Genomic DNA, 69,750 nt, shown 5'->3' on the forward strand with positions numbered 1-69,750 from the left:
TGATGATGACAATAGAGTAGACAGCATTATCTGAGGGCAAAAGGAAGAGCTCCTGAAGCTCACAAGTTACAGTGCCCCTGGCACCGCTGTATCCGCAGCATTATTAATTCATCTGTCTAGAGGGCATCCAGCCCTCCAGAAAACAGAGACCTCCTGACATTTAAACATAATGCAGGAAGAGGAAAGGTACTGAATGTTTTTAATATCTCCAGTCTGCAAAGTCTCCCTGGAGATGAGCAGGTAACTGCAAGTCTGGCCAAGAAAAAACAGCAGAAAACTTGAAGTGGTTTTATTGTGCAACACAGCAATTCTGCTCCTAAAATGTTTTCTGCTAGGTACAAAAGCAGACAAGTGTCAGTCAGACACTTGAGACAGGGAAAGCAGAAGACTGGCAGCTCTGTCAAGTGTCCTTGGGACAGGAGGTGGTTGGTGTGAAGCAAAGGTACACAGTATCAGTGTCTGTCGAAGCATCACCATGGGGACCTTCAAACAAAGAATCCTTTCATTGCCAGGACTTCTTTTAAAACAGCCTGATTTCAGCTGACTGCATTGAACATGGCTGACAAGGACTGTAGTCTCTGCTTGGCTTTCAGGTTGTAAATTCTCTAAGATGTTCCACTCAGTAAGCCATTGAGGCACACTCGTGAATGCTGACTGCCCAGCTGCTCAAACCTGCCGCAGCACTGTGACCCATGGAGACTCTCTGCTGAATCTCCTCGACCGGTGGCTTCCAGGGAGGACAGCAGGAGGCTGTGGATAGGCTGGCTGAGCACGGAGGATCAATGCCAATCACCACAGAAGTGTACAGAGAGAGTGGGGTGAAGGTGGGCAGCTCCTTCCTCCTCCCCCTTCACAAAGCAGAGCTGCAGTAACCCAAGGAAGAGGAGAAATCAGGAGAAGCAGTGAGGCATCCAGCTTCTTGCCTGTCCTCAATCCAGAACTCAAGCAAGCAACAAGGCATGTAGGCAACAGGAGCAAGGGAAGAGTCTCTGTCCCCAGTCAGGAGGGTATAATGGGGATTATTGTTGAGGTTGCATGCAGCAACTGTAATGAATCAAGTCCTTCAACCAGTGAGTGCTCCAGGAGGCCTTACCACATACCTGTAGTTCAGTAATTGGCACCTGGAGAAAGCTAGCACACACAGGATTTTGCTGGAAATGTGATTAGACTGAAGTCACAGCTTTTCCTCTTGAACATCTGCAGTTACAAAGCCAGGAACAACATGTGCCAGACAAGAAAAATAAGAGAGCATAATGAAGTGACTCTTCAGATGCATGGGAATCTCACATTTCTGCTGAGAATGACTTCAGGAGGAGGGAAAAATGCAGAAGCCTACCAGATCATCTAGCTGCAATGATAATGAATGTATAGCATATCCTTTGCACAGCCCTCAGGCATGAAACTTCATGCAGCCAGCACAAGACTTCATTCTGCTGCTGCTGAAAGCAACTGAAGTTTTGCCACAGCCTTGAAATGGAGCAGGTCTGCGACTCTGGGAAGCAATAAATAGAAAACTCTAAGTGAAGAACTGGTTTCCTGGAAACACTTATCAAATGTATGTCTTTCCTCCTACAGAAGGAACTGCTGTCTCCATCCAGGTGTTCTGTTTCTTCTCTTTACCAGGAAGATCTTCTCCAGCTTGTCAATAAGCCTCTGGCTGATGTGGTGCCCGCTGAGGTGCTCAGCTGGCTTCATGGCAAACATACCCAAACTGGGGAAAAATAAACCTTTGCATTATCATGGCTGTTTACTTCCCTTGGCAGAGGCAGGAGATGAGGCTGGAGCCCACGTTACGAGCTGGAGCTAAGACAAGTGAGCCTGGCAAGACTCAGCAAGAGCACAGAGAAGTCGACATCTAAATCTCCATTGAGCTCCCTGGGTTTTGTGTTGGGCTGCTCAATAACTCCCTTTCAGAAAGGTGCTGCAGGCACAAACCTTCCACACCAGCTGCACTGGGAATTAACGTGGGGAGGAGATCAAGCTGTCACCCTCAGCATCAGTGTGCCTGTGTACTGGCAATTCACATGGAAGAAAACACCAAGGTATCATTCTAGCTCCTGTTGATGACTTTTGAGAGCTGCCAGGTCTGCGAGAAGAAAAGAATCACGTTCCTTCTCCAAAGAAACTCAGGAACAGCTTGTCTTCAAAGGCAAGGGGGACAAGCTACATGCACTGCTGTGTCAAGCATCCTGACTGCTGATCCTTGCACTTCAAAGAGGAGAATAACCTCGAACTTGTAAGTAGCTCTTTACCCTGCTTCAAATGCCATGGAGGAACATATGAGGCATCATTGTTATAGAGTTCTCTGTGCTGGAAACCTCTGACTCGTGTCTAGACCTCTCTTTAATGCCTATAGAGCATATGGAACCCTATAGCATGGAAATGCATCAAGAAACAGCCCCTCACCCACGGTGTTGCTTTCGAAACACATGTGTTACATGGAGATAAACCCTGCTTCCCAGGGCTCAGATCGGTACAGAAGCCCTGCGCTGCCCGTAGGGAGCAGGGGGGTACCACGCTCACGGTCAAAGCCGCGCTAAGGGCTAAAGCCCCGGGTGAGCCTTGGTGCTGTGGAGCTGCTCGGACGGTGCTTGCCCCAAGGGGCACGGAGTGCTGGGCACGGGTGATGGGAGGCTGGGAGTCCAGCGCGATTTTATGAATGGAGGGGTGAGCCCGCCCCGCGCCCCGATTGGCGGTGCCCGGCTGCATGTGCGGGGCGGGGCTGCGGGCGGGGGTCGGTACCGGGACGTGGAGGAGTCGCTGCTGTCCCGTGGGACCGGAGCGGAGCATGCGGTGAGTGCCGGCGTTGTGGGGCTGTGCGCGCCCCGGTGCGCGCCGCGACGGGAAGGACTGCGCGGGGCAGGGGGCGAAAGGCTGCTTTCTGGTGGGAATTCAAACGTCTGGCGGAGTGCCGCAGGAGAGATGCGGGTGGATGTGCTGGAGTTGGAGGGTCAGCCCCGCTGTATCAGGAGGAAATCCATGCTGGAGCGGCCAGGAGCATCCAGCCAGCCTGCCTGAGCTAGGGAAAGTTAGACTGGGCTAGGCTCTCCCTCTCTGCTCCTCCAAGAGATGCAAACTGAGAGGTAGACTCTTGAAATCGTAGCATTTCAGCTCGTCAGATAAGCTGTTTTCGACCATGCCCTTCCTCAGGAGAGCAGGGAAGTCCTCTCTGCTGCACCCCTCCAAGGCAGCAGCCAGCACCGAGAGCTGCCACGGTTCCACGACTGCAAAGCTGTGGGGTTTGGATATTGAAAGATGCCAGGGAAATTCCGTGTTAGAAAATCAGGTAACAGCTCCATCACCCGAAGCTCTGCCATTCTCCTCGGGCTCCCCAGGAAATGGCACCAAGGATGCGCCTGGGTGATGCTCTTAGTCACATGGTTTGGTGTTAGGCGGTTCTGCAAGGAACAGGCAGTGGCACTCCATGGTCCTTATGGGTCCCTTCCACCTCAGGATGTTCTGTAAATCGTTCCTAGAACCCCCCTTGGTGAAAACAGGGTTCAGCCATGCTGTGGGGTAGAGCAGGAAACCCACCCTGAGGATGGGTTTATCTCATTTTCAGGCGGATCCGGGGGTTGGTGTGATTGTGCAGGAACCTGCTCCAGTACAGCTGCTTTGCTCTAGCAGAATCCATGAGCATTTGTCACTCTCTGTCCTGACTGGGCTTCTGTCACTCACAAATTTACCCAGGAAACAACCACTGCCTCTTTCAAGACCTGTTATTCTCCCATCTCCTGGATGATTCCTCCTTCCTTCCACACCACCAAGTTGTGTAACACCCACTTGCTCTTGGTAGGCAAGCTCTTTAGATCCTCCTGTATTCCCAATGCTCTCCAGAGTAGGCATAGAAGACAAAGTGGATTGTATTATGGGAATTGATGGGTGCAACCACATTCAACCCCCAGTGCTACCATCAGAAAACCATTGCTCTCTGATTCTCAGCAGTGGCTGCAGCCTAGGCCAACATTGTGACAGAGCAGCAGCTGGGGGTGCTGGGTGTCTGCCACATGCCAGCACCCGCTGTGCAATCAGGGGGTGACCCGGGGAGTCTCCTGTCTGCTGCACAGGTAGGGGCTGGGGAGGCTTTTAGCACTCTGACAGCTCTGCCACCGTGTGAGGTCCATTGATGTGTGCTTGGCAGGAGTGACACACAGCACACAAAGCAGCCACCCTCCCGGAGAAGCCAGCAGAGCTTCTGAATGATTTTCTCCCCCTGTGGGTAGTGTATCTGTAACTAGAGGTGTGCAGAGTTAACAGGTTCCACCCAGCACCAATAGATCAATGCAATCTGAGATCCCTAGGGGTGTCTAAAAGTGGCTCAGCAAAGGTGAGGAGGCAGAGAGGTTTGTATGGTGTGTGTCTAGCTCTGTATGTTGGTTTGTTTGCAAGTGATGGCTCCTCTGTGACTTGCATGCCTCTACTGCCAAGTCTCATTTCTTTTTTTGCAGGAAGGACCATTTTCTGTCTGGGACTGAAGTGCTGGAAGCAGAACTCAACTGTTGTTTGGAGCAGAAAATATGAGAGAGGCTGAAGTCAACTTCTGATGTGATTTTTCAGATTCTGAACCACTTGAGGGTAACTGCTGGGGTTAGATGCAGGCAAAAGCCATCCCTGCTCTCAGAAATGTTCCCCCAAATGTCTTTGCCTTCACATTTCAGCAGAAAAGAACTGGGTGGTTTGAAGTAGGGGATGAAAGCACCAAGAGCACAGCCTTCTGCCAAACCTGGAGGAAAGATGGACTCAGGTGAGAACAAAGAAGAGAAAGCTGATGTGGGATTGAAACGACTTCAAAGCCCACCTGAGGTTTTCCTGCTTTTGGTGCATGTAATAACTGGTTCTTCCTTCCAGCCCCAGCCCACCTGTGGAACTATTGCTCTTCTTGATATAGGAAGGGGTTGAGAGTTTGCAATCCCAAGCCAGCTCCCTCCCAATGTGCCTGTTGGAACCTCTACCCAGTGACTCCTCTGTCCCTGAGGGACTCTTCACACCTTGGAGCATCCCCTCTAGCTTTCCATTTTAAGGTGGTGTTTGTAACAGCAGCTACACCTTCCTAGACAGCCAGGCAGCCGAAGCCGATGGATCACTTGCTGTGCTATGAGCCCAGTGGCCTGCAGCTGAGAGAAGACTCAGGTTAGCCCACCATGCCTCGCCTGCTGCTCCAGTCATACAGGTCACAGATGATGGAGCTTCTTGAGAAGTTTGAGCATTATTCTTCCCTGGCCAAGCTCCTCTCAATCTACCAAGCAACCAACAGGACAGCCTTCAACTGGACGGACAGCCGCATTGTCGAGTGGCAGAAGTTTGCTGAGCTGGCTAAATACGAGCCAGAGTCCCAGAAGCCAATGGTGAAAGCCCTCCTCATCGTGGCATACTCGGTCATTATCATCATGTCTCTCTTTGGGAACATGCTGGTGTGCCACGTGGTGCTGAAAAACAAGAGGATGCACTCGGCTACCAACCTCTTCATTGTCAACCTGGCTGTGTCTGACATCATGATCACGCTGCTCAACACGCCTTTTACCCTGGTAAGTGTCACAGTCTCACAGTATCACTAAGGTTGGAAAAGACCTGAAAGATCATCGAGTCCAACCTGTCACCACAGACCTCATGACTAGACCATGGCACCAAGTGCCACGTCCAATCCCCTCTTGAACACCTCCAGGAATGGTGACTCCACCTCCTCCCTGGGCAGCACATTCCAATAGCTAACAACTCTCTCTGTGAAGAACTTTCTCCTCACCTCCAGCCTAAACTTCCCCTGGTGCAGCTTGAGACTGTGTCCTCTTGTTCTGGTGCTGGTTGCCTGGGAGAAGAGACCAACCCCCACCTGGCTACAACCACCTTTCAGGTAGTTGTAGAGAGCAATGAGGTCACCCCTGAGCCTCCTCCTCTCCAGGCTAAGCAACCCCAGCTCCCTCAGCCTCTCCTCACAGGGCTGTGCTCAAGGCCTCTCCCCAGCCTCGTTGCCCTTCTCTGGACATGTTCAAGTGTCTTGATGTCCTTCTTAAGCTGAGGGGCCCAGAACTGGACACAGTACTCAAGGGTGCAGCCAAGGTGTCCCACTCTGCTAGCCCTGCAGCCAGCAGGGAGTCTCTTAGAAGAACGCTCTGCCTGGTGGTCACAGCTTCTCTGTGCATGCTCTTCTAGGGCTGAGGTGTGAGCTCAACACCATCAAGTCTTACAGACAACTCTGCCAGGCAAGTAAAATGCTGTTTGGAAATCTGTGGGATCCCATTGCTCTGTAAAACTCCTATCTCCCAAAAGGTCTCTACCAAACCACAACAAGAGCTCCTTGGGGAATGCAGGAGAAGTGTGTGGATGAACATGTACTTCTAGTGTACATGCAGGAGAGCACTACAGGACCACACTTGAAACTTAGTGGGTCAGAACAACTCGAATGCCAGTCATACCTGGGCAACTTTAAGAAGTAGAGAAGCTTTTGAGAGCTGCCACTTGGGTAAAGTCTTCAGTGAAAGCTCTCCAGACCTGAAGGGGGGTTGGAGGGTGGTTGTGTGAACAAAACCTGTTCCACTCTTTCCAAATATAGGTGTTAGCATAATCCAAAGTTATTCCTGCTATTCACAAAGTGTGCCCCTAGGAACAGGCCAGGAAGGCTGAGCCACCACCACCACCACCACCACCACTCCTTTCATGTGGGGGGTTTTGATCTCATAAACCCTTGTGTGAAAATGTTGTGTGCTAATCTTTCTTTGGGCCTTGGGTGGAGCTGCCCAGCCAGCCCAAATGCAATCCAAAGGCTTTACAGAATACAGAATTAGCCAGGTTGCAAAAGACCTTCTAGATCATCAAGTCCAACCTATCACCCAACACCATCTAAGCAACTAAACCATGGCACTGAGTGCTCCATCCAGTCTCTTCCTAAACACCTGCAGTGATGGTGACTCCACCACCTCCCTGGGCAGCACATCCCAATGGCCAATCTCTCTTTATGTGGAGAATTTCTTCCTAACATCCAGCCTAAACCTCCCCTGGCACAGCTTTCCTCATGGGTTTGCTTTCAGTGCCTTTGCTGGCTGCTGATGTGTTGTTTCCCCACCCCCCAGGTCCGGTTTGTGAACAGCACGTGGGTCTTTGGCAAGGCCATGTGCCACATCAGCCGCTTCGTGCAGTACTGCTCCCTCCACGTCTCCACGCTGACCCTGACAGCCATTGCCCTGGACAGGCACCAGGTAAAACATCACCCAGTCACTCTTTTGTGTGCAAGGCTCTTCCCAAGCCCCTGTGGTCAAGCCAGGTGGGTGAACTTTGGGGATCAAACCCATGTCCGGTAAGAAGGTTCTAAGCAAAATTCACTAAGAGCTAAATTCAGTGGTTCCAGTGAGAGCTAAACTGAAAGACATTCCTCATGTGTCATGGGTAGGAAAGCTTGATGAACTTCTGCAGGAGGGGAAAACCCCCCAAAATACAGCACCACAGGTTCCACAGGACACTGCCAGCACACTCATCTTTTTCAGTGGAAAAGGGTGAGGACAGCTTTTTCACAGGGTTTGAAAAGAGCCAGGTCCAACATAGCCCTGAGTTGATACCAGAGGCTTTGCTTTACATGAAGGGCCTTGAAAATCAGCAGAGCCAACACTGAGTGCAAAATGTTACTTCATGTGCATTGGGAACTTTTCCAGACCTCCTAGTTCCACCACACAAAGCCCAGAAAGCAGCAGTCTGCACTGCCCTGAGCCTCAGTTCTGGCTGAACTGCCTGCTGGTTCCTTTGCTTTCCTTCTCCCCTTGGGCACTTGCTGCACCATCAAGTTGCAGGACAGCTGGAACAAAAAGCAATTCTAAGACTAAAAGCCTGGTAACCGTGGGAGAAATGATGGACCAGCACACAGGGGAGTGGCAGAGCAGGAAATGTCTGTTGGGAACAGCGTTGGGAGACCTCAGAGCTGAGAGAGGACTGTGCCCACCCCTCACATGCCTACAGCAAGGCTCTGTCAGATGCCCGCTCAGTGCACTGCCAGTGCAGGAGAGAGAGGGCAGCCCAGGCCACCAGCTTCTCTCTGGTGAGCCCTGTTGTCTGCTGTCAGTTGAACAGCATCTTCCAGCCTCTCAGACTCTGCAGGCTCTTTACCTTTCCATCTGACAAAGAAAATGTCATCAAAGGTGAGATAATGCCTCTGAAGAGGGGAGGAAGGCTCAGCTTCACAGGTTGAGCTAGAAGAGGAGGCATTTCTGCAGGTAATTCACATGGACTGCATGGCCATTCCCATCAGCAAAGAGACTTGTCTGGATGTCTTCTTTTCTTCCTGCCTAATGTAAGCCACAATTGAGGGGAAAATGGTCCTCACAGAACACGGTAGAACAAAAGTTTATTTGAAAGCACTTCTGAGCAGACCGAGAAGCTCAATGTTTCCCATTTTCCAGGTCACTCTAATAAGCAGGGCATTTCATTTTTCTCATCATGGCTGTCATTTTCCTTAACAGCATTAGATTGTGTCCCCCCCAGAAAAAGCCTCTGCTGTGTGCATGGAAGGGACTTGGCTTTCCTGTGCACCGAGAGTCAGGTTGCGATGTCTCTGTTGCAGGTCATCCTGAACCCTCTGAAGCAGAGGATGTCACTGACAAAGGGAGTGCTGAGCATCTCTGTCATCTGGCTGATGGCAACCTGCTTCTCCCTACCCCATGCCATCTATCAAAAGCTTTTCCAGTATAACTACAGGTGAAGTATCTCCCCTCCCAAGCAAGAATGAAGAGATGGCAGGGGGGCCCAGTGGGGAGAGCTGCTGGGAGGGAGAGCTGCTGGGAGGGGGCCCAGCCTGGGTGTAGGGCATGGCATCAGTGAGAGTTTGTGAATGAACTCTCACTGCTCACAGGAGAGGCTTGAGCCTGCTGGAAGAGCCACCCAGCTCATGATGACATTTGTGGCTGGGAAGTGACTTCTCTACTGGGGGGAAAGAGAACCAGAAGTTTAGGGTTGGTTTGCCCTTGCAGGCTCCCCGTGGTACTCAGCTTGTCCCCATCCTCTCATCACCACTAGCCTGTAGCATTGCTCTGTCTCCTCCTGGCTAGAGGACAGCCCATAATGCTACACAAAGTGGTGTATCTCATGGCGTGTGTCACGCTGACGGTGCCTGCACCTCACAGGAATGCCACACTCGAGCTCAAGGGGATACTCTGACACTGAACAGCATTTTCAGCCCAAGGCACAGGGTGAGGAAGTGGTAAGGGGCACCAGGAGGAAGAATTCTATTGTAGCTACTGAGCTATCTTCCCTCCTGTGGTGCAGCCACATCCCTCCCATCAGCATGGCAGGGAGCGTGTGACTGCCTGCAGAGGCTTTTACTGCTGTTGGTGTAGGAGAGGTTACACAACACTGGAGCATTTTCTGGGGCTTCACAGCCCTTCCTTACTTGTGCTTGAGCTTGACTTGCCTGTGAGATACCTCTGTGGGGGATGTCATGCCTCCAACTGCTGAGACTCACTGTAAACAAAGTGCTGGGTTACTCCTGCCCTGCATCGCTCCGCAGCTGTGGCCCGGGTGTCACTGAGCACATTGCTCATGAATGAACAAACTCTGCTATCAGTTTCGTGGCACCTGTCTCTGCTCATCCCTTCACATGGCCAGAGGAAACCCAGCCCCACGCTGGCATGAGGAGCTCAGTGATATAAGGACTTCCAGGACGTTCTATTCTCATCCCTGCTTTCCATTGAATAAAAACTGCAGTGGTTATACTGCTTGTAATAGCTGCTGCTGGGCCAGGGGCTCCTGAGAAGTCTCATCAGGGAGCTGGTGGAGGTTCTGGGGACAGGAGAACATGGGCTCCATCAGCATCAAACCCCTCTGGCTGTGGTGCACAGGGCCAGTGTCATACCAGAACTTACCAGAACACAACATCCTCTTTGGTATAGCTCTCAATCAGCCTCCTCCCTGAAATACTTGTGAGCCCCTTCTGCAGCAGCAGGCTGGATCCTGGGGAGAAAGGGCTTGGGAGCAGAGTTCAGAAGGGTTGATTTTTGCTTCTTGCATCAGTTTCTCTCTCCAGCAGCATCCCCAGGGTCATCCATGGCCATACTTGGCAGAGCTCTGCTCCTGCACCCACTCTCACCCCTCCAACAGCCACGCTCACAGCCCTCTGTTTTCAAGCAGTCTTCTCTTTGTGACATAAAAAGCAGCTCCAGAGGTTGAAACCAGGATATTAAAGATGTTAATCAATACTGCAATGAATAATGGGGCGTGATGGGGACTCAAGGCTCTGCTGAACACAGATGAGCAGAGGATAAAGACTGAGAAGGGCAAAATGGGGCAGAAAAAGGATAGAAAAGGAGAAAACATCTACCAGAAGTAAAGGTGCAAGTGCTCCTGTGTCCTAATACTCCATTGTTTCCAGGCAGCTGCTGCAGGATGCAGAGGGGACACTTACTGCTCTGCAGGGGGTGCATCAGCTGCCAGCTGATGCTAGCTAGAAAAGAGCCACAGAGCCTGGACCCCTCAGGTCTGAGAGGACAGATCACTCCAGCACTGTTAAAATGAGCTATTGCAGAGAGTTAAGCTCCATTCTTTTGGTAGCTAACCATCAGAAGCCAAAGTGCCAGGATGCAGTGACATTTAAGGGCCCATATTTTGTAACAGCCTGGCCTGTTTTCAGATGTAGCAGGAAGGCTTTAACAGCTGGGCTCCCGGGAAGCTGGAGGAGTAGTGACTGAGGGAGCTGGGGTTGTTTAGCCTGGACAAGAGGAGGCTCAGGCTCCCCTGGAGACCTCATTGCTGTCTACAACTGCCTGAAGGGAGGTTGTAACCAGGTGGGGGTTGGTCTCTTCTCCCAGGCAACCAGCACCAGAACAAGAGGACACAGTCTCAAACTGTGCAGGAGGAAGTTTAGGCTTGATCTTAGCAAGAAGTTCTTCACAGGCAGAGAGATTGCTCATTGGAATGGGCTGCCCAGGGAGGTGGTAGAGTTGCCATCCCTGGAGGTGTTTAAGAAAAGCCTTGATTAGTGCCATGGTCTAGCTGATTAGTTAGGGCTGGGTGATCAGTTGGACTTGATGATCTTGGAGGTCTCTTCCAGCCTGATTGATTCTGTGATCCTGGGCTGGATTTCTGGATGGGCACATTCAGGGAAACCTGGGCATGGTGCAGGTAGGCATCACCTACAGGGCTGGAGAAGAGCAGGAGTTAGGTGGGTCTCACTCACTGCCCTCTTTCCTCCTGTGCTGGGTTTCTGGGAGCAGGAGGCTGGCATGGCTGTGCCTCTGTGCCTGTGCACACAGGGAAGGGGCAGCTGCAGCCAGGTCAGCAGCGCCTTTTGTGAGAAGGGGCTGTCAGGGGCAACTTCTGCCCTGTTAAGGGGGCATGAGGGACTCCTTCAATGAAAATTATCTGCAGCTTCTAAGGGGAAACTCCAGTTTGTCTTTCTAAGAATGGTTTGGTTTATTTTTATGGAGCAACACAACAGCTCGAGGGGAAAGTACCACACAGCAGCCAGACTTATCCTGGGGGAGGCAGAGAACATTGTGAGAAGAATGTTGGGGGGAAACAGAGGTTTGGCTGAGCTTTGTTTTGTGGAGCTGAGCAACATCTGGCCCCTCTCTGTCCATACCACCAGCCAGAGGAGGTGGTTGTGGGTGGTGTGGGAGCTCCCTTGTGGTTGTGCTAAGCTGGCAGCATCCATCTGCAGCGCCGTGGCCACAGGCTGTGTGTGTCTCTGTTTTCAAGGGAAGCCACTGTCCGCAGCTTGTGCCTCCCAGACTTTCCCGAGCCTGCAGAGCTGGTCTGGAAGTATCTGGACCTGTCTACCTTTCTCCTCCTTTACCTCCTGCCTCTGCTAATCATCACTGCCACCTACACGCGGCTGGCCAAGAGGCTGTGGCACCGCAATGCCATCGGGGACGTCACCACCCAGCAGTACCTCGCCCACCACAAGAACAAGAAGAAGAGCATCAAGATGCTGGTGCTGGTGGTGGTGGTCTTTGCCGTCTGCTGGTTCCCTCTCAACTGCTACGTGGTGCTCATCTCCAGCCTCGGCATCCAGACCAAGAACTCTCTCTACTTCGCCCTGCACTGGTTTGCCATGAGCAGCACCTGCTACAACCCCTTCATCTACTGCTGGCTGAACGACAGCTTCCGCTCCGAGCTCAAGTCCCTGCTCTGCATGTGTCAGAAGGTGCCTGGGCCCCAGGACAACCTGCTGCCACCCATGGTGGCATCCTGCCGCGAGGCCTGGATGGAGCAGGCCAGGCAGAGGAAGGGACCTGCCTCGCAGACCGCTTGCTCCACCATAAACCTCCAGACAGCCAACACTGACCTGTGAGCCCACGGCTGAGGTGAGTGAGCTGCCTTTGGTGGACATCACAGGGCATCCCCCAGTTTCTCCTCAGGAACTGAGGGTGCTGCTCTGACATTTGACTTGTACCAGAGTCACACTTGCTTCCCTCCACGCAGAGCCTCTCAGGCACCCTGCCTGTGTGCCCACAGCTGGCCCAAGAGCAGGTGTGTGCAGGGGGCATGGAGATCTGCGGACAGGGAGTCTTGCTTTCAGGGGGTTCCCACCTTTAACTTGCAGAGGGAGTGGGACCCAGGTTTCTCTCCTTTCTTCTGTTGTCCCAAGCCACTGGCCTTGTCTTGTAACAAGTGTCACGACATGAGGGCTGTGCTGAGCAGCAGCACTGGACCCATTCTGACATGTTTGAAGGAAGGAGTCGGACACCCAGGTTGATTACCTCTATATGGAGTTTCAACAGGTAACTTATTCCAAAGCCTCCCAGCAGAGGTAAGAGTCAATCAATAGCAATTTCCCCTTCTTGCTCCTTCTGCCCCAGCTCTATCCCATCCCTCAGCCACATCTGGAAGCCAGCCATGGTAAGAGGCAGCAGGAAGCACTGTCTGTGGCAGAGCACGTGTGTGGGGACACACATTGAGTCCATCCAGAATGCCTTTTTTGTTGTTTGTTTGTATTGTAAATACATTAATTCAGGAAATAAACCTGCACTGGCACTAAAGGAAAGGCAACAGAACATTTCATCAGGGCTGTAGCATTCACTGATGAAATCACTCTTCATAACTGCTGGCTGCTGTAAGGGAGTTTCAGATGAACAAGGGAATTCACTCTGACTTAGGAGGGAAGGGTTTGTTTAAAGTCCTGGGGAAAACAAATTACAGGTTAATTTAGCCACACTTGGGAGCCAGGTGGTAAAAAGGATGGAGAACAAAGGAAAGATTTGATAGATGAAAAAGAGTTTAAAAAAAAGAACAAGGCAGGGGAAAGAGACATCAAAAGCAGGCAGAAACCAGAACTGTTACCTGATATTGCAGTGTGGAACAGTGGCTGGGCACTGGGGTGCAGGATACAGAAGGACCTCCTGGCTTGGCCAGTGGTGTCCCTTCCTCCATCATACCACCCTTTCAAAATAAGGCCAGAAAGGCCAGACTTCTTCCAGCTTCTCTGGTTGAGCTGGAGCAAGGCACTCCTCTTACTTGGAGAAGATGGACAAAAGACAGCAAAGTATTTATCACTCAGTTATCTGCCCATACTTTGGATTGAGTATCATAATATCATAGTATCAGAGTATCATAGTGTCAGTCAGGGTTGGAAGGGACCACAGGGATCATCTAGTTCCAACCCCCCTGCCATGGGCAGGGACACCCCACACTAGATCAGGCTGGCCAGAGCCTTCCCCAGACTGTTCTTAAACACCTCCAGCCCTTGGCAAGAATAAAGCTATGTGTGTTTTGAGCCCTGACATTTCCTGGGTAGTCCTTCAAAACCTGGTGCTGGTGACCAGTGCATTCTGCAGTGGTGATAGAGGGGCTCTGGTATGGACCAGCTGGGTGGTTACTTCTGGTCCTCAGAGCTGAAATCCAAAGGGAAACACTGTACTCACCACAAACCCCCCAGACACACTGCTTTGCATACAAAATATCCAGTGCTGGTGCATCCTCACCTTGACAGCCTGGGCAGGCTTCTGCCTTGGAAGAAGATGGGGTGGACCCAGGATGCTGATGAGGACATGCTCCCACCACTGTCCCAAAGGAAGGTAAGACAGAGCAAGAAGGGAAACTAAGGATTGAATTTTTCTCCCCACTTGTGCAGTGAGAAGGAACAGGAGAGAAAGGAGGGCAGGTCCTCACTTCCAGGCTACTTGACCCTACTTGGCCACCTTCCTGCAGCTTGGGTGTGGATTGCAATAGCTGCACAAGGAGAAGACAGCAGAGCACCAGGAGCAGAAGCAGCAGAAATAGAATAATACATGATGCCTGAGGCACTTCACTTGGACACTAACAGTTATCTGAATATGAGACTGGGTGCAGGCTCTGCCTGCTCTGTGAGGAGCAGAAAAATATCATTGTGGCTTACCCAAGATGCTAAAACCACCTCTAACTAATGAGCATCACCTTGTTTAACCACTGAAAGAAGCTGTCATCTACCTTTTGACTTTCCTCCCTCCTCATCCACCTTGAGTCAACAGCCCTCAAACTACCACTTCATTAAAGCATCATTTCTTGGGGGGTGGTGAGTGTCAGTATGGAGGTTTTGGTCTCCACCACAGAAATGCAGCAGCCTGTTCCACTCATTTATCTTCTCAGGCTTAAGAAAAGTTTTTTCCCCCAAAGACATGCAAACCCAGCATCCTTCAGCCTTTGCTTACTGCAGCACAAGTTCTTAGCATGAGCTGAGGATGTTAGAGAGACAGTCATAAGGTACAGTGGTTTCTCTCAGTGACTGGAAAGTTTCCTTCAGGAGCAGAAATGGGAGTGATGGCAGCATTGAGGCAAATCAGGAGATGACCATGAAAAGCCTGAGAGGTGCCATGTCCTGTGGGTACAGGAAGGAAAAGTCCTGGGAGGTCCTACTTTAAAAGGATTAACTGGAAAAAGCTCCCCATGCTCCCAAGCCTAAGAAAGGGAGGGAAAATCAGAGGGGAAAACAGTTCAATAAAGGTTGGGTGAAGCCTGGAGTCACCTAGGACCTGGCCTTGGGCAGGAGGGGATAAGCCTGTGGCACTGAGATCCTCACTTGGTGCTTGCTCTGGATCTGAAGGGCTTGATCTGGGCTGTTGAACTTCCCCAACATGCTCTCACAGGGCTCCTTCAGAAAATGAGGTTCAAAATCACTCTCATATTTACCAGCAGGTTTCATGACAAGTCATAAGCTCAACAGAAGAGAATCCATCTCTAGTGCCATGGCAGTGGTGCTGAACTGTCCTGTGCCAGGAGCAGCTGCTGGCAGATGCAGAGCTGGGTCATTTGCTGCCCACAGTTACTCAGCTGATTCAGATACTCCCAGAAAACTCCTCTGGTGTCACAAAACCCCTCACCTCAAATGTCATCCTGGACAAGCATATTCTTTCTTTGCTCTCTTAGTTTCTTTGCTCTCTTAGTTGGTTAGGTAGTGTTGGGTGATAGGTTGGACTTGATGATCTCAAAGGTCTTTTCCAACCTGGTTAGTTCTATTCTATTCTATTCTATTCTATTCTATTCTATTCTATTCTATTCTATTCTATTCTATTCTATTCTATTCTATTCTACTCTATTCTATTCTATTCTATTCCTATTCTATTCTATCCTACTCTATCCTATCCTATCCTATCCTATCCTATCCTATCCTATCCTATCCTACTCTATTCTATTCCTATTCCTATTCTATTCTATTCTATTCTATTCTATTCTATTCTATTCTATTCTATTCTATTCTATTCTATTCTATTCTATTCTATTCTATTCTATTCTATCCTATCCTACTCTATTCTATTCTACTCTATTCTATTCCTATTCTATCCTATCCTACTCTATCCTATCCTATCCTACTCTATTCTATTCCTATCCTATTCTATCCTATTCTATCCTATTCTATTCTATTCTATTCTATTCTATTCTATTCTATTCTATTCTATTCTATTCTATTCTATTCTATTCTACTCCATTCCATTCCATTCCATCCCATCCCATTCCATCCCATCCCATCCCATCCCATCCCATCCCATCCCATCCCATCCCTGCACAGCAAACAAAGGAAGAATGATGGGAAAAATAAAATCACCTCCCAGCCCCCAGAAGGTCCCTGTGACAGCTCAGGTGAGCCAGCAGCCAAGTGGCAGCGCTGGCGTAGGCCTCCAGCCCTTTGCTCAGCCCCATACGCTGCACACAGTTTCCCCTGCGCCTTTCCAAGCGCCCCACACAAACCACTGTGCACAGCTGCGAAGGCTGCACTCTCGTCCCATGCTTTCTCCCAAGGTTCATCTTACATCTTGGGCTTCTCTGAAATAACCATAGCAACAGCACTAGCACTGAGCTCTTCCATCAGAAATACTAAGCTGTGGCTCTGGCTGTGACTCTGAAACAGAATCTACCTCGCTGCTGGCTAATTCCAGGGCTTGAGCCAAGGCAGGGATTGAATCCCACCCCCGGGGGCTATTTTACAGCACAAGATGGATAAGCAGAAAATTTCAGGAGTTTTTTAAGCTGTTTGGCCCAAGAATGCTGGCACAGGTTGGCTGCTGGTTTGCTCACAAACAGCTACATTTCTGGGAATCATAGAATCACAGAATCAATAAGGTTGGAAAAGACCTCAAAGATCATCAAGTCCAACCTGTCACCCAACACCTCATGACTACTAGACCATGGCACCAAGTGCCATGTCCAGTCCCCTCTTGAACACCTCCAGGGATGGTGACTCCACCACCTCCCTGGGCAGCACATTCCAGTGGCTAACAACTCTCTCTGGGAAGAACTTTCTCCTCACCTCCAGCCTAAACTTCCCCTGGCACAGCTTGAGACTGCGTCCTCTTGTTCCAGTGATGGTTGCCTGGGAGAAGAGACCAACCCCCACCTGGCTACAACCTCCCTTCAGGGAGTTGTAGAGAGCAATAAGGTCTCCCCTGAGCCTCCTCTTCTCCAGGCTAAGCAACCCCAGCTCCCTCAGCCTCTCCTCACAGGGCTGTGCTCAAGGCTTCTCCCCAGCCTCGTTGCCCTTCTCTGGACATGTTCAAGAGTCTCAATGTCCTTCTTTAATTGAGTGGCCCAGAACTGGACACAGGACTCAAGGTGTGGCCTAACCAGTGCTGAGCACAGGGGCAGAATGACCTCCCTGCTCCTGCTGGCCACACTATTCTTGATGCAGGCCAGCACACCTTGGAGTGGTACCTGCCCATCACCCCTGACAGGAGAGCAGTTCTGGGAGCCTCTCCCTAGCCTAGTGGCCCTGAGTGAAGCCTTTTAGCTTTGGCTTTGTCAATATTTCCTTTTTTAAGATTTCTTGGCTTGTCTTTTTGTTTTCCTGTTGGCTTTTTTGTTGCTGTTGTTCTGTTTTGTTTTGCTTTGATTTGTTTGGCTTTTGGTTTTGTTTGATGTTTGTCTGTTTGGTTTTTCTGCCTTCCTTTCTCTAAAAGACTGCATAAATGTTTCTCTTTCTTGGAGGAATCCAAAGTCCAAAGACATGCACCTCTCTTCATACTCCCTTGATCTTCTGCTAATCCATGTAGTCAGCTACCTCTTGCTGTGGAAAATAACCTAGCTGGCTTTCCTTGGATCTGTCAATCGTAGCATCTCTTCACTGCTGGATTTTTCTCCCCTAAATGGGCATGATGCAAGAGCTGGCTGTATTGCATCTCTGTAATGGCTTAGCTATCTAGACTGGCAATTATCAATGCCTGAACGAGATTCAAAGCCTCACACACTTTGCCTGTTGCCTTGAGGCTCTTGTATCACTGGAGGATGCCCTGGCTAACACGGCAGCACGCCCTGGCTAACACAGCAGCACTCTGGCAGCAGTGTTCTGGCAAACACAGGATGCACCACATGAAAAAAAAGAAAAAGAAAAGAAGATAAACTGAGCTAAGTTGTTTGATTTGGGCAAGGCAGAGTGACTGAGGGACAGGACAGGAGATTGCATCGCTGCTGAACTGCAGGCTCAGGGCTCGCTGCAGCAGTCAGGGGCTTACCTAGCCAGGGGCTGCAAAAGGGAATCTGAGCAGTTCTGCTTGTGCTGGAGCAGGTCAAGATCTGAGCCAACTCAGGAGGTGCTTAAACATTCATGAGTTTCTCTTCAGACACACTGCTTGTCTGTGGGAATGGCTTTCTGAGACGTGCTGGAGGCAGCCTGCTGCTCAAGATCAGTAGGACCAAGGAAGAGCATCCAAAACAGGGACCTCCCTCCCCGTGGGGTGTTCTCCTCCCCATTCCCAGCAGGGCTGTGCCAGTGGCTGCACTGGTTCTGTGCACAGAGAGCAGGGCAGTGGGGTATGGGCAGCAGGCACAGCACGACTGGCTCCCTGCAGCCCGATGGTTGGCAGCCCCAAGGCTGGAGGGCTGGATGGGAGTGTAGGGCGGGAGAACAGTCCTTCAGGAAGCCCATGCTGCCCAGGGAGTCCTTGTCCTGCTTCTGCACTGAGGACAAAGATGTTGCCTTGTGCCTTGGGTGACTGCAGTGCTGCTCTCCTTGGCAGGCAGGTGACTTGGATCTGTCCCAGGCAGGCTAAGCCCCAGGAGGCAAGATCCTGAGGGTGAGTTTGGAGGGCAGATTATTAAACGCTGAGTTGCCCGAAGCCTGCTCCAGAGAAACTATTTGAGCACACACAAATCAGCATGCAGAGATTCAAGAGACATGTCTGAGTGATTAACAACTCAGATTTATTAAGGTTAGCTCATGCCAAATGCATCCAACTGCCTTCAGCACAGTTGCTGATGAAGACGATAAGAGAGAACACAGCGCAGGGGATACCTGAATTCCAGAGGCAAATCCCCTTATATAGCCCCATCACATAATGAACAAAGAAACCACAAAATGCCAACTAGATTAACAAAAAGCAGGCAGAAGGGAAAAAAAAAAAATCAACCAACCACAATGAGTCAGAAAATTAGCTCAGGAAGGAGAAACAGAGTACAATTATCATCAGTTAGCTCTTCAAGTGGAAAAATAGTACTGAGGGGCTGCCCAAAGCATGCTAAAGGAACAAATGGGAAGGTCTTCAGTTAAATCCAGACCAAGCCCTGGGAAGTGGGGATGTCAGTGGGTCAGTGTCAGACCATCCCCTTGCACTGAGATATAACTCAGCAGACTGGCTCGCTCCTGGACTCGGGGAAGGAGAGGCAGCAAAAAGCCCAAACCTGTCTCAGGAGGCTGGGATGGAAAGGGCACACCTAGAATTAGCACTTGGAAGGTGATGAGCAGACACCTTCTGCCATGGGCAGCAGAGGAGAGTCTCTCCCTCAAGTCAGGGCAGATGGTTCTACCCTCTCACCGACTGTAGAGCAAACAGGCTGCTCCCCCCCGAGCAATCACCTCCTGCGCTGCGGTGGGGAGAAAAATGCTTCTGATCTCCCCAGACACTGGGCGAGGCCCCAGCAGGAGCCCTGACAGGGTAAGGGCAGGTTTATCACACCAAGCCCAGGGCTGCAGTCAGCTCTCAGTTCTAAGATTCGAGGCTTCTCACAGTGCTGCCCCATCCCACCAGAGCTCAGCAGGAATTCCCACCCAACTCCCAGTGCTCCCCACAGCCTGATGCCCATGCACTCCCTCCCCAACAATGGATGATCATCCTGGTGAGCTGCCTGTGCCCAGTAGGTCTGGCAATCCCCCTGCCAAGATAATGTCTATGCTGGTGGATTACAGATGCCAGTGTTGGAACAGAGCAGAAGTTCTTTGAGGTCCCTGGCTGATGGTGGAGGCAGGAGTGCAGGAGCGAGTCACCAAGCTCAGGCAAGCCTGTGGGTGATGCTCTGCATCGTGCTGGAGCAGGCAGGTACCAGTGGAAAGGGAACACAGGGGCCAGGACATCTCCAAGTGTCCATACCTGGTGTGCTGCACTGAAGCAAACCTTCCTTAAGAGGTTACTGGAGGTGTCCTCAGGCACCAAAGCAAAAGCATTTCTTTCCCAGCCTCCCCCACCCAGGAGTTTTGCCTCTGCCCCAGTAACAAGGGTTGAGTTGATGCCTTTGGCCTTTGCAATGAGGTCTTGTTCTGCCATGAACTCATGCTGGCTAATAACTCCTTGTTCTGCAGTGCCAGCTTGCATGAGGGCACTGCCCTCTGCAATGAGCTGTCAGTGAGGAGCAGCTGTCACTTATCAGAGGGGGGGGGGTGGTGGAAATAATCATTAAAAGAGGCCAAAACCCATCAGGCCAAATCCTGCAGAAATGGTGTGTCTGATTTTACACACAATAATCTGTCACTTCAAGAGGCTTTTCATGGCAGGCCTCATAAAACTCTCCTTGGCAGATGAGAGCAGACTTTATAAGGGCTTTATAAAATCAGGCTGATGGGGGCCATCTCATTTGACTGCTGGAGGCAAAAGCAATTGCTTTATGGGACACCATAAGGGAGAGTTATTAAAGGCAGTGTCTCCATTAATGGAATTTCTGCTTATTGCCTTGCAAGAAACACTGCTTCAGAGCACAAAGGTTTATATCCTCTCCAGGTGTCATCTCTGTTTGACATACCTGTGTGCTTTCACAGGCTCACAGGATGTCAGGGATTGGAAGGGACCCAAAGAGATCATCCAGTCCAACCCCCCTGCCAGAGCAGGACCATACAGGTCACAGGGGAACACATCCAGACAGGCCTTGAAAGTCTCCAGAGAAGGAAAGTCCACAATCTCTCTGGGCAGCCTGTTCCAGTGCTCTGTGACCCTCACAATAAAGACATTCCCCCTTGTGTTGAGGTGGAGCCTCCTGTGCTGCAGCTTACATCCATTGCTCCTTGTCCTATCACAGGGAGCAAGTGAGCAGAGCCTGTCCCCTCCCTCCTGACCCCCAGCCCTCAGATGTTTATAAACATTGATTAAATCCCCTCTAAGTCTTCTCTTCTCCAGACTAAAAGCCCCAGGTCCCTCAGCCTCTCCTCATAAGGCAGTGCTCCAGTCCCCTAATCATCCTTGTAGCCCTTTCATTGTACACAGAAGTATCCAACACAAGCTGTGTCCTGGCAGGCTGTTGAACCTTGGTGGTCTCTTGTCCCTAGGATGCCCAGCCAGCACCAGAACAAGAGGACACAGCCTCAAGCTGCACCAGGGGAGGTTTAGGCTGGATGTCAGGAAGAAGTAGTTCACAGAAAAGAGAGATTGGCCACTGGAATGTGCTGCCCAGGGAGGTGGTGGAGTCACCATCACTGGAGGGGTTTAGGAAGAGACTGGATGGGGTGCTTGGTGCCATGGTTCAGTTGATTAGATGGAGTTGGGTGATAGGTTGGACTTGATGATCTCAAAGGTCTCTTCCAACCTGGTCTATTCTATTCTATTCTATTCTATTCTATTCTATTCTACTTCTCTTCTCTTCTCTTCTCTTCTCTTCTCTTCTCTTCTCTTCTCTTCTCTTCTCTTCTCTTCTCTTCTCTTCTCTTCTCTTCTCTTCTCTTCTCTTCTCTTCTCTTCTCTTCTCTTCTCTTCTCTTCTCTTCTCTCTCTTCTCTTCTCTCTATTCTATTCTATTCTATTCTATTCTATTCTATTCTATTCTATTCTATTCTATTCTATTCTATTCTATTCTATTCTATTCTATTCTATTCTATCCTCTGCAAGGATCTTCAGGTGGTGTTGATAGCTGAAGGCAGCAGCTCACAAAGCCGCATCGGGATGGTGCAAGGCAAAGATCCCAGCTCAGGGTTAATCCTGACCCTTTGGGGGGTGGCTGGGGCAAGCCCCCTAAACTGTTGCGTGTTTGTTGCTCCTGCTTGTTTTAAGTTGACTGTAGGAGGGTCAGGAATGATGAAAATTGTCCCCATTGTTCTCGCATGTGGTTGGGGTATTTATTTGTAATCCAATAATTCCTTAAAACCAGCTCGGGGGAGGGTGTGAGGGGGAGTGCGGAGAGGTATTGAGCGGCTTGCAAAACCCCTTTATTCTTTCGCTAAAACTCCGTTCCCCGGTGCAGCTGCTTTGGAATTCAAAGCCAGCCCATTAGCCAGGCTGTTGGCTCCTGTTAGCGCTGTAATTGTCACACAGAAATGGGCTGCCCGGGCGCAAAGAGCCTCATTTGCCACCGGGGCTCAGGGAAGGGACAACAAGAATTGCGCTGGGGTAATCATGGATTTTTGACAGACAATAATAGTTGTTGGCATTGGGCTGTCCCTGAAGACAGAGGGTTTGCTTTTTGTCAGCAAGGCTTTATGATTGGAGCTGGAATGTTTTCCCTTAAAAACAAACCTCTGCTACCGAGAAAAGGAACCAGGGACCCCTTTTAAACCTTTTTTTCCCCCCTTCTTTTGTTTTTTTTCCGGGTGGTGGTTGCTGCTGCTTCCATTTGCTCCCAGTTGGGAGCACTTTGCTCTGTCCCCTGATTCTCTAAACACTCAGTCTCATTACCCAGCCCTCTGGTCACACAGCTGAACAGTTGGCTCAAGGGAGGGGGGGGGTAGCGTGGGTTTGCCCCCAATCTCCAGTTTGGAGGGGATCTAATGGCACAGACAGTCCCTGGGCTGGGGTGCAGTTTGGTCTGCCCAGCAAAGGCGAGGGCTGATAGTTGCACTTACTGGGTGAATGAAGCAAAGCAGCTGGAGAGGCTGGTGCCCCAGGCACAGGCACCACGAAGCTTTCCAGCTGCTCCTTGAAAACTGGAGAGTCCCTGTGGGACGGCTCACGGGTTTGAAAGGTGAGTTTGGAAGGTAGAAGTAACATAAATTTCTGCCTCCTGGCAAACACCTTCAATAATTCAATAATGTGCTGTGAAATGTGTGTTTTCGTTCACTGGTAACTGCCCTTGTGTCCTGCAGAGGAGCAGTAACACGAGAGCCATGTGTGCAGGGGCAAGCCTGGGGAAAATGTGAAATGGGAAAAGCAGAGAGCAAGCAATAAAAAAATAAATCGTCTGCGGGGAGGAGAGGAAAGTGAAGGAGGAAAGAAAGTCAGGACTGGAAATTCAGTCCTGCCTAATGGACTGAAGCCCTCACTTTCAGCAACTGAGACACAACTGGCTGTGCTCTAGCCCTCTGCAGAGGAGCCAGGAGCACATGGAAACGGGATTGCAAAGGTTTGGTGGCACAGCTACAAGCAGGACACAGGGCTGAGCAGGAGGAGCCCAGCAGAAGTGGCTCATTATGGCACTAAGTGCCACCGATGCCAATAAGGATGAGCAATTCCTATGTAAAGAGTGGCAGAAGAGCTCCTACCCCTCAACAAAGCCAGCAGCTCGCCCCTGCCACTGGCTATGGGACAGAGGATGCTTGGGGCATGGTCCTGGCTCTGCTATCCCTGTCACTGGTGTCTGCATGGCTGACAACAGCCTTGCAGGATGGGGCATGGGGCTGAGAGCAGGGAGGTGCCAGCGTGAGGAGAGCCAGCAGCACCTTGCACCCCTCCTTCCACTTCTCCATAGCTGGGGTCCAAGGACAGCCTGTCAGAGGTTTTTGAAGGAAACCTTTTGGGGGGAACTGGAAGCCAGTCAAGCAGTCAGCCTGTGTGCTTTGAATGCCTTTGTGCAGCTTTGCATCCCAGCTGGAGATGTTCCTGCCACAGGCAGTTGAGGTGAGGACAGTGGACACTCCAGCATCTTGCCACCAAGACCTCTGCAGATTGTGGCTAAGGAGGCTCCAGGAACTGGAGTAGGTGTCAGCCCTCTTCTGACCACCTAGGAGCTGGCTTTCAACTCCACACTTCCCTGCTTTCATGGAGTGCCTTTGTTCCTTCTGCCAGCTCTGCTCCACAGGCACTTACCTCTTATCTCAGTGCCGAGAACGAGAAGCCCTAGTACTTTGAGGGGTTTATTTATCATTGCTCCTTGTGCATCACCCAAAGGTGAGGTGAAACCAGACAACACAAACACTCTGAAGCAAGGAGCAGGGCAGGGTGTAAACCCCTCGTTCACAGGGAGCTCCTGGTTTGGGTGTAAGCGTCTGCTCTGCATGGGAGCAGTCACCCCAGGGACTTCTCCAGAAAAGAAGACCCTTGAGGTGGGGCCAAAGCCACCCACACTGTACCTACCAAAGACATCCAGTCCTCAGACACCAGAGAATACAACGACCTGGATGGTTCCAGCCCCAAACTCAGGAGGCACTGAAAGGTAAAGGCATGCATGCTCCAAATTCCCATCCCCACAGCATGCTAGAGGCTGTTCTCTCCACACACTAACATACCTTGGGTCTCTCCTCCAAACAGCCTTCCTGCAGTGCCAGCAGCCTCAGGCAAGCTTCTGGCACGGGCTGGGCTCTCAGTTCAGGTCTCCAGACCTACCTCACTCCTCCCAAGCTTGCAGCAGCCCCACCTACACCCTCCACCTCTGGTTTCACTTAGGTCACAATGCAGGCAGAAACATCTGGATCACTTTCCCCTCGCAGCCCCTCAGTGAGGCTGCCTGCTCTCCGTGCAGCAGCAAATTCCTTTCACTGCTAACTTGGGGCCATTATTTTGACCATCGGTGGAAACAGGCTCCAGGCACTCCACGAGAAAAAAAGCCCTTCTTTGAAAGCCAGGCATGCTAAATGCCTCACCAACACTATGGTTTTGCAGTCAGTGATGAAGGGCTGGTTCTTCTGGGCCTGGATTTCAGCCCCTGCTTTATCTGTACCTACTTGCGGTGCGCTGATGGCAGGGGAGCAGGCAGCAATGCAGGACTGCACACAACAGCACTGAGCCTTGGCTGCTCTGCACACCAGGAGAGAGCTGCAGCAGTGCAAGCACCCAGAGAGAGTTTGGATGAGTAGAATAGCTCTAATTAGAAAAGATAATCATCGTATTCTTCATCCTACTAGTTATTGTAAAGAACAGGCCAAGAGCGAGGGCAGCGACAGGCTGAAGGAGCGCTGTAATTACTGAGCTCAAGGAAGTGCTCATCAGTGAAGCCCTGGGAATGAGAGCTCCTTGGGCATTATTTATGGGCTCTCTGCTGCGTCCTCCCCATCCCCATCCAGAAAGCAACCCTTCTGAGAATGAGACCTGCACAACAAACAGCAGCTGATGCCCCCTGGTCAGGGCAGACACCTCACCAGGAAGGGGCCAGGGGCTGCTCCCATTTAAGCTCTTCTCGCCCCTTTCCCACACCAGCGTCACAAGGCTGCAGGCCTCAGCTGCAAAGCATCTTTGAGAAGTTCTGCCTGCCCCTGCCAGACAAACCCCTCCATGGGACTGTGGCCAGCACACAGGTGCCTGCCCCTGGCTGCAGGGATGCCCCAAGGGCTGGGTCTGCCCCATACGCACCCCTGGGCAGGGTGTTGGCTGCTACGCTCTGCCCAACAGAGGAACCCTGAGGGAGGAAGAGGAATCAGAACTCATCAAGCAGCAGCACCTCTGGCTCTGAGATTTATTAAACTACAAACACACAGTATCTGATAGCACCATGCCTGGGGGGTAATGTGGGGCATGCACACCCACACCCCCACCCCCCCCCTTGCTGAACAAAACAGGCAGGAGCTTCAGCTACTGCTTTATGTGAGTACAGACAACATCCCAAACCCCAAGAGGAACAACTCTGCTCCAGAAGTACAACAGAAACGACATAGGCTTTACAAAAAAAAACCCCAATATAAATAACCTAGTCATAACCTTAAAGAAAAAATAACATCTACTAAAAAACCAGACAAACCTACACCATGTGCTCCCCCCTGGGTAAACCATGGCTAGAGAAATGTATTTATTATTGCCATTGCAAAGCACCAGAGTCTGCTTTATTTGGTAACCCAAAACGTGTCAGGCCTCGGTGCCAAACACTCACAGACTGCTCTGAGAAATGTGCCCAGATCACTGCAGGAGTTTTCCTTCAGGTATTGCTGCTCCTGCAAGAGCACATCAAAGGCACAACCCTTGTAAGCACCCCGGTCAAGAGAAGCACCCCAGGGATGTGCTGAATCGCTCACTTTAACGGACACTTCAATAGCGTTTTGGTCTGTGCCTATTTTTAAGTCTGTGCTTAAGAGCTTTCCAGAACTGGGCTGGATTTAAACTTATCACCCAAATTCCTCTGCAAATCAGAACTTCCAGGCAAGGGTGGTGTCGAGAACAATTGCTTGTAAAAAGATAATCCCACTGCACAAGAGTGTTTCCATCGCTCTGCCCCAGCTGAGGTTTTGCACAGATGCTAAAGGATTTGACTCTTTTCAGCTCTTTCTGAGCCATGCCAGCTCGGCACGAAGAGCTTCCTGACACTTGCAACGTCAGGTCCAGCACTATGGGAACTTCTTTTCCCTTTACATTCCATGTGTGCTGCTGAAAATACTATTAATAAACAAAAACTCAAGTATCAAGTCCATTGGTTCCCAGTCAGAGGAATTCACCACCCAGGGACTGTTGCTGTTTCCAGTGTCCAAACTGCAGCATTCTGCCCTGTTTTGCAGGCTCTCGTGGTGCTTCACTTCCTGAGGGCTGCAGCTGGGCTTGAGGCAGTTGATCAAAGGGGTCCCAAGGAAGGGGAGGGGGGTGGAGGGGTGTAAAGGAGGATTAAAAGCCACCTCTAGAAATTTTGGCTCATGTAAACATGGCTGGAGGAAAGGTGCTGCCACAGACACCAGTGGGGGCCTCCAGCACTGAAAGACCCCGTCCTGCCATGCTCTCACATGAGGTCAAGCCTCACTGAAGCACCAGCCAGAGTGACTGACTCTCAGACCTGGCATGAGGCTCTGTGTGGGACTGAGAACAGTTAAAACACACTTTAAAACCACTCCTGTGCCAGCTCTTGCCAGCCCAGTGCTCAGGGCATGGATGGGGCTTGAGGGGCAACACCTGGCGCAGGCAGGAGCCATGGCATGGCACAAATCCACCCCAGGTGCCACCTCCTCAGCCTTGAGGCAGAGGTTAAGATTGACTGTGAATCATATTGCTCAGACATCAAACAGCTGAAAAGTAACAGTTCAGTTTAAAAACTATGACAGGAATGGGGTTGATTCCTTTGAAGAAGGGGAGAAAAAACCCAATATTAAAAAAAATCAATCCACCCAGTGGGGCCAGAGCCTACCCATGGGCACTGCAGCAGAACTGCCCAGCTGTGCAGAGAGGGAGGGACAGAGAGGAGGACCTGCAGTACAGACCTGTGACTAAGTCCTCATTATTCACTGTTTTTAATTGGGACAGCTGGTCCTGCCCACCCCTTGCTCCTGAGGGACAGGAGGTGGCCAGCAAGGCTTGGAGCACCTTGAGGACCACCCACTGGTGACACACAGGACAAGCCACCCAGACAGGATCCAGCTTCAAAGGCAGGGCTGGTGAGCCGAGCTCTTACTCAGACACTGCAGTGAATTTATCCCAGTTCCTGCTGGAAGTGACTAAGTGTGTCCACAGAGGGATTAAATATTTGTTGTGGTACGTGACTAATCCAAGAGCTCTCTCCTGCCACAGACAAACCTCAAACAAAAACCCTCACCCCCGGGCTGTGTTTGCTGCAGCAATGCTCCTGCCTGCTCTGTAACAGACCGGGCGTGTAACGGGAGCCTGCCGAACCCCAGCCTAAAACAGGCACAAGGTCTACTGCCGCTGGGTCTGATGGAGCGGAGAGCAATAAAATGACCTTGGTTTGGGAAGAAACAAACAGCAGGGGAGAGAAGGTGCCAGATCCAGCTGAGACTGCCCATGCCTCCCCTTATCTGACCACATCCTGAGCACGTTCAAGCCTTAACAGCGTTGGATGGGGAAAAGAGAAAGGCAGCAGCTATTAATACCCTCGTGCCGGGGCAGGGCAGAGCAGAGGGAGCCTTCCCAGAAGGTTGTCACTTTTTTCTGAGTATTCTGGTCAGATAAAAGGCAAAACTTGTCATCTCGGCTGGCAATGTCCATGCCGGTCCCCGGGCAGGTGGCAGGGTAACAGTGCCACTTGCTGGCAGCCAGCAGAGCTGAGGACCCTGGCGGCGGCGACAGGAACTCGGCCACAGCGTTTAGGAACAAAGCAGCAAACAGCCGGAGTGAGCGCCGCCAGCTCAGCCACAGCCATGCCACACGGGGTCCGGGGAGGACCCGGGGGTGACACTTCCAGGATGCCACCCAAAGGTGCCTGGCGCTGAACCACCCGCTTCAGCCCCACTGCTCTGCCCATGACCTCAGCGGGATCGGCATCCGTGGCCGCCTGCCGCACGCCGCCTTGGCGCCGCTCCAGCTGGCTGCTGTGCCGGGGCAGCTCCCCGCATGCCAGGCCGCCCCCGCGCCGCCACGCCCTGCCGGCCGTGCCAGACTGCGGCCCGGGAAGCGGCACAGCTCTCGGGGCTGGGCTGGGCTCCCACCGATCCCCCCTGCTCCGGCTGTTCGGCCCCTGGCAAAGCCCCGCGTGGTGCCCGGGGGCTGGGGCAGGTCGAGGGGAACAGCCCCGGGGCGCTACACCCCAAGTCAGGGCGCCCGGCGCAGGCAGGACAGATGCAAGCTCTGACAAATCCTCCAGGAAGGAATGAAAGCAGGAGGGTGCTGCCCTCCCCGGCAGCTACTCCCAGAAATGAGGCAACTTTTAGGCAGGGGGATAAAAAAAAAAGCCAACAAAAAAAAAAACCCCACCAGAAAAAGACTCTTTGAAACCGAGCTGGCTCTGCTGTGCCCAGCACAGGGACGTCACCACTGACTGTGACACAACCATAGCTCCAGCCCCAGCTGCCACCCAGGGCTAGCATGGTGCTGGCAGCTCCCCAGGCCATGGTGGTTAATCTGCCCTGCTTCTGCCAACCCCCTGTCACCCACCACTGGGTGCTTTGCAAAGCCTTAGTGCTTGGAGGTGGTGGTGAGAAATGTCCGTGTGTCCAGGGCCACAGCAGGAGCCCGGGGAGTGAGCCAGCACCTCCCCAGGCCAGCAGCCACTGTGCTGTGACAAGGACACGTGCCAGCCCATCCCAGGGATCAGGCTGAGACTCCTGCACTGTGTTACAAAAAGGGACACGAAGGGGACAGCACCAGGGTGGCACAGGGAGACCAAAGGTTGGAGCCCAGTGCAGCAGCCACAGCCAGTCCTCTGTTGAGGGCCATCTCTGGCACAGAGGAAGAGAAGTGAGCGAAGAGTAAACCAGGAAAATGGCAACTGGCACCCAGGAAAGCAGAGCACAGGCCAGAGGAAGGAGGGGACAGCTGGAATGGAAGGGAGGTGATGGCTGGGCCCATCAGAGGGTGGCTGCCCACAGGGACTGAGCCCTATGGCTGAGGAACCCCACGCCAGCAGCAAGGTCCAGCAGAGCCAGAGCACCATAGCACAGGCAGTGCAGTGACCGATGATGTTCTGCTGTCAGAGAAGGGCAACAACACAGCCATGGAAAACTGGCTCCCAGAGGGGATCGAGCAAATGCCCGGGCATGAAGGCTTGGAGGTGGCACAGCTGTGGCCTCTTGGCACTGCTCCGAAGAAGAATGCTCCCTCCTAAGGAGGGGGGATGCTCCCCGTTGTATCCTGCTGTTCCATGATGCAAAGACCAGCTCCACAGACTCCTCAAGTGCATACCAGAGATATGTGACCACAGGACTACCGGATGCTCTCCTGCACCAGCACACACCGTGCCTGGAGCTTCCTCTGTCCCTTCCCTACCCTCTCTAGCACTGGCGGCCCTGGGCCTGGCTGAGGGCAAAGTGGTCACAGAGCAGGAGCAAGGCATCGAAGCGCTGGAGCCGCTGCAGAGCCTGGGCTAGGAGTGGGATGGTGATTGTGTCTCCTGAGTAGGTGAGGTGAGCAACGAGCTGCTCGAAGCCAGATATCCGTCCCAGCAACTGGGGTGCGACCCCCAGCTCCAGTGCCACGTGGCTGAAGTTCTTCGCACCGTTCAAGGAAGGGTCCAACAGGAAGGCAAGTGACTGTACCAAGGAATGGGGCAGCTCTGCTACTGGCAGACCTGGGGCAGCAACACAGCAAAGTGGGGTTAGAAACCAACCTATCTGGCTAGGAGATGGATAAGCAGAGAAGCCAACCCCTGTCCCTGCTCTGCCACCCTGCCAGGGAAGGGATCTCCTCCCGTATCACTTTCAGAGCTCAGCAACATGATGCTGGTTCAGCCCCGGGGAGGCTGACACTGGTGGCAACTGGGTGTCCATCTAGCACCCACCTACAGATCATCAAAGGCATTATCCCAGAAAAATCTACCCTGTGAGCTAGCACCAAAGGCTGTGAAAATCAGGCAAGCTCTCACAATGACTGGCAACCTCCATGTAGCTGTGGTGGACTTCTGGAGGAGCTCCCTTCCAAGAATCTGCCCCTCTCTGCCACCCCAGTACCTGAGAACAAAGATGAAGCTGGGAAGATACCTACCCTTTGCTGTGCTGCTGATCTGAGTCAGGAGGCTCTGGGCATTATCCACCTGGCAAGAGAAAGACCAAAGGCTGGTGAGAGTCTGGTGAGAACAGCAATGCCTGTCACTGCTCCCAGGGCCATCACAGAGGCTGAGAGGAATGGCACTTCTTCCAGCACTGCCATCCTGCAGAGCCAACCACCTCCTTGGGATGCTCCAGGGCCTCCCAGCAAACTGCTTCCATAAATGGGCACCTGGAACTAAGCTGCCAAGCACTTTCTGACCCTCAGTGACGTTAGTCACCAGATACATGCAAGCTCACCAAAGAGTGAGGAGGAACCAGCCACTCCCCCAACTACCAAATCAGCTTTATGGGGATCAAGAGGACAAAACCCTACTTGAGAGCACCTCAACTAAAGATGCTTATCCATTCAATACATTGACTCTGGTCTCTTGGGTGTTCAGGAGTGCCCCAGCAGGTCACAGGCTGATGGCCTGTTGAGCAACACACCACCAAACATCTGGCAAATCACTTCTGGTAACTGCCATCAGCCCCAGATGTCAGTGAACCTCAGTCTACGTCCCTAACCCAACGGCAAACCCAGGCCCCTGTGCCCCAGCTCCGGGTGCCTGCTGATGGCTTGGAGGAGCCATGAGGCTGGAGGAACTCACCGGGTGCCCCCCGCTTTCGGCGGTGGGATTGGGGAAGGCGGAGGGTGGGTGCTGGGCCCCCTCCCGCCCTGTGCCACCGCTCTCTGCTGGCATCCTCTGTGCTGCCCGGCTCGCCATGTCCTCTGGCCGCTCGCCACCCACGAACTCTGCCTGGCTGGAGAACTTCTGGAGGTCCAGCTCGGTGCACTCCACTGGGGCATGCGGCCACTTGTGCTGCATCTCAGAGGCGCAGGAGGACAGGGGGGCCAGGGGCTCCGCCGTGCCCTGCCGGGGGTTGGAGGGTGGCAAGACCCCAGCCCGGATAAGGGGCTGGCTTTCCAGGAGGCTCCTGCCCAGCTGGGCTTTGGAGCCAGTGCCAACCACAGTGGCTGGTGGTAAGTCCATCTCTGGCTGGAGAGGGGGGAGCTGGAGACCCACGGCTTCCCCATCTGAGATGAACTGCACTGCTTCCACAGGACCTGCAACCAGAAACCAACAGGACTCAGCAAAGCCAAGGGTCTGCCTTGCACCATTCTGGGGATCTGCCAGCCTCACCCTTAAACTTGCCAGCCCAGAACTTGTGGGCACAGGTGGTACCACACTGACAGAGACCAGACTCCTGCAAAGCCACTTCTGTGCCCTTCTGCCATGTTCTGAGTGAGGTCAGTCCCTCTGCCAGTCACAGGGAAAGCAGAAGCAGACCGGAGGGAATCAGGAGATGCAGGAGCTGCATGCAAGCATTGCTGGTATAAGGTCTGCAAGTGTTTAAGAGAGGTCTCAGATTTCATGTTGGTGGGACTCAGACACTGTCCAGCTCCATCCTTCCTGGCTAAGGACATCAGTGGGTCTGAGGCCCATGTAAGCTGGAGCACAGCACCACCCTCCTTTTCCCCTGAGAAAGAAGAAGGTGGTAGGAGCAGGTACCTTCTGCTTGCCTGTAGCAGGGGCTCAGGTTCTTCACACCCAGGCAGCAGGGACCAGTCATCTGCTCCTCACACAGGAATCTGCCGGGCGTCACTGCGGTTGGGAACATTGCTCGCTGGCCCGAGAAGTTCTGAGTCCTCAGGAAGACTTGGAGGATAGAGGAGAACCAGTGTGAGCAAAGGCTTGGCTTGCTTCCCCAGCATGTCCTCAGCCATGTGGCATGTCTACTGGCAAGCAGCCGAGAGCCAGCAGCTCTCTGGCATGCTGCTGGATGCCAACATGCTCTGACCCCAGCCACCAAGCCTACTGCCCTCTTCCTTCCCCAGTCCTGCCCTGCAGAGCTGCTTAATCTCAGCCCACCCCCAAGGAACCCCAGGAGAAGGGAATGGCCAGTTCCAACTGGGAAACTGCATTCTCTTCCTTCTGACTATGGTACCAAGGAGGAGGGAGGCTCCTCTGTGTCTTTAAGCAGGCAAAGCACAGGAGAAGCCCTGCAGGTGTCAGAAGCAGGATGAGGCACTTGCTGTGTGTGAGCAGAGAAAGGTTTGGGTGACTACATGAGTAAGAGCAGCAATGCTGGGGATGATGCTCTACACAGTGAGGAGGGGACCATGGGCATGTGTGAACAGCTCTGGGAGGAGGAGCACCTCAGGCACTGGCTCACCTCGCTGGCACTGGCTCTTCCAAAACCGCTTGCAGTAGATGATGGAGAGTGCCAGAAGCACCAGCACGATGATGACCAGGGCACTGCTGGTCAGGGCAAGAAGGGCAGTGTCCTGTGGTGGTACAGTGGGGACAGCTACCTTCACCAGGGTTGTTCTGGACCGACCTGCAAGCACACCAGCCACAGAATGTTGGAGATGAACCTCAAGGCGTGGGTCACCCTCTGCCTGCCTGTCCCCTTTCACAGGCCACGAGCACGCCTCCTCCAGCAGGTCGTGTGGTGGCCAGTGGAGAAGGCTGCCCAGCAAGTGTGGTCAGTGAAGGGACGGTGTCCATCTGAGCGTGCGCTTTAGAGGTGGTCACGACAGCCTCACACGCTCCCTGAGCCACCCACGCCCCCCCTGCCAGTCCCACCCCAAGCACTCGCCCTGGGAGGGCGGCACGCTGACACTCACACTGTGGCTCGGAGGAGGGCGTCTGCTTGGTGCAGGGGATGCACTCCCAGTCCAGCTGCCCGCTGATCCGCGCCTTGCGGTAAAACCTGCCAACACAGCAGAGGCCTTCAGCACTGCCCAGCCCCACCGCAAGCCCCTGGCCGCTCCAGCTCCTGCCCCAGCAGGCTGGGACGCTCCAAGGCAGCAGGTCTCTCCAGCGTTGGCTGAAGTTCCACCTGCAGCTATTTTTTCATGCCCTATCACTTCTGCCAAGAAGTAACATCCTGGAACAGCCTTCCCCTACCCCACCCCACACCTGACGGTGGATAATAGTTCCACGAAGGCACAGAGACACTCCAGCCTACAAGTGTGTCTGGAAAGAGGCTCATAAACCAGTGCCCTGACTTGTTCCTCTGTCCCAAGTCCCACTGCTTGCCAGCACACAGTCTGCAGCCTTTGGGCATTTCGTTGGCTGGGTGCATGCAGCAACTCCTTAAACCCATCACCCGAGGCACATTCTGTCCTCCACTTTGGGGACCTCCTACTGTAATGGTCTACAGCCACTCCTCTTCTGGGCCTTAGCCACCCTGGTGTCCACTGGGCTTGGAAGAAATTTTCTTCCACTGCTTGTTCATGGGAGACTTCAGGTGCCCCTCTTTGGGGCTACAAGGGGGGGGTAGCTGATTAACGTGTAATTAGCAGCATTCTCAAAGAGGCAACCCTGGGTCACCAGAGCCCTCTTAGATCCCATGCTTTGGGTGGCCTCAGATGAAGCCCCTTCTGTCCACCCCCCTGCACAGTCCCAGCTGTGACCACCATGGCCTCACTCACCCTGGCAGGCACTCCCCACAGATTGCGTTGGTCGTCGCCGTGCAGTTGGACTTCTGGATGCGGTTGATGAGGGTGCAGGAGAGGCAGGGCTTGCAGCCATGGTGCCCCCAGCTGTCCTTAAACTTCCTGGGAGGGCAGGCAACACACTGTGCATCCCCCCCGCTGCCATCACCACAGTCCTGCAAGACACCAGGTGGGTGAGGGCACTGCTGCAGCAAGATGCTTCAGGTCACAAAGTGGTACCAAGGTGAATGGTGTCCCTTCCTTGGGAGCAAAGTGTCCTCCTTTGGGTGGGCAAAGGGTCCTCAGAACCCAGTCAAGAGCAGATGCCATCAGAGCAGCTCTAGCCAGACCACAGCTGGGCAGCAATCTGCTTCCCTGTGTGTCCCCACCAGCCATAGTCAGGGAGGAGGAGAGATCCAGCAGCAATGCACTGATATGGAGACAGAGCCTGATGGACACCTGGGTGGGCAGCACAACTCCCACCACCGAGGCTGGTCCAGATCCCCCCCTGCAACAGCAATGCCTTGCTCATGCCCACCCTGTGTGCAGCTGGGCCAGGCAGCACAGCTCCACTTGGAAGGAAATTGAGATTTTCATCAGCAAAAAAGAAAGAGCAACTTGAACAGCAAGCCAAAATCCCTTCCCATCCCCTGCTTCCATCACCTTGGCCTCCTATCCAGGGTGAATTAAATTGTTCACCATCCCTTCCCACCCAGGCCCAGCTCTTCCCAACATGCTGGGACCCAAGATTGTCCTTCCAAAAGACATCTGCCAGAGGATTCACCCAGCACTGTAAAAGCCTCAGCGCTGGATGATTCCCGGTCCTTCCAGAGCAGCAGAATTACCTTGGAAAGCTCCTGCCCGGGCATGCAGTTTCTGCAGGGGGTGCATTTCCCATGCTCATCCAGGTACTCGCTCTCCTGGCAGTCCATCAGGGCTGGAAAGAGGCAGTGAGCCTGCAGAGCAGAAGGAGAGAAGGCAGAGAGGTCACAGCCAGCCCCAACAATTCTAAGATGAGCAGCATGCCCTTCTCTGGGCAGAAGTTTCCGCTCTGGATGAGTCTCAGAACTCCACCTCCTGCAGAAACACCATCCAGAGCCTTCCTGGGGCAAACCCATGGCTCAGCCAAAGTTAACAACAGAACCACCCCAGCCTCGGTGGAGCCAGTTGGCACCTCCAGTGAGGGCAGCTCACAGGGGAACATGGGACTGGGCTCTCACCAAGAAGCAGCAACTCAGACTGCAGCTACAAAACTGAACAATTTATTTAGAGTTCTGGGGCTGTCCTCATTTCTGCATGTTCTAGGTGGCTTCTCTGTGTGATGAGAGAAAGGAAATAAAATCCACCCTCACTGGATCAGTTTCATTTTGCTTTCCCCACAAAGTCATGCAGCAAATTAGAAAAGAAACAGTGTTGAGCTAGCCTTGGGAACCAAACTCCTAACACCCACCAGAAACGCAGGGAACACCTGGAAATGCTCCTTTGAGGACCACCACCCTGACCAGCCTGAAGCACCTGAGAAAGCCTGGCACTTCACCTGGAGCCATGCTGCTCCACAGCCTCTTGAGGAGGAGAGGTTCAGCCTCCTGTGAGGCTCTAGCAGCAGACCACATGGCCCCCAGAAACCCCTCAGCCCCTCATGCCACAGCCCCCTTCTCTCCCATCTACATCGCTCCTGGGCACCAAGCACAAGGTCCCACAGCAGCATTCCTCCAGAGGCTTTTTCTGCACTCTTCTGCTTAATCCCCCACCACTCCCTTGCTGATTGCCTTTTGGAAGAGGACACTTGGACAGGCTCCCCAGGCTCAAAGCAACCGAGATGCATTGGAGATGAAGTCTGCTGAGATTCATTGGAGATGAAGTCTGCCCTGGACGAGCATAGAATGTGAGTCACCCCTCACTGCAGCTCCCACACATGGCTGGGGCTGGCTGGCTGATAGAAGGGGAGGCAGCGAGGACAGGCGATGGGGAGCTATGGGAGCTAAATTTATCTTGCAAGCATCTCGGGAGGGGCTTGATCACTGCCTATAAATAGTGCAAAGGTTACTGACACTATCGAATAAATAAAGGAGATTTGTCACCATCTCAGAAGGTGCCGAAGAGGGGGCTCGGTGCCAGCGCCCCAGGAGGAGCGCAGGCTTTAGTGTCAGGGTCTGTCTACCAGCTGAAGGCAGCAAGAGAAAGAGGGGAAGTGGCCCCCAAAACGGGTGACATGACCACTCTGAAGGGCTGGCACGCTAACAGCCCAAACCCACCCTCACAGTGAGCTCTGAGCCCACACCTGGCTCACCTCCACCTCTGCACAGTGCAAAGGTTTCAGTGCTGCCAATGCTCTGATCCAGAGCTTGATTTAGACTTTCATGACTCATATGAAATAGAGTTGCAGGTAATAGGAAAAAAACCAAACAGCCAGGAAACTGGAGTGTGAAGGGAATTGATTTTCACCCACTCTCCAAAGTGCCACTGTAACAGGAAAAAAGCATTATCTACTAGCACACAACCAATTAGGTTGAGAAAGACCTTTAAGATCATCAAGACTTGGTGATGTGCTGCTGAGGGACATGCTCTAGTGGTGACCTGGCTGTACATGCCTCTGAAACCCCTCCAGGTATGGGGACTCCACCACTGCCCTGGCCACCCTGCTCCAGGCCTTGACAACCCTTCTGGGGAAGAAATTGCTCCTCGCATCCAACCTAAACCGCTCCTAGTGCAACCTGAGGCCAGTTCCTCTTGTGCTATCACTTGACCCTTGGGAGAAGGGACCAACCCTCACCTCATTTCATCCTCCTTTCAAGGAGTTGTAGAGGGTGACAAGGTCTCCTCATTTAAAATTAAGCTATACTCCCCCCCTTCCCCCCCCAACCAAGCAGTCTTTTTGATGAAACTGTCCTGTGAACACACCACAACCGCTTTCTCTCCTGTCTTTACACCTTTCTGCACTCCAGGAGGTCCTGCAGCTCAGACACAGCCCATCTCCCCAAGAGAGGCACAGCTCAAACCCATTACCCAAACACAAATGGTAGCACAACCAATCCCATGCCAGTGCAAGTCCTCCTGTAGGGACATCCACCAGCGTGACACTATTACCCCAGGATGGCGTGGAATCAGCATCCACAGCCATGCCAGCAGAACCATCCAGCACAGAGAAGCCCTGATCCTTCTCAAGCCACAGTATGCTGGTACAAGGAACAGATGCCTTGTTGGGTATCTGGTGTGAAACTCCAGGCTGTAGGATCTCTGTGCTTCTTATTTTAACAATCCCAGAGCCAAGACATTTCGTCTGCGAGCGGAGCAAACACCCAAACCACATCGCGTTGCCCTGGGAGGGTGGCAATTCCTGACAGTCTCCTAAGTGACTAAAACAACTGGTCCTCATTAGCTCAAAGTACAAAACAAAACCAAATCCTCCCTCCCACCTCTCTGAAGCCTGCACAGGATCCCAAAGCAGTTGCCAGAGCCAGCCAGAGGCTTTATTAGCCAAGGAGGAGCTTAAACGTGGAATCATAAAATCATAGAATGGTTTAGATTGGAAGGGACCATAAAGATCACCTAGTTCCAGCCCCACTGCCATGGGCAGGGACACCTCCTATTAAAGCAGGTTGTTCAACACCTCATACAACTTGGGGCCTCATCCAACTTACAGGTGGGAGGGAAGCAACACATGCTGCCATTGCTTCAAGATGCATGGAGTCTAACATAAACCCACCACAATTTGTTGAAGGACTTTTATTGTCCAAGTGAGAGCACGTACCCAAGCAGGGGGAGCAGAGTGTGCTCCCCCCTGCGCTGTTAGAGTAGAATAAACCAGGTTGGAAAAGACCTTTGAGATCATCAAGTCCAACCTATCACCCAACACCATCTCATCAAGTAAATCATGGCACCAAGAGCCCCATCCAGTCTCTTCTTAAACACCGCCAGTGATGGTGACTCCACCACCTCCCTGGGCAGCACATCCCAATGGCCAATCTCTTTTTCTGGGGAGAACTTCTTCCTAACATCCCATCTAAATCTCCCCTGGTGCAGCTTGAGACTGTGTGCTCTTGTTCTGGTGCTGGTTGCCTGGGAGAAGAGACCAACCCCCACCTGGCTACAACCTCCCTTCAGGGAGTTGTAGAGAGCAAGAAGGTCTCCCCTGAGCCTCCTCTTCTCCAGGCTAAGCAACCCCAGCTCCCTCAGCCTCTCCTCACAGGGCTGTGCTCCAAACCCCTCCCCAGCAGCAAAAGCATGAGTTACTGAATGAGTTTTGCTCTGCAAGGAGAAAAGTGTTTCAGCAAAGCTGCAAGTTCATCCACCTCCCTCACCGTTCTGGAGCTCTCCTGCTTTCTTTTTCCACTGAAAAAGTGACTTGAAAAAAATACATAATCAGACTGTCTGGGAATCTGAACTCTTGTGACCAGCTAATATAATGGATTTTAGTAGGTAAACCAGAGGGTGAGGAAATCAGTAAGTGAAAAGGCACACAAAAAGGCAGCAGGGAAAGTGTTAAAGAGATCTGGTTCTGCCTGTCTGACCATGGCCCAGGAAGTACCAGGGACAGGCAGCAGGTACTGGGAACAGACACCCCCACACCAGTAGCAGCTCTTCCCAGTCACCACGTGAGCCAAGAGGACATCACAGGGGAGGTTTCTACCCTCCTGCAAGGCAGACTAGCACAGCCAGGCAGAAACTGTGTCTCAGATGAGACACTTGTATACATTGGAACATAAATCTAGGGAGCTGAAATCCTAAATAAGAACTGCAAGTGGAAAGGAGGAGGGGGGAAAAGAAATGTTATCTGGAAAATATTAGTGCATGTGTTGGGTTTGGCAGTGTTCAGCTCCTGCCTCCAGCTCAGTCATTCCTCTGCTCCTGCTCATCAGCCTGTACTCATTTTGTCCAGACAGCATCTCCCTGTGCCTCCCTACGGTAAAAAACATGCTGGGAGTGACTCTGCCACCCTGAAGGACACTTTGTAGATGAAGGACTGGCTAAAAGAAGCAAAACCGGGGGGGGGGGGGGGGGGGGGGGGGGGCGCTGGGGAGGGAGGAGGGGAAAGCTGAATCTGAGTCTTTCCACGTGGCTATGAAATCAGCAAATTTTTCAGTGTGTTTGGAAATCCTACTGACAAGACTGTCCAGTAATTGTTTAATCTATCTGGGAGCTTCTGTTTGCTTTAGGTGAGAGCATCCCAGGCAACACTTTGGGCTGGGCTTATCTCCTTTATCACACTCCAGGAGCTCCCTGGTTGCAACACTCACTTCCTACTCTATTACCTGCAGAGGGAGGCACATCAAACCCCTCAAACACCCAAAATGGAACGGCACACATCCCTCCCTGTGCTGCTGTCCCCGTCCAGCTCTGCGGCGTTCTCCCAGGCACCCACTCGGTCACAGTCCGAATCCCTGCCCAAAGGAAGGGCTGCCCCGATGCTGAGCGCGCACCGGGACAACCGAGGCTGGAGAAAGGAGAATCCTGGGTCCTGGAAGAACACGACATCCCTCAGGTATGTGGATGACTTCAGTCCCAGGACTACATACAGGGCTCTGTTACTGTCTTCACTATATGGAGGTTTGATAAACAAAGACTGGGACCGCAACTACTGGCTTTTGTCAAGTTCTGGCGGTCCACCTCGGGCATCCACACTCTGCGTTATTACATAGCTCAAGTAAGGCTTCCAAAACTCCGGAAAACTTTCGATTTCTATCTGGGTTTTGCCCCACATCTACTTTTTAGTAAACGCCACGGTCTTACTCCCATTAATCGAGTCTCTTGGAGTTTCTGGTGGTTTTTTTTCTTCCTTCAGTTCTTAACTCCACTCTAAACAACACACCCCCCTCCCCCCCCACATTACAGTGAAGAGAAAATCCTCACGTACCTGGAGTAAGGAGTGCTGTGGGTGAAGGAATGCGCGGCCAGCGCTTAGCCCGCGCTGCTCAAGTGTGCCCTTAAAACCGCTTGGCACCCTTTCATAGGTGAAAACACTCTCCCGAGGGGGCACACCCGGAGGCTGACCCACCAAGAGCTGGATCACAAGGACATCACCAACCCACGCGTGGGAGCCGCCCACGCATCCCCGCCGCGCCGCTCGGCCTGGCAAGCCCTGGCTCGCCCATCGCCCCCTCCCAGGCCCGCCACCCGCGGAGCCCAGCCGCGGCCCGGCCCACGCGGGGACAGCTCCCGCGGCCGCCGGGGCGCCGGGACCGCCGAGACAGCCCAGCCCCGCCGCGCCCCCCGCCGCTCGCCTGCGGGAATACGGGCAGCGCGCCGGGATATGCCCGGGCACGTCTCGGCGAGGGGCTTCTCCGCTCTGCAGCGGCGCCATCACCCGCATCACCTCGCCGAGCGCCCCCCGCCCGGGACACCCGTCGGTCACCGCATCCCCGGCCCCCGCACCCCTCGACCCGGTCCCCCACCGGTGCTCGAATGTGCCCGAAAGCCGGCTGCAGCCCACGTGTATCGCCTCTGCTGCCCTGCCAGGTGCGGGACACGCCGCAAACTTCATCAGTCCCCCCGATCTCCGCAACTGCCACCGGCCAGTGGTGGCACTGGCACCGGGGACGGTCTGGACCGCGGCGGGCGGACCGGCGGACCGGCAGGTGCTTGGATCCCAGGACTCACCTGTGTGCCGGCAGACGGTGAAGTGCGAGACAGCGCGGGCAGGACCTGGGCGGGCAACACAGGCTTGGCCAGGGAAGGACCGGAACCGGCAGGACCGGGACCGGGATAGCTCCCTGGGACCCGCGTGGAGCGGAGCGCGTCGCGTCCCGGGCACGGAGAAGCTCGCGTCGTCACACCCCGCTTAGCCCCGCCCCGCCGCCTCCTATTGGCGGCCGGCGCCGCCTGGGCGGGGCTATGCACGGCAGCGGCCCGTGCGGGGGCGGCTGGCAGCGGCGCCGAGCTGCCGCGGCCGGCAATGGGATCGGGCGGAGCCGGGAGCTGTGGTCCAGGAGCCGCACAGCGCCACACGGTGTCCAAATAGAGCGGAGACGGGGCGTCCCGGTGGTACCGGCCGCGATGTGTAACCAGCCCCTGGGACGCTCTAGGCGTGGGGCAGCGCGGCTGGAAACTGCCCAGCTGAAAAGGACCTGGGAGTGCTGATCGACAGGCTACAGATGAGCCAGAGCGTGTCCGGGTGACCAAGAAGGGCAACAGTGTCCTGGCATGGATCTACAAGAGTGTGGCCAGCAAGACCAGGGCAGTGATCAACCCTCTGCGCTATGCACTGCTGAGGCTGCACCTCGAATTCAGCGTTTAGCTTTGGGCTCCTCACTACTAGAGACATTGAGGTGTTGGAACGTGTCCAGACGAGGGCACATAAAGCTGATGAAGGGTGTGGAAAAGAAGTCTTGTGAGGAAACGGTGTTGTTTAGCCTGGAGAAAAAGAGGGTTAGGGGAGACCTTGCTCTCTACAACTCCTTGAAAGGAGGATGGAGTGAGGTGTGGGTCTGCCTGTTCTCCCAGGTAATGAAAGGACATGAAGAGGGGATGCCTCAGGGCAGGGAAAGCAACCAGGACCCCAGGCAAGGTCCTGAATCCATTTGGCATCTGAGAGCTACATTCTTAAGGACTTTGGAGGAGCCCCTGTCCAAGCACCCCTCTCCATCAGTGCAAACGAATACATATGATGAATAAAAGAATCATTTTCAGCTGTGGCACTGCCACAATATAGAATCATAGACTGAACAAACCTTTAAAGTCCAACTCCCTTGCCCCCCAGAGGCATTTTCAACTAATTCAGTTTGTTCAGAGTTCCATCCAGACTGACCTTGAACGCTTCCACGAGTGAGGCACACAAAACCTCTCTGGGCAATCCCACAATGAAGAACTGCTTTCTAATAGCTACTCTAAACCTCCCCTATCTCATTTTCCCAGTCAGGAAAAGAAAACTCAGGTTTTTGTGGCTGTGTGCTCCAGCCAGGTTGATGATGCAATCTCCACAGGAGAAAAGTTCAACAGGAGCTATTGTGCAGAGGGATGAGGATGACCTCATCTTTCACGTGGGGCAGTTTACCTCATGTGGTCTGTGCCTGATGCAACCACCCCGTCCTGGAGCACTGCTGCCCCTCTCGCTTCAAACAGATGGCAGCATGCAAGAGGCAGTGTGGACTGAGGGCTTGCCTGGCACTGGGGCTCTGAGGCTGGCAGGATGTGGGCATAGGCACAGACACGGGCATGTGGCACTTTGGAAGGCTGATCACAAGAGTTGTTCAACTGAGAAAAATCACACCAGTAGAAGTCCTCCTTAGGATCATTTTCTGCTAAAAAGCTGAGTGAATCAAGGTGAAAGACATTGCCACAGAGCATTGCCACACCACGCTGCCTGGCTGATGGGGTAGTGATGGGCAAAGCTGCCCTCAGCCCCTGTGGTCTGTGGTGGTGCAGTGGTTTGTGATGGCTTGCAGTGGTTTGTGGTGACTTGGAGTGGTTTGTGGTGGCTTGCAGCGGTTTGTGGTGGTTTGCAGTGGTTTGTGGTGACTTGGAGTGGTTTGTGGTGGCTTGCAGTGGTTTGTGCTGATTTGTGCTGATTCATGGTGGTTTGTGGTGGTCCTACTGATGGCCATTGCTCCTAAGGTGCTAGGAACCTGCAGTGCAATGTCCAGCCTGAGCCCACCAGCACTGGGGCCAGGACTGAAGTAGGCAGGCCCACACTCACCCTGGTTTCCCTCTTTGTGGCCTCAGGGGAGCCAGAGAATCCTGCCAATAGAGATGGAAATGCTCTTTCTGTGGTGAGTCACACCAGCCTGACCAGCACCACACAGCCACACACAGTGCTGTCCCAGGGACATCTGTGAAAGCCTGCAGTAACCTGGGGAGGAGGCAGGGTGGCCCTTTTGGCTTAGGCTTAGATGGGCTTTAGTAGCTTCCTAAATTGCACCAAGTTGTGACTGGCTGTGTGATGTTTGCCAGATCTCTGATGTTCCAGCAGCAGGGATCCTTACTCAGGCAAAGTGCTCTTCACCCAACAAATCTGGTGGTATTCTGCAGTCTGAGACCCTTGAGATGCTAGCTGCAGCCTACAGAAAGGTGTCCTGAGGTATGTGGTGGTGTAACATGCTCAGGGCCATGTCACCTCCATGAAGTTGTAACTAGGTAGCATAATTAACAAAGTCATTGTCTTATGAGGTTGTAAACCCAAGAGTTCTGAAGCAGAAAAATCTGCTTTACAGGTTTGTCTTACATCCTGGAGTATTCACAACAGTAGAGGGCACCAAGTCCAAGCAGGATTCTGTCTTGGTGAAGGGGAGGTTGTAAACAGCCCAGCAACACATGGATACAGATGCAGACACAAAAACATCCTCCACAGACACAAGGGGATCCTCTACTTCAGGCATGATGTGCTGAAGGAGTCACCCCTGTATAGTCATGTGGACACCTCCCACCTTCCCCTCTGCTTGGGACCAGTGCTCTGCAAATCCCTGCCATGCTTGAAGCTGGTGGGGAGGTTATGGAAGGCAATGGGAGTGGTGCAGAGGCCCCTGGCATCCAGGTAAGGCCTGTTGAAGGTGCTCCATGGAAGTGCTCCATGCTCAGCTGGACACAACATTCATCTGAAGTCTCATCTCTGCCAGGCTGATGTTTCTCCAGTTTCAGTTCTTACTTCATGGTCAAGACCACCTCTTCTGAGCCATCTTCCTTGCTTACCTTGTGAGAGAAGCTGCTTTGGGCTGAATTTTCCCTAGGAGAAATCTCCCATGATTGCCCAAGGCAGATCTGAGTAGCGAGTTTCTGCAGCCTTTTCTGTCCTTGGATTCAGTGCTCCTTCCACTTACAGTGCTCAAAATAACACAAACTAACACCTATCACAAGCCCTTGAGCACTGATGCTTAAAAATGGTCCAAATCAGCTCATCTTCACATCTAGAAAAGCAGCCTCCAGAACAGGTTGTATTTTTTGAGCCTGAAAGCCTATTGCTTCAGTTCTCCTGCTGTCCCAGCCTGTCTCCACTGCAACCTTTGGACCACTCACTCGGGGCTGGTTTTCCACACTCAGCAGCATCTTGAGGCCAAATCCCAGGTGGGCCTTGGAAGATGTGAAGATGCAGAGGGGCAGGTGGGCATGGGCAGGACAAAGAGAGGACCTGTGAGAGCTCTACGGAGGGGCCAGGCCAGGGTGGCTTTGTGCAGCTCCCCAGGAAGGAGTTGTTTGGCTTTCTCACTGACAAGAATGAAGAGCTCAGAACTCTCCGTGGCCTTGTGAAGCTGCCTGCAGCAGCTGCTGCTCGGCCAGTGTCAGCAGAGGGCACTGAGGACTCACCAGAGCAGCTAGGCTCCCTCTCAGCACAACGCACAGCAGCAAATCACCCTCTCGTTACCAAGCTCTAGGTTATGATGATCATGCAAACACCAGCAATGATTTAATTTTACTTTGCCCTGAATTCTGCTTATTTTCCTTTCCTTCCTGTCTCTCACCCGGTTTCCCTCATTTTCTCCAGGCTTTCCTCACTCTCCTTTGCCATTCCTTCCCAGGTTTTCTGAGGAACTGAAACCTCTTGCCCCCCAACACCAAGTCCCCAAAGAGTTATTTTCTTCACTCCTCTAGTGAAAATGTTAAGGAGTAGCTACAAATTCTTCTCCCACCAGGGTCGCAAGGCAGCAGGCTCACTGCCAGACCTGCTGACCTTCTGACATCTCTTACTGTACTGCCCATCAAGCCTTACTGTAACCATCTGGCATGGGTTACTCTTCCCTGCCATCAGTTCTCTCCTCTGAACAACATCTTGGCAGAGTCTCTCAGCTAGGGCCAAGAACCCAAACTGCCCCAATTCCAAGTGGCATCAGAGAAGGCAGGATCAGACCTCTCAGGAATGATGGGAGACACTTGATTGTCTTGAAGAGCTGAGTATGTCTGCCCAAAAGCAACGTGCAGGGAGCCCATTTTGTGCCTGGGAGTGATGCTCCAACCCTGGAAGTATTCAGAGACAGGCTGGATAGAGCCTTGAGCAACCTGGTCTAGTAAGAGGTGTCCCTGCCCATGGCAGGGGTTTGGAACCAAAGGTCCCTTCCAACCCAACCCATTCTATGACTCTAATTGTATGATATATGTTTAGTCTGGAAAAGAGGAGGCTGAAGGGAGACCTCATTGCTCTCTACAACTACCTGAAAGGATGTTGTGGAGAGGCTGGTGCTGGTCTCTTCTCACAGGTAATTAGTGATCAAACAAGAGGGAATGGCCTCAAGCTACAACTGGGTTTAGACTGGACATTAGGGGGACTTAGTGGCCAGGCATTGGCACAGGCTGCCCAGGGAGGTGGTTGAGTCACCAACATTGGATGTGTTTAAAGGTGGTTTGGATGTGGTGCTTGGGGCTATGATTTAGGGGTGAACCTTGTAGAGCAGGGTTGTTGGTTGGACTTGGTGATCCTGAGGGTCTTTTCCAACCTGAATGTTTCTTTGATTCTGTGAAGATGCAACTGAAAACTGAGAGAGCAAAGCACTGCTCCTGTACCTGACCCTGTTGCCTGTGTAAGTCTCGCTGGACTTGTTGTGCTTGGCTTTGGCTCTTCCCAATGCTCTCCCTGTTGTTTTTCTTAAAGCAAAAAAGGGTAGGTGTACCCTGAGAGGTATCCCATGTTGTTTCACATAATTAAAGCCACCAGCAACACTTCTGTACAGCTGCCTAAAGGATGCAATCATGTGTAGGTGGACAGCAAAGCAGAGCTGGTTTTGATAGAGTGACTCCAGCAGCTTAGAGCCTCAGTTACCACCTTGCTGTCGGCACTCTGCTCTCCTCTGGCACAGCAGTGGGTTCTGTGCTGCCCTGCACTGGCTGGGCTGGAAAAGCAAGGAGGTGGGCATTTGTCCACCAGATTTCTTGCTCTCTGTCCCTGCCTCTGCTGCAGAATGAGATCCCAGCGGCATTCCCAGCCTTCATCTGGGCAACGCTGTTTTGAAGAGCACTGACAGAGCTGCAGAGGAGCCTGGAGGCCTGTGGCAGCAGGGAGGAGAACAGAAAGAAACTCTCATTTGAGAGAAAAAGGACAAGGAATTATTTTAACTTTTTTTTCCCCCTTCACATTCCAAGCTGGGAGGATGAAAAGCTCTTAAGAGGTAGAGGCTGCCCGGCAGCGAGTCACAGCTCCAGGCAGCTGAGTCAGGAACCCTGGCAAGGGGATCAGGAGTGTTAAGCATTCAGCTTTCGTACCCACACTACAGTTCAGACTGCAGCTCAGAGTTTCAGTCCTCTTTTAACAGCTGACATTTACTTAGGTACCATGACAAACAAGGGCTCATTCTCCCAGGCAACCAGCACCAGAACAAGAGGACACAGTCTCAAGCTGCACCAGGGGAAGTTTAGGCTGGAGGTGAGGAGAAAGTTCCTCACAGAGAGAGTTGTTAGCTGTTGGAATGGGCTGTCCAAAGAGGTGGTGGAGTCACCATCCCTGGAGGTGTTCAAGAGGGGACTGGATGTGGCACTTGGTGCCATGATTTAGTAGTCATGAGGTGTTGGGTGAAAGGTTGGACTTGGTGATCTCTGAGGTATTTTCCAACCTTATTGATTCTATGATTCCCCTTGAAAGGTGCTGTACAAAGAAACCACCTCTGCCTCTGTGTCCCCTGAGGGTTTCTGGTGAGGCATCACCAAGATACTCCAAGCTGCCCAGAGCAATTTCTGCCTGCCAGTGGAACAGGCCTAAAATCAAGCAGAAACAAACCACAGTCATGGCCATGGCTTTCTCAATTCAGTGCCTGGCAAAGGGAGTCAAGGAGTTTGCTGGTAGTCCATAAGCACACTGAGGGCTGATATCTCTTCTTGTCTAAACAGGCTTGAGAATCATCCATTAGATGATTTTTTCCATGGAAATGAGTTACAAGGAGACAGATCCCCCTAGTGCTGTTTCAGCAGAACTTTTCCAAGGCATCCCTACTCCCTTTACTGATTTTGTTCCCTATTTCTAGCTGTGTGCTGCTGAGACTCTGGGATTTTCCTCAAAGCATTTCATCAATCCTTCAGGACCTTCTGGCAATGCAACTCTCAAGGACCCCTTTGGTCACCTGCCAGGGCATTTATGTTGGATTGAGTTTTGTCTAGGAGGACACACTCAGCTCTGCTTATCGTGTGCCAAGGAATCTAGCTGTTGGTACAGGCTGTTAGGGAGAGGCACAAAAGACTCTCTAGAAATCCTTGAAAGAAATTACATGTGGCAAAATATTTTTCCCCTCTTGAAACACATCCTGTGTTTTCTCTCAGCCTTTGCAAAAGGAGGTCCACACATGTTTTGCTTTGTAGTGAACTGCAATTTAATCTGCCTGGTGGTTTTATGCCATCTTCATGGCGAAGGAGAAAAAGCAAGCAGCTCCTGCGCCCGTCCCCTCCACAAGTGACAGCTCACAGGTGGCAAAAAAAAAGGGAATCCTTTCATTTGGGGCAGCTGATTTCTACAAGCAATGTAGGAATGGGTTGAGTGTGAAACACCTCCCAGGATATCAGCTTCTTACTGTGGAGGAGGATGGGTTCTTCTGCAAGAGGCAGATGTCACCGGGTATGTGAAAGCCTGCAAGGACTGGGAGCAGGCAGAGGTGAAACACACCAGGCGACAGAAGGGAGATGGTTTGGATGTTTTGACTTAGAGCAGGAGAAGCTGCTTTTTCTTCTTTTTCTTTTTCTTTTTCTTTTTGAACATGGATGGTGCTCTCATCACTCCAGGTCAGAATCCAGGAGAAAGACCCCCAGATAAACGGAGGCTGTGAGAACAACAGAGTGCCTCCTAATTTCAGTGGGGAAAATCAGAGAATCATAGGGTTAGGGTTAAGTTAGGCTCATTGTTAGGGTTGGAAGGGACCTCAAGGATCATCCACTTCCAAGCCCCTGCCATGGGCAGGGACACCTCTCACTGCAGCAGGTTGCTCACAGCCACATCCAGCCTGGCTGCAAAAACCTCCAGGGATGAGGCTTCCACCACCTCCCTGGGCAACCTGTGCCAGGCTCTCACCACCCTCATGGGGAAGAACTTCCTAACATCCAATCTGAATCTACCCATTTCTAGTTTTTTTCAATTCTCCCCAGTCCTATCACTCCCTGACACCTCAAAAAGTACCTCCCCAGCTTTCTTGTAGCCCTCTTCAGACACTGGAAGGCCACAATAAGGTCTACAGACTGAACAACCCCAACTCCCTCAGCCTGTCCTCACAGCAGAGCAGCTCCAGCCCTCTGCTCATCCTCGTGGCCCTTCTCTGGATCCCTTCCAGCACCTCCAGATCCTTCCTGTAATAGGGCCTCCAGAGCTGGGCACAGTACTCCAGGTGGGGTCTCACCAGAGTGGAGTAGAGGGGGATGGCCAACAGATGGGTGGAAGAACTGGCTGGGTGCTTTGCTGTCTTGTGTAGAAGGAAATAGTTCTGGAAAGTTGACTGTCAGCTGATTAACTTGTTCCAGATGTCTCCTTACCTGAGCTGAGTTGTGCAGGGAGGAAAACACTCCAGGAAAGAAGATCCTGGCTACGAAGGAGGTTCACCAGCCAGAAGAAGGCTGGTCCTTCACTGGACACATGAGGACTACACCCACTGTTTTTCATTCCTTCCAACACTTTAAAGAAGATCTAATGGGAACCAGAGTCTTGGACATTCAGCAGGAAAGAGGCAGAGTTTTCCTTGCAGAGTGAAGCCCATTCTGCACAATCCCTCCTGCCTTTCGTGGCATTCATTTCTGGCAGCCTGTTCCATCAGCACGATTAAAACTAGAAGAGAGAGAAATTGCTGGCACACATCTCTGCCCTGCAGCATTCAGAGGCCACGACAGTGTATTTCAGGAGGTATCCTTTGGCTGCACTGGTAGAAAGTTACTGACAAGACACTGTCGGAGCACAAACAAAGTCATTGTTGTTACTCACTCCTAAGAGCTGCAAATGTGAGAAAAGCAGGAATTAAGTGCTTAGAACAAATTGATTGCTGCTCCCCAGTTGAAACAAAACAAACCAAACCAAAACAAAAAGAAGTATTTGAATATCGTTTGTTGTTTCCTGACTCACCATCTCACCTCAGGGCAAGCTGGCACCGCTCCCAGAAAGATTAAAGGTGGCACAACCCATGAATAGCCCTGAGCTCTCCAGCCTGGGTGGCTGTAAGATGCAGAGCACACTGGGGCATGTTCCAGTGCTCATGCAACAGGGCCAAGAGCTGCTGTGTTTCTCCATTCTAGAAGAATCATCCTCACAAAGTTGGTGAGGGGCTTGGAACACAAGTCCTATGAGAGGCTGAGGGAACTGGGGCTGCTTAGCCTGGAGAGGAGGAGACTCAGGGGTGACCTTGTTGCTCTCTACAACTACCTGAAGGAGGGTTGTAGACAGGCAGAGGTTGGTCTCTTCTCCCAGGCAGCCAGCACCAGAACAAGAGGACACAGTCTCAGGCTGCGCCAGGGGAGGTTCAGGCTGGAGGTCAGGAGGAAGTTTTACACAGAGAGAGTGATTGCCCACTGGAATGTGCTGCCCGGGGAGGTGGTGGAATCGCCATCACTGGAGGTGTTCAGGAGGAGACTTGACAGGGTGCTTGGTGCCATGGGTTAGTTGATTAGGTGGTGTTGGATGATAGATTGGACACGATGATCTTGAAGGTCTCTTCCAACCTGGTTTATTCTGTTATTCTATTCTATTATTAAGAAAAGAAGACACCATGAGGATATTCCCCAGAAGGGAATCCTCTTTGCCCCAGGTCAGTTTGTCACTTTGAACAAACCTGGTGCACTTCTATCACTCTTCCAACTTCCTCATGTAGCCTTCCAGACAGGGCTTTCTTGGTTCAGTTTTTGCTGTCACAAGCATAGGGTCATCCACCTCTGGTCATCTCCTCACTCCTCAGTCTCTCCTTTGTGGCACTGTCTCTTTCACTGGTGACACAAACACTCCTCATGCTCTCTTAGCCCTTATTAATGATTATTCTGTAGTGTTGGTCCTCTGCAAGGCGCCCAGAGAGAGAGAGATGTTCTTCCAAACCCTAAGAGCAGACCTTCCTTGCCTTGAAGATCTCTCAGTCTGGATTCCAACAGCAGAATAAAAATGGTGAAGAGCACAGGAGCCTGAGCTGGGTGCTGGAGCTGGATTGAGTAAAGCTGTGGATGTGAAAGGCTGGAGGGAATGGGGTGGGGCTGAGCATTGCCACAGACAACTGGCACAAGGACAAGGTGGCATGAACCTGACAAAAAGGACCATTTGTAGATGGCCAAAGCTATGTAAAGCTTTACAGGTACAGACAAGGACTCAATTTAATGGAGGGAAAGACTCCAGAAAGGGAATTATCAAAGAACTGCAAAAGAAATTTCCAGGAGCATGTCAAAGCCCCCCCCCCCCCAGCCCTGTATTCTGATGCTGACAACAACCAGATGAGAGGACATGGATCATAGAATCATGGAATCAATAAGGTTGGAAAAGACCTCAGAGATCATCAAGTCCAACCTTTCACCCAAGACCTCATGGAGAAGAGACTGAAAAGAGAGCACAAGCATTTCTTTAGTAAACCTCGGGGGACTTCTCTTCCTAGTTAGCTCCTGAACCCATGGACAAATGCAGAATCCACAGAGTCTTTTGGTGAGGAGTTTCATGGCCCAGTTACCTGTCACATACCTGTCACATACCTGTCACATACCTGTCCTTCTACTGGCTGTGAACTTGAAACCCAGTGCTTGTTCGACAGCCTCCAGTTTTGACTTACAGGAGGAAGTGAGCAATCATCCAACCCCGGGGGTCTCGACCACAGGCTGAGGAGCAGAAAAGAAGAGATTACCTCTCCAGGTACTCTGCAGCGTAGCCCTACTTGTGTGCCCTGTATTCTTCTGGCTTTTACGCCTGGTGCTGCTGGACAGCAGCTGCAGAAACGCCGCTGGCTTTGACATACCTCCCGCAGGCTGCCCACGGGAAAGGCAAGAGCCTCAGCCCCCAGCAGAGAAGGATTTTACTTGTCGCCACCGAGTCCCCCCCCTCATTTTTCAGACATGTGCAACTCCTCCAATTTCAACAGCATGCAGCCCATTTGCAGCTGAACAGGAGCCACCTTAACTGTGCCTATACATCGAGTGCCAAGGCTGGCAGTCCAGCATAATTAATTAAGCAGAAACTCAGCGACAGCATTAGCAACCTGCTGCCTGAGGTAGGTTTGCAGGCATTAATGCAAATCTACTGTTCTTAACCTCCTGGCACTACCTGTGGCTCTTACACAGCCACACTATTATTGCCCAGCTAAATAACATTGCAGCCTTTGACGGATGAATATTGCAAAGACCTGCTTCGGAAGGGCAGTCACAGCGTGAGTCAGCTCAGATGAGTGTGATATTTTAATGTAGCAGGGTCCCTGGGCAACCTTTTGCTCTCACCCCCTACCCACAGCCTCCTTCTACATCAATTGAGTCCATTCTTTGAGCTGATTTTTCAAACTCCCTTTCAAAGCCCTGAGAGAGCTTCCTCTCTGCAAGAGATGTGGCAGTGTTCAGGAGCTGCAGGCATTACTTACTCCTCTTTTCCACTCAGATCTGTGCCCTGACCTCTCATCTTGATGCTGACCTGTGGAAGCTAAGAAAAGCAGATTCTTCCCCCCCCTCAGTCATTAAAATATTCTGGGCAAGGCAAGCTCTTTTGCTGAGTGCCATTAGCACTAGCTGATGGACCTTATTTCTAAGGGTAAGTTCAGACTTGTTTACAGAATGCCAGCAAAGGGGTGCTGGCCACATCTTGGGGAGCGTGAGTGACAGTGCAGATGAGTCCCCAGGATGCTCTCAGCTGTGAAACTGCTGTTGCCACTGCCGTGCCTGGAGCACACCCAGGGGGAATCGATGCACTCACACAAGGCAGCAGCTGCCCAGATGTCAGGGCTACAGGTCTGGTACACACCTTAAAAAGCAGATCCTGTTTCTCTCCTCCTTAAATACTCAGCTCTTTGCACATGCACTGGAAGAAAAAGAGTTTTCAGCCTTCTCTCACAGACAGAACCCCCCCCCCCCCCCCCCTTCCAGGGCAGCTGCATGCAGGAGCAGACTGATTTTTAGGCAGGGCTGAGCACGGCCAGCTCCTTTGAATCCTCTGGCAGCTGAGGGCATGCAGCAAGTAAGATTTTTGTTGAGAATAGGTTAGAATAGGTTAGAATAGGTTAGAATAGGTTAGAATAGAACAGAATAGAAATGGACTAGAAATGCAATGGAATGCAATGGAAGAGAAGAGAAGAGAAGAGAAGAGAAGAGAAGAGAAGAGAAGAGAAGAGAAGAGAAGAGAAGAGAAGAGAAGAGAAGAGAAGAGAAGAGAAGAGAAGAGAAGAGAAGAGAAGAGAAGAGAAGAGAAGAGAAGAGAAGAGAAGAGAAGAGAAATGGAAATAGAAATGGAATAGAATAGAATAGAATAGAATAGAATAGAATAGAATAGAATAGAATAGAATAGAATAGAAATAGAAATAGAAATAGAAATAGAAATGGAATGGAATGGAATGGAATGGAATGGAATAGAATAGAATAGAATAGACCAGACCAGACCAGGTTGGAAGAGACCTTTGAGATCATCCAGTCCAACCTATCACCCAACACCATCTAATCAACTAAACCATGGCACCAAGTACCCCATCCAGACTCTTCCTAAACACCTCCAGTGATGGTGACTCCAAGTGTTGTTGCCTGAACATCAGACTACTGCTGGGAATCATGCTGATTCAAAGGAGTTTGTATCAGCTTTCTGAGGGTCTCTCTTTCAGTAGAGGATGGATTGAAACCTGAAAGGACAATATAGAGAGGTAGGTGCTGATCTCTTCTCACAGGTAATGAGTGCTAGAATAAGAGGCAACAGTCTCAAGCTGCACCAGGGCAGGCTTAGGCTAGGCATTAGGGAAAAAAAAATCACTGTAAGAGTGGTGAAGCATTGGAACAGGCTGCCCAGGGAGGTGGTTGAATCACCATCCCTGGAGGTGTTTAAAGGTTGTTTAGATGTGGCACTTAGCGATGGTTTAGTGGTGAACTAACTAGAGTCAGTGGCTGGACCTGATGAGCTCAAGGGCCTTTTCCAACCTCAGTGGTTCTGTGATTACAGCACAACACCATGCCATAAAAATACTGGAGAGATTTCAGTGCAGGATCCAGACTGGGATGTGTGCCCCCTGGAAGGCAGCTCACGCCATCACTCCACAGCCGGGGATCAAGACCTTCCTCATCACGTGCAGTATGAATTGGTAGGACTACTGCAGCAAAGATTCAGCTTTCCCTGTTGTCAAACAACTGCTTGGGGGCTGGGCTGCTTGTTTGTTTGCTTGTTTCTTTTGCTACTTTGTATGTTATGTCTTGGCTGCTGCCACATAAACGTAAGGGGAAACGTTTTTGCTGTGAGGGTGACGGAGCCCTGGAGCAGGCTGCCCAGAGAGGTTGTGGAATCTCCTTCTCTGGAGACATTCCAAACCCACCTGGATTCTGTTCTTGTGTGAGCTGCTCTGGCAGGGGGGTTGGATTAGATGGTCTTTCAAGGTCCCTTGCAACCCCTAACATGCTGGGATTCAGTGGTTTCAGCAACACAAGAGATCTGCAGAGTGGTTCCTCAAACCCTCCCAAGCTCCCGTGCTAGGGCTTCCATGCAGGTCGGCTCCTCTGTAAGATCATTCAACAGGATCATGTTTTATCTACCCTAGGCCTCTTCTTTCTCATTTCAGAATGCACATCCCAGCAAACCCACACCATTTATACTGCTCTACATTATTCTGTATGGGGACAGAGTGCTGCCACAAGGAGGGGCACAGGAGGACCACTACTGCAAAGGGGTAGGAGGCACCTTAACTGTGGGGCATCAGTCAGCTTGCTCTAATGCAGGGGTATGAAAAGGAGTCCCTATGAATAAACAGAAAGCCAACCACAAGCTTTGTCTTTCTGAAGTCAGCTTTGAGTCTTTCCAGCTCAGATGTATCAGCACTGGTGCCACCAGTCACCCAAGATCCCTTTATTCCCCTTTTTCTGAAGGCAGAGATGTTTTGCTACGGTGTTTTCTTTAAAACATACTATTGAAGTCAGCAAGCACCACAGCAAGAGCCCTGCAAAGGCCACACTTCCCAAAGAAAGAGACAGTGCACGTGTGTGACATGGATATTCTGACATCCATAAGCCAGGGAGGGGGTTTGGCCTCTCCAGCCACTCCTCTCTGCTGTTCTGCACCCTCAGCTGCTGGGACACGCAGCAGCTCCTCCAGAATTGAAGTGCTGAGGAACCACAGCTCAGCAAAGGCTTCAGAAGTGAGTGATGGTCAATGCCACTCTCACATGAGGAAGGGAGAGTGGCCAACATCATGCCAGATGGGTGGTACAGATAAACAGCCATGAGGAGCCACACAGGTGGACAGACCTGGCTGCATTTTGGACTTTGAGCAGCACTGGAGCAAGGTTTCCAGAAATGAGACACAGAACTTCAAGCCACGAGCAGTGGCCGGAGAGCTGTAAGCAAGGACAGCCTTTTATTTACTGGGCCCAGATCCTGTGTTCCATCAAACCAGCAACAGCTTGACCTACAGGAGACTTCCCAAGCTGGATGCCTTGTGTGTGAGAGAAAGCCTATAGTTACCTACCATCCACCTCTGTATTTATAGCCTTCCTTCACGGCTGTGGTGGTGTTTGTTGGCCTCCTGTCTCTTTTTGACTTTTCTGCTGTAATCTGAAGGAGAAGCTGTGCTCATGAGCCTGTTCCAGGTCATTTTCACAGAACAGTGGTCACAAACACAGGGCAAGCCAGCTGCCAGGATGTCTCTGCTGGCCTGCCGTGAGGCAGGCAGCTCCAGCGCTGCCATGAGTGCTGGTGTGTGGGGCTGCAAAAACAGAAAGCTGCTTAAAGATGGGCCTGGGGGTCATGATTTCTCTTGATACACTTCATGGAGGAAGCAGTCACAGCATGAATGTTCTAAAGGTCAGGTGGAGACGTTTGCACCAGGACCTAGAGTACTCATAGCTTCAGACATTTCTTGGCCCAGGCTGTTTGAGCTCCCAGGAAAGCTGCTTAGGGATTCGGGCAAGGTTGTTCCTTGCTTTGGTTCATCCTAGGGTCATTTTCTTTGGGAAGCCAGAAGCACACCAATGATCTTTTCCTCCAGCCTCTTCTCTGTCTAACTTCAGTTTTAGCACTTCTGTCACAGGTCTTTTTTTGCTCACTCAACTGTAGACTTCACCTTTTCCAGACCCTCTGTTTTCCCTAGAGGGCAAAATGCAGGAGCACAACCTCAAAGACTCCCCAGAGCAGGAAGACTTGGTGAAGCCCAGCTCAGCAACATGAGGGGAGTCAGACACTTCTGATCCTTCTCAGATGAGGCTGACCCAAGGCTCTTGTGCCTGAAATGTCTTGGGAAGCATGGAGGGAGGTGACCCTTCATAGCTGCTGCACAACCCAAGGCCTCATTGGCACAGGAGAAAACAATAGATGAATCTATCACTTTGTTCATTGCAGCTGCTTTTGCCTTTGACTCTGTTGACCTTTCCAAGGCAAATATCAAATAAAGCCATGGTGAAAACAAACTGCCACAGATTTATGGCTTCAGTTCTTAATTAAATTCTTCTTTTGTAGCTGCTCACTCACGTGCAACACTCTTGGCTCCAGCAGGAGCCTAGCAGAAGGGAATAAATACAGCTTTGCCCTCCTGATGGGTACCTCTGCCTTCTGGCCTGGTGAGAGCTCACTTCCAGTGAGGGACACCAGGCTGTCTGAGACCCCAGCAAACAGCCAGCAGGGTCTCTCAGGCAGTTGGAGACCCTCCCTTGATGCTGACTGAGCTTCAGCTCAAGGTTTCCCAGCTCGGTTTGACCTTTGGCAGCAAGTGAGTCACGGCAGGGAGTGACTGTGTGACATCTGCTCAGGCGCTGGAATCCCTGGCAAGGAAAGGCAGCCCTGATCAGCACAAGAAGTCTTTCTGGGTCTCAACAGCCTGCTTTCAATTCCAGGAAAGGCACAACCCTGAGGTGGCTGAGGGGACACATGCAGAGCAGTTGTCTGTGCTGCATTTATTCTGGTTGCAGCTTTGCACACTCTGTGGAAGGCTGGATTCAGACCTAAGATTTCTCTGCAAATTAAGAAACCCACCCCACCAAGATTTCTTTCTGGGAAGCCTTTGAGAGTAAGTATCCTTCACTCTCCACTCTGTCCTGCCTGTCACTGTCACACCAGGGGATATGTGTGGAAAGCAAAGTATGTTTTATTGCTAGGAAAAGGAAACAAATCACTCTGTGGGTACAACCAGTAACTAATCTCCATCCTTCAGCAGTCTGTGATGGACTCCCCAGCTGTCAGCATCACATGCTATGAATAAATGTCTTTCTAATGTCACTTGAAATACCATTCTTCCTTCCAGGCCCTGTTCCACTACTGATTTTCTTGTAGAATAAAACATCTCTGCCTAAGTGATGTTCCTGGCTGGTCACCAGCCTCCCAGAGGATGAACTGCTGCCTGCTCTCTGTACAAGCCCCCTCCACTGACACCCACTGCCCAGGCAGTGTCCACTCCAGCCACAAGCAAGGTTTTCCTGGCTACAGCAGCGTGGCACAAGCATTGTGCCACCCTTGTGCATCAAACTGAACTGAACCACTACCAAAGGGTTGTTGTGGAAGGGCAGCTGCCAGGCCAGCAAAGGAAGCTCTGATACTCTTTCTCTGCCAGTCTTTCTCTGCCAATCTTTCTCTGCTGCTCTTCTTTCTCTGCCACTCTTTCTTTCTCTTTAGCTGAGCAATAGGTGGTGACAGAAAGCACTTTCCCTTAAATCCTCCTGCCAAAATGCTCCAGCAATGTAACATCTGCAGAAGAGAAGCTGTTCCACAAGGCAGAGTAGAAGTGATTGCTCACTGCATTTTACTCAGCCAATTAAAAAGAAAGAAAACCAAATCAATCCTGTTGTTGCTAATCCTTTGAAGGCAGACATTGCAGTGTTTGCAGTTCCACCTGTCCATCTCTTCCACCTCCTCAGTGCTGAGCACGTTAGCTGTGCCTGTGTTTGTGTGCCCAGCCTTGTGCTTTCCCTTCCATCACAACCAAACAACCCAACCATTCGGGAAATGTTTTCAAAACAGAGAAACCTCCGTTGACTGACTCTGACTCTGTAAATAAACCTCTGTACAAAGGATGGGCCAAATTTCAGCTTTCTTACTCTGTTCCATGGGAGACTAAAGGTAGATTTGTCTTTGCCTCCTTACTTGGCAGTAGCAATGTTTTACTCTGCTCTGGTGAGACCTCACCTGCAGTACTGCGTCCAGCTCTGCAGCCCTCAACACAGGAAGGACATGGACCTGATGGAGTGGGTCCAGAGGGGGGCCACAAAAATGAGCAGGGGGCTGGAACACCTCTGCTACAAGGACAGGCTGAGGGAGCTGGGGGTGTTCAGCCTGGAGAAGGGAAGGCTCCAGGGAGACCTAAACAGCAGCCTGCCAGTACCTGAAGGGGGCTACAGGGAGACTGCAGAGGGACTGTTTGCAAAGGCCTGCAGGGATAGGGTGAGAGGCAATGGTTTGAAGTTAGAGATTTAGATTGGATGTTAGGCACAAGTTCTTTGCCATGAGGGTGGTGGAACACTGCAACAGGTTGCCCAGGGCAGTAGTTGAGGCCACATCCCTGTAGCTATTCAAGGACAGCCTCAATAAGGCACTGAGCAACCTGCTCTAGTGGAGGATGTCCCTGCTGAGTGCAGAGGGGTTGGACTAGATGAGCTTTGCAGGTCTCTTCCAACCCAAACCATTCTAGGATTCTATGACACTCTGTGCCCTTTACAGGAAAGCTTTACATGGCCCAGATGGTGGGGTTTGCATCAGAAGCTCTAAATCCAGCCTCCTGACTGGGTCCTCAGGTCACTTTCCTTCGTACTCAGCCTATTTTCCTTTTATCTACCCTTTCACTTGCATGTTTTAATCTTCAGGTTGTAGCCAAAATGAATTAAACTTCCAACAAGAACTTGACCCAAGGACTCCTTGAGGGGCATGTTTGCTTATCAGGGAAGGGAAAGTGAAAACATCAAACACATGATGCAGAGGAGTATCAGGACAGTCAAATCTCATCAGATCCCAGCATGCTCATGTGAGGGACTGGCACAGCTTGCACCCTCATTGGACTGAAACACCATCCTGCTGTACCAGTTCCTAACCCTGTATCTTCTCCTCCTTCTCCTCAACCATTCACTGATCATGATTGCTCTTGGGTTTGTATTTCAAATTGGAAATGCCAGTGTTAGTGATCAATCAGCTGCCACCTAGCAGCTTTCTGCAGCTTCATCACATAAATCCTCAAAGCCAGGTGACTTTGGGGGCCACAGTCTAGATGAGCAGAGAGTGAAACATCACACAAACATGAGCCAGCATACAGCATTTGAACAAACTTCAAACAGGAGCAGCTCACATGGAAGGAAAAGGAAGATTCAACGAAGATCCTGGTGTCACTGCAGGACATAAAACCCCCATGCAGTGCTACAGGCTTGGGTTGGAGTGGCTGGAGAGTAGCCAAACAGAAAGGGACCTGGGGGTGCTGATTGAGAGCTGTCCAAACATGAGCCTGCAGTGTGCCCAGGTGGCCAAGAAGGCCAATGGTATCCTGGCCTGGAGCAGGAACAGTGTGGCCAGCAGGAACAGGGAAGACATTGTGCCCTGTGCTCAGCACTGGTTAGGCCACACCTTGAGTCCTGTGTCCAGTTCTGGGCTCCTCAGTTTAAGAAGGACATTGAGACACTTGAACATGTCCAGAGAAGGGCAATGAGGCTGGGGAGAGATCCTGAGCAAAGCCCTGTGAGGAGAGGCTGAGGGAGCTGGGGTCGCTTAGCCTGGAGAAGAGGAGGCTCAGAGGAGACCTTCTTGCTCTCTACAACTACCTGAAGGGAGGTTGTAGCCAAGTGAGGGTTGGTCTCTTCTCCCAGGCAACCAGCACCAGAACAAGAGGACACAGTCTCAAGCTGTTCCAGGGGAAGTTTAGGCTGGAGGTGAGGAGAAAGTTCTTCCCAGAGAGAGTTGTTGGCCATTGGGATGTGCTGCCCAGGGAGGTGGTGGAGTCACCATCCCTGGAGGTGCTCAAGAGGGGATTGGATGTGGCACTTGATGCCATGGTCTAGTAGTCATGAGGTGTTGGCTGACAGGTTGGACTTGATGATCCTTGAGGTCTTTTCCAACCTTATTGACTCTATGATTCTATGCCATGAAAGTGGCTGCAGAAATGGATTATGAGGAAAATAGTTAATTCTTGTTGCATTTCATGTACAAGGGAAGAGGCAAAAGTTTCTGAGGTGGATGACAGTGGTTCTTAGCTCTTCAAAACAGGAAGCATTTCACAGCAGCAGCAGAAGCACTGTTGTTTTATCAGTTCAGAGGAGGAAACTCTGCCTGAACTCCATGGCTGGCTGCACTGGTGAAATCACATGGAAGCAAACAAAGACTGCTTCAGTGGAGCTCATCCCTGGGGACCATGGCAGAGGGGTCACTGAGCAACCCGGATGACCACAAAGGGAAATCACCAAGCATGACAGTGGTCTGATAATGCCATAGATAATGGAATGATAATGGCATTAGAAAACAGCCCAGTCAAGTGTAACAGGCTACCCAAGCAGTGCTCTACAAGCAGCCACACTGAACCACAAAGTGTGAGTGAGTTTTGATCTCCTCAAGGCCCAGAACCAGATGGACGTCACCTGCTCCAGCCATGTGCCTTCTGCATGGAGAACAAAGGGACTCATTATCCAGAGTAAGGTAAGTGGCCATCTCTCTTGGCCAAGGCACTGAAGCATGCATCTGTGCTTTTGTTGGAAAGCCATTAAGAGAGGATGTGGAACTTGATTTCTAACTAGGCTTGGTTACTGTGTATCTTACTCAGGAAGGCCCTTGGGTTCTAGAAAAGGCCATCAGCACTCAGTTGTCAGCTGAAGAAGAGGAGGCTCAGGGGAGACCTTACTGCTCTCTACAGCTACCTGAAAGGAGGTTGTAGACAGGTGGGAGTTGGTCTCTCCACCCAGGCAAGCAGCACCAGAACAAGAGGACCCAGTCTCAAGCTGTGCCAGTGGAAGTTTAGGCTGGAGGTGAGGAGAAAGTTCTTCCCAGAGAGAGTTGTTAGCCATTGGAATGTGCTGCCCAGGGAGGTGGTGGAGTCACCATCCCTGGAGGTGTTCAAAAAAGGATTGGAGGTGGACCTTGAAGCCATAGTGCCAGGGGAGGTTCAGGCTGGAGGTCAGGAGGAAGTTTTACACAGAGAGAGTGATTGCCCATTGGAATGGGCTGTCTGGGGAGGTGGTGGAGTTGCCATCGCTGGAGGTGTTCAGGAGGAGACTTGACAGGGTGCTTGGTTGCATGGTTTAGTGGGTTGGGTGGTGTTGGAGGATAGGTTGGACGCGATGATCTTGAAGGTCTCTTCCAACCTGGTCTATTCTATTCTATTCTATTAGGCATCGGGTAATAGGTTGGACTCGATGATCTCTGAGGTCTTTTCCAACTTGGTTGATTCTGTGATTCTATCACTCTCTCCCAGCACAGAAGCCTTCCAAGATTGAAAGAAAGCTGACAGACTTGTGAAGTCTGCACAACATGGTAGCATGACCTGAAACCACTGCCTGCTTCCAGCTCATGCAGCCACTGCACCACCAGCAGTGTGAATGCACTGCTCAGGCTTCAAGAGTCCCTGCACAGAAAACTGGTGTCCACATGAATTCACCTCTGCAAACTTCTCCTTTCATACTCTGGAAGATTTTAATTATGTCTCTCTTAAGAGGTTCATGAGCTGGGCAAGAGGCATCCAGAGATGTGTCTCCCTCTGAACCAGGGGAACCTCTAGCAGCCAGTCAGCAAGGAGACATTGTGCTGCTGGTAGTGAGTGGCCTCCTCCCCTTTGGAATCCCTCCAGGGATTCCTAGAGTTCTCTTATTCAAGGGAGATGCATCAACATGAGCCCAAGAGAAGCAAGTGTAACAAAAGATGCCCAGTGAAGGACAAGCAGCAGAGTTCTTCACTCATCCCACCACGGGATGAGCCAACACCCACACTGCTTGTTCTTATGGCAGCCCCTGATAAAAACACCACCGTGGGAATGGTGCAAAACCACAAAGCAAAAATAGTAACGAGGGGAGGCTCTCGCTGCCATGAAAGCCTCAGAACTGATGACCTCCAAACATTTGCCTCTGCACAGGCACTAAGGCAGTAAAACACATCGCAGACCTCTGAGCCAGCGTGATTGGAGCATATGCTGTCACCCCGGGAGGGTCAGGAGGAGTGTTTAGAACAGCGTTGCAGCAGTGCAGCAAGGAGACCTGGCATTTCCCCTGGGTTAGACAACATCCTAATGACTGTCTCAGTGAAGGAATGATTAATTTGAGAGACTGAGACTGCTACAGAGCTGTCTGTTGTGAACAAAAGGTCCACACAGCACGAAGCCTCTAACAGACAGCTCCAGTTCAAACCTGTTAATTACTGCGAGTGTGCTTCCAAAGCTCCCCCCGGGGAGTATTCCTGGAGCAGGCTGGGCACGTGACTGCCACTATTGATCAGCAAACGCTGCCGAAGCCTGTTAGATTAGACACCCATCCTGTGCACAGCGCTCACACCGTGCCGACAGCAGCGGGCATATCCCTCAGCAAAGGAGGCAGAGGGGGCAGGACGAGAGGAGGTGCTCTGAGTACTCTGCAAAGAGCACAACGGAGTAAGAGTGCAGCTTTACTGAGCACAGTAAGGGGTCAGACGCTCAAGAGCATCCTACAGAAGACCCTTCCTGTTGGTCAAACTGTGTGCATCAGCATTGCTGATCTGTACTGAAGCGATGGATATCAGGGATTCCAAGAAGCTCAGCAGAGCAGGATCAGGTAATCATGCTGCTCGACAAACAGAGACGAACAAAGCCGGGGGGGGAACTCGTAGGTGTTCAGAGAATGCCACACTCAGAGCCAGCCACAGACAGAGCACTGGATGCTGCTTCACGCTCTGTGCCAGGGCTCATGCCAGCCAGACTGTGCCACTGATCAAAAGGACTGAAGTTGTACTTTTACCTCTGCCCCAGTGATTCCTGTGGAGTCAAGACTTCGGTTTTTTTCTGTTCAGAGGCACTGAACACTCAAAGCTTGCAGTGGTCATAAAGAGAAAACCAAGCTGGTATAAAAGGCTGAACAGCCTTTGAGAAGGAGATGCCACATTCCAGGGAAAGGAGAAACCAGTGTTGTGTATGGCATTAGAGTGTCTGCCAGACTGGAGGTCTTCTCCTAATTGCTCTGTCCCCAGACTGAGCAACACTCCCTTGGTCAAACATCACTGCGCCACAGAAGTCTAGAAAGCCTGGGTGAGAAGGCTTTGTTTGCTTAAGGACAAGTACTATGTAACATAAGGGTTAATCCAAGCACTACATAATGAAGACAAAACCCCAAGAAATGTAGGTGGGGGGAGATTTCACGGCCCTCTCTGTGCAGGTAACTCAAACCAGCCTGTCTGAGCATGTCAGAAGGCTGAGAGAAAAGAGAGATTCCTCTTCCAGCTCTGGCACCTCCACAGCCTCCAGGTCTGGCTCTGCCTCTACTCTGCCTGCAGCACTTGGGGAACTGGGAAGTTAACCTGGGTCCGTGAAGTTTTAAGCCCTACATGAGGATACTGAAGAGTTGGGTAGGAGCTGAAGTTGGTTTCCATCATTTAAATAGATCAAGAAAACAAAGCAAACCAAACCCTCAAACTTCCAACTTGCTGAGATAAATTTTTACTGGAATTTCAAAATACTATTCTGCAAAAAAAACCAACAAACCCAAACCACCCTGGCCTAAGAAGAAGGAACTAGGAGAGGAGAAGTTGTCAGGTCTGGAGTCTAAGGTAAAACAAAATGAACACTTAACAATGAATTGAAATCTATTTGTCATTCAACTATGCTATGACTCGAGGTAGGTCATTTTATGACTGACTTGCAGCTCAGAAGGCTAATTGCATCCTAGGCTGTATGAAAAGAAGCATGGACAGCAGATGGGTTCTGCTCTGCTCTGCTCTGGTGAGGCCTCACCTGCAGTACTGCATCCAGCTCTGCTGCCCTCCACACAGGAAGGACATGGACGTGATGGAGCAGGTCCAGAGGAGGGACACAAAAATGATCAGGGGGTTGGAACACCTCTGCTACAAGGACAGGCTGAGGGAGCTGGGGTTGCTCAGCCTGGAGAAGAGAAGGCTCCAGGGAGACCTAACAGCAGCCTGCCAGTACCTGAAGGGAGCTACAAGAATGCTGCAGAGGGACTGTTTGCAAAGGCCTGCAGTGGTAGAATGAGGAGCAATGGTTTGAAATGAGAGAAGATTTAGATTGGATGTTAGGCACAAGTTCTGCACCATGAGGGTGGTAGAGCACTGCAACAGGTTGCCCAGGGAGGCAGTTGAAGCCCCATCCCTGCAAATACTCAGGGTCAGGCTTAACAAGGCTGAGCATCCTGCTCTAGTGGAGGATGTCCCTGCTGACTGCAGAGGGGTTGGACTGGATGAGCTTTGCAGGTCCCTTCCAACCCAAACCATTCTAGGATTCTAGGATGTAACAGAAATGCCTTCTCTTCTTCGTTGACACTGAGTGTTTAACAGGTAAGTTCTGCAGCACCCTTGTGTCCCTCTGTCACTTCCTCTAGAAATCAGTTTTGAATACAGAAATTATGCAGCCCTGTAATTAGCTCTCATCCTATCAAGCGCAATGGTTTAATTGTGACTTCTGAGCATCAATAACACTTTGAGACAAAACATTTTATCAGCATGGAGATTGTGCATCCTGTACTTCAAACAGAGCTTTCAGGAATTAACAGCTTTTTCTAGTCCTAATCAATAATTATGGGGAGTGCTCTTGCAGGTGTAGAGCATAAAGTTGAAGAAGTGATGTGATCATTTCCATTTGCTCATTAAAACTGCACAAACAAACCCCCTCCACCCACAGGAGGGGTTAGCACTGCCTCACCTCTCTCTAACATTCATGTGGAGAAATCATAGAATCAACAGGGTTGGAAAAGGCCTCAAAGATCATCAAGTCCAACCTGTCACCCAAGACCTCCTGACTGCTAGACCATGGCACTGAGTGCCCCCCAAGCAAACATTACCATTCCCCAGGTTTTAGTTCTGTTTTCTTGGTATTATACAGGTAGAGAAAAACCTACAGAGCTACACTTAGAAGCTCACTATGAAATAAGCTTCAGAAGGGGAAAAAAGCTGGAGAGAGTGAAGGGGAAAGGGACCTGGGGGTCCTAGTGGATGGAAGGATGCCCATGAGCCAGCAATGTGCTCTTGTGGCCAAGAAGGCCAAGGCCATTCTGGGCTGGATTAGAAAGGCTGTGGTTAGCTGGTTGAGAGAGGTTCTCCTCCAGCTCTACTCTGCCCTGGTGAGGCCTCACCTCAAGTATTTCTGGGCTCCTCAGTTTAAGAAGGACTTCAGGGAACTGCTTGACAGAGTCCAGCACAGAGCCACAAAAACAATTAAGGGAGTGGAACCTCTTCCTTATGAGGAGAGACTGAGGGAGCTGGGGCTCCATAGCTTGGAGAAGAGAAGACTAAGACCTCATTCGTGTTTATAAAGATGTGCAGGGCAGTGTCAGGAGGACAGAGCCAGGCTGTGCTCAGTAATGTCCAATGACAGGACAAGGGGCAATGGGTGGAAGCTGAGGCACAGGAAGTTCCATGGAAACATGAGGAAAAGCTTTTTCATTGTGAGGGTGATGGAACACTGGAGCAGGCTGCCCAGGGGGGTTGTGGAGTCTGCTTCTCTGGAGACATTCCAAACCCACCTGGATGCACTCCTGTGTGACCTACTCTATGCCATCCTGCTGTGGCAGGGGGGTTGGACTGGATGATCTTTCAAGGTGCCTTCCAACCCCTAACATTCTGTGCTTCTGTGAAAAAAACCCAAACCCATAAATGATGTTCATAAGAAAAATCCCCCAAAGGTTCTTTGCAGTGCACTTTCTTCTTACCTCACACCACAAATTGCTCTGGGGCAGAGAAAGGAATCAGTTCAATGTCTTGCAGGAAGAGGAAACACGGAGTTTCCTCAGGAAACAGGGGAAGCACTTAAGAGGCAACTGTGTGAAACTGGGATTTGGGTGGGATTGTCACCCCCCTCCATGCTGCCAACACCCAGAATTTCATCATCAATTATACAATGTTCAGACTCCACAGCTTCTGCTCCTGGTGCCAGATGACTTCATCCAAACATCAGTTTAGGCTGTCTTGAAGGCAGAATTTTCAAGCAAAGGCCTCCCAGTGGCACAGGATAACAAACCAAAACTGGTCTGAAAGGTCAAAAATAATGATGGGTTGGTTGTGGTTTTTTTTTCTCTCTCCACAGTGCTCTTTTCAGAAATATGAATAATGAATGATTTTTGAAGCACTGTCTTCTGGCACTTCAGAGCCTCACCTATGGTTCTGACTAACTGGATAACAGCACTGCTCTCTGCTTTCCCCCAAAGAAGATACCAGCAGCAGCTGCCTGCCAACACTGCCTGGTTTCAAGCTGGGCTCCTGAGGAAGGCTTATCTGGTTATACTGCTCTTCTGTCCTTCAGATAGCTGTTTGCCTCCCCAGGAAGGACATGGACCTGATGGAGTGGGTCCAGAAGAGGCCCACAAAAATGATCAGGAGGTTGAAGCACCTCTGCTACGAGGACAGGCTGAGGGAGCTGGGGTTGTGCAGCCTGCAGAAGAGAAGGCTCCACGGAGACCTTATAGCAGCCTGCCAGTGCCTGAAGGGGGCTACAAGAAGGCTGCAGAGGGACTGCTTGCAAAGGCCTGCAGTGATGGGACAAAGGGCAATGGTTTGAAATTAGAGAAGAGGAGACTGAGGTTGGATGTTAGGCACAAGTTCTGCACCATGAGGGTGGTGGAACACTGCAACAGGTTGCCCAGGGAGGTGATTGAGGTCCCATGCCTGGAGCTATTCATGGCCAGGCTGGACAAAGCTCTGAGCAGCCTGCTCTAGTGGAGGACCTCCCTGCTGAGTGCAGGGATGTTGGACAAGCCCTATGAGGAGAGGCTGAGGGAGCTGGGGTTGTTTAGCCTGGAGAAGAGAAGGCTCAGGGGAGACCTCATTGCTGTCTACAACTACCTGAAGGGAGGCTGTAGCCAGGAGGGGGTTGGTCTCTTCTCCCAGGCAACCAGCACCAGAACAAGAGGACACAGTCCCAAGCTGTACCAAGGGAAGTTTTAGTCTGGAGGTGAGGAGAGAGCATTCTATGATTCTGTGATTACTTCTTGAAGCCCTTATTAGCTTCACTCAGATGTGTCTCAACAGCAAAGGGCTTGCAGAAACCACATCATGAGAAATTTTGTGCAGTCAGTGATGGCTGTGATACATGAGCTCTGATGAAAAGGAAAGCTACAGTCTGAGCTGAGGCATGATCTGTGCTGCTGCCAGTGTGGCTGTCAGGAGAATGGGAGGGAGTCAAGGAGATGAGGAGCTGAAGTGGATTAGGCAATGTGGGTGGACTTTGCAACAGGAGGTGCCAGGATGCTGATGGGAGAGTTGACAAAGGATGTGGAATGAGGACTGGTAAATCAGTGGCAGTGCTGAACAGACAGATTGTTTTCAAGGGAGATGGCCTCTGGGTCCACAAGGCTCATACTTGAAGCCTTACTGACTTGTTTCTGTAAGAGATGACAATGATGATGTGAGTCAGATCTTTCTTTTTCAGTCCATTCCTTCCTATTTACAGGTGTTGAAACTTCTTTTTCTCTAAACATGGTAAAGGTCAGAAATAGCTGGAAGTTTCCATGCTAGCAGCTTCCAAACACACTTTTCTAGCCAGCTCTGTGCCTGAAGAAATCTTTTTAGTCTCTCCTTGCATCCAATGAATTCTCCAGCTTTCCATTTGCCTCCTGCCTCGAATGTGCAGCCAGGGAAAGCTGTGATGTCCCACAAGCACTGGTGGCCTGTTTCCTAGGAAAACAGCTTGTTGCACCACAGTTACTTCTTGGTTTGGACTTGCAGAGCAGCATTTCGTCTTGGGCAACAATTTCTGTTGTCACAGAAAAGATCTGCAATGATGTCTTCCATTTGTCAGGAGGAGAGGCAGCCACCTCTTCCTTTAGCTTTATCAAGAACATTTATTTCCCATCACCCAAGGCATGCTTTTTAGCCACCATTTTAGTATCTTTTGATATAACACTACTTGAATTCTGCTTCCCATTCAAAGCAGGAGGTGTGAAGGAGGGCCTGGGAGACATCTATCACACTATTACATGACTGGAAAAGCAGTGAATTCAAGCAAGGCTTATTATCCAAAGTGGGATCCTCCTCATGCTCTGCAGCTACAGTACACACTCAAACATGCACAATAATCCTAGATCACAGATAACCTGATTTTAGAACATAGATTACAGCAACATAAAGCTGAGGTATAAACTCTGTACAGGTTAAACCCAGCAGAGGTTAGTGATGTAGTGATGTAGATGTAGTGATGGAGAGCAGAGGAACAGAAGCTTGTGTTACAGTTATGGAGGAAACAGAAGAACCAGATCTGAAGAGATGAAAGGAAGAGGACTTGGCTGATTTGCTGCTCAGGTTTCTAAATCTCCAGCACAGGGCAAGGCAAGAGAGGAGATGAAATCTGAAATTGCTTCTTTTGCAATTGCTAATCGATCTCAGATAAGAGAACCTCTGAACAACCTATGCTGCCAGGCTGGCTCTGCCTTCCACTGCCACTGCTGCACATAAAGGATTTGTGCCTAAGGGTTTGGCTACTTTGCTTCAGAGCTAGCAGTAGGGCTGGAAGAAGCACAAAGCTTTGATGGGCTGTTGTGGAGTGGGAGTGAAGGCTGCCTGCTGTTCTGCAGTGACCCCCTCTGAGTGGTTCAGGTCTGAGAGGAGAAAGATGAGAAGCTTCATGCCACTCCTTAATGCATGTGTTCCGTGCTGAATTCTACAAGCCATCAATTAAATCCTGCTTAAGGTAAGAGAGGAGGTTTTGGAGAACTGGAAAGTTCCTCCCCCCCTCTGCTCTGCCTTGATGAGACCACACCTGGAACACTGTGTCCAATTTTGCACCCCCTGATTCAGGAAAGACAGAGAGCTACAAGGATGGTGAAGGGATTGAATATCTCTCCTGTGAAGAAAGACTGAGAGAGCTGGGGCTGTTTAGTCTGGAGAGAAGAGGGAATCTTAGCAACATCTATAAATATCTGAGAGATGGGTGTCAAGATGAAGGTGGCAGTCTCTTATTGGTGGTGCCCAGTGACAGGACAAGGAAGAAAAGGGACAAAATGGAACACAGCAGCTTGCACCTCAACATGAGAAGACACTTCTTTATGGTGAGGGTGCTGGAGCCCTGGAGCAGGCTGCCCAGAGAGGTTGTGGAGTCGCCTTCTCTGGAGGCTTCCAAAACCGACCTGGATGTATTCCTGTGTGGCCTGCCCTAGGTGTTCCTGCTTTAGCAGGGGGGTCGGACTCCATGATCTCTGGAGGTCCCTTCCAACCCCTACCATTCTGTGATGCTGTCATGTGAGGCTCACCAGGGGTGAGTACTTCTGCAAGTAAATTGATATGTGAAGCAACCAAAGTGTAAAGGCGTTTTTCAAATCACTGAGGAATGTTCCTAGTGATGGAACTAACATTGGACCATGAAAAATCTGTCTCCAGTAAAGCATAATGCTGGCACACAGATAATGCCAGCAGCACCTGCATTCTGAGCAGCAGATTGGCACTGTTAATGGCAGTCTACAGCTCTGGCTTTTTGGATGACAATCTACACAGTTTCTGAAGGTTTTCTGACCTGGCTTCCAGTGTCCCATAAATCCTCATCACACGATGGGTTGGTTCCACACCTCGGGTGCAGCAAACCCCAAGCCCTCACCAGAGCACGGCGTGAAGCTGCATTGTGTGCTGCTGGGAGGAGAAATGACACAGAGACACCCCACACAGAGACACCCTACACAGAGACACCCCACACAGAGACACCCTACACAGAGACACCCCACAGAGCAATTGCCAGGTCTGGGCAGCCTGGAGACACAAGTTGCCTGGGGAGCAGGGCCTTCTTTTGCAGCCCAGGGTGCCTGACCCATTGCTGCTCTGCAGCCTCTCACCCAGTCAGGCTGTACTGCCTGTGATGGCGGACTGCAGCTGCAAAGCAAACATGCCTAGGGCAGTGAATCATGGTTTGTTCTCCCTCACCAAAGGTGTCTGAGGTGAGAGCAATGACATGAGATGGATGCAGTCAAGGAGAGGGGTTGCTGACTAGCTGCACAGAGCCAGCAGCCCGAGGGAACCCACAGCAGCAGCCACAGGGAATGGAGGAGGGAGAGCACATTGGATGTGAAGGTGAGCATCCTGCCCCACCACAGATCTTGCAGTCCTCAACAAGGGATCTTTGCCTGGTGTGCAAAAAGCCAATCCACACCCAGCGAGATGAGGTAATTGGTCTTTTATTTCCTTTCTGCAGAATAGGCATCTCACAGCACACAGCACAGCCAGCATTGCCAGGCACACACTGCTCAGAATGGCACAAGGCACCTGACTGCCTTCTCCTACTTCCATATCCACCCTACAACAGACAGGTTATCAAATGATTAGAACATTTTAGGGGGTGCTTCAAGGAGTTTCCCCAATTAGCACAGCTCTTTTTCACCTTAGTGGTGTGTATTTTAGCATTACAATTACCCAAAGTTACTTTAGGATGCACTCTTGACTCATTTTTCCGTCCACAAGTTATGGATTTCATTATTTTATGTCTCAGTCAGCAACAGCCAGGGAACACATTAAGACACATTGTTTTGTTTCACATCCCATCCAAGGTTAGGGACTTTCTGTGATGCCTTGACTGTGTTTCAACCCAAAGTTCTTGATAAATTTGTAGCCTTGTTCTTTCCCTGCCGGTCTCGCTGCGGCGTTTTAGGCTCATGGGATCACAGGATGTTAGGGGTTGGGAAGGAGCTCTGAAGATAATCCAATCCAACCCCCCCCCCCCCACCACCACCAGAGCAGGACCATAGAATCCAGCATAGGTCACACAGGAACACATCCAGATGGGTCTTGAATGTCTCCAGAGGAGACTCCACAACCTCTCTGGGCAGCCTGCTCCAGGGTTCTGTGACCCTCCCAGTGAAGAAGTTCCTCCTCCTGTTAATTCTTTTCCCTTAGCTTGCTTTCTACAGGCTGCCCAGGGAGGTGGTGGAGTCACTGTCACTGGAAGTGTTTAAAACAAGACTGGATGAGGCACTTGGTGTCATGGTTTGGTTGATTGGATGGTGCTGGGTGATAGGTTGGACTGGATGATCTCAAAACCTGGTTAATTCTGTGTGTTGTATTCTGTACCACTCTGCTTCCCTAGCTCTCTCCAACCTCACTGCTTCAACACTGCTTTGTGAGTA

At 51.4% G+C, this 69,750-nt stretch overlaps 2 protein-coding genes across 4 annotated transcripts; one reads left to right on the forward strand and one right to left on the reverse strand.

Annotated features, from left to right (window-relative positions):
- Positions 1-2,770: 2,770 nt before the first annotated feature.
- On the forward strand, positions 2,771-13,673 carry LOC137450668 (G-protein coupled receptor 83-like). 2 transcript variants are annotated; one of them, XM_068157486.1, is made up of 6 exons: positions 2,771-2,793; positions 4,449-4,575; positions 4,659-5,525; positions 7,065-7,190; positions 8,543-8,676; positions 11,671-13,673. In XM_068157486.1, the coding sequence occupies exons 3-6, from the start codon at positions 5,142-5,144 to the stop codon at positions 12,263-12,265; spliced, it is 1,239 nt and encodes a 412-aa protein (XP_068013587.1). In that variant the 5' UTR covers positions 2,771-2,793; positions 4,449-4,575; positions 4,659-5,141; the 3' UTR covers positions 12,266-13,673. The 2 variants fall into 2 exon arrangements, with proteins under 2 accessions (XP_068013587.1, XP_068013586.1); XM_068157485.1 differs by having other exon boundaries at positions 4,449-5,525.
- Positions 13,674-25,161: 11,488 nt separating this feature from the next.
- Positions 25,162-40,269, reverse strand: EDA2R (ectodysplasin A2 receptor). 2 transcript variants are annotated; one of them, XM_068157591.1, is made up of 9 exons: positions 40,151-40,269; positions 34,399-34,509; positions 33,551-33,729; positions 32,741-32,826; positions 32,287-32,451; positions 31,623-31,769; positions 30,834-31,177; positions 30,068-30,116; positions 25,162-29,654 (listed from the first exon to the last, which is right to left on the reverse strand). In XM_068157591.1, the coding sequence occupies exons 2-9, from the start codon at positions 34,483-34,485 to the stop codon at positions 29,359-29,361; spliced, it is 1,353 nt and encodes a 450-aa protein (XP_068013692.1). In that variant the 5' UTR covers positions 34,486-34,509; positions 40,151-40,269; the 3' UTR covers positions 25,162-29,358. The 2 variants fall into 2 exon arrangements, with proteins under 2 accessions (XP_068013692.1, XP_068013691.1); XM_068157590.1 differs by having other exon boundaries at positions 30,720-31,177.
- Between the last annotated feature and the right edge of the window lie 29,481 nt (positions 40,270-69,750).

The sequence above is a fragment of the Melanerpes formicivorus genome, unplaced genomic scaffold, assembly GCF_026170545.1.
Source record: "Melanerpes formicivorus ecotype bairdi unplaced genomic scaffold, bMelFor1.0.p_v2 SCAF_37, whole genome shotgun sequence".
Lineage (NCBI taxonomy): Eukaryota > Metazoa > Chordata > Aves > Piciformes > Picidae > Melanerpes > Melanerpes formicivorus.

Bases quoted from the DNA above. Each gene is read 5' to 3' on its own strand.
- LOC137450668 (XM_068157485.1), top strand. From the start codon at position 5,142: ATGCCTCGCCTGCTGCTCCAGTCATACAGGTCACAGATGATGGAGCTT. The intron at 7,191-8,542 runs GTAAAACATCAC...TCTCTGTTGCAG, and splicing joins TTGCCCTGGACAGGCACCAG to GTCATCCTGAACCCTCTGAA. The intron at 8,677-11,670 runs GTGAAGTATCTC...TCTGTTTTCAAG, and splicing joins CTTTTCCAGTATAACTACAG to GGAAGCCACTGTCCGCAGCT.
- EDA2R (XM_068157590.1), bottom strand. From the start codon at position 34,485: ATGGACTGCCAGGAGAGCGAGTACCTGGATGAGCATGGGAAATGCACC. The intron at 33,730-34,398 runs GTAATTCTGCTG...GGTGTCTTGCAG, and splicing joins CCGGGCAGGAGCTTTCCAAG to GACTGTGGTGATGGCAGCGG. The intron at 31,770-32,286 runs GTGAGCCAGTGC...CTATCCTCCAAG, and splicing joins GAAGAGCCAGTGCCAGCGAG to TCTTCCTGAGGACTCAGAAC.